The sequence below is a fragment of the Chiloscyllium punctatum genome, chromosome 20, assembly GCF_047496795.1.
Source record: "Chiloscyllium punctatum isolate Juve2018m chromosome 20, sChiPun1.3, whole genome shotgun sequence".
In the NCBI taxonomy this organism is placed as follows: Eukaryota; Metazoa; Chordata; class Chondrichthyes; order Orectolobiformes; family Hemiscylliidae; genus Chiloscyllium; species Chiloscyllium punctatum.
In genome coordinates this window covers 11,101,315-11,173,403 of record NC_092758.1, presented here as the reverse complement: position 1 = coordinate 11,173,403, position 72,089 = coordinate 11,101,315, and positions in this window count along the sequence as shown.

Here is a 72,089-nt window from a genome sequence, read left to right as displayed (position 1 = left end):
TCCTTGTAAATTTTTTCTGAACTCTTTCAAGTTTCACAACATCTTCCCGATAGGAAGGAGACCAGAATTGCACGCTATATTCCAGCAGTGGCCTAACCAATGTCCTGTAATACCGCAACATGACCTCCCAACTCCTGTACTCAATACTCTGACCAATAAAGGAAAGCATAGCAAACACCTTCTTCATTATCCTATCTACCTGTGACTCCACTTTCAAGGAGCTATGAACCTGCACTCCAAGGTCTCTTTGTTCAGCAACACTCCCTAGGACCGTACCATTAAGTGTATAAGTCCTGCTAAGATTTGCTTTCCCAAAATGCAGCACCTCGCATTTATCTGAATTAAACTCCATCTGCCACTTCTCAGCCCATTGGCCCATCTGGTCCAGATCCTGTTGTAATCTGAGGTAACCCTCTTCACTGTCCACTACACCTCAAATTTTGGTGTCATCTGCAAACTTACTAACTTTACCTCTTATGCTCGCATCCAAATCATTTATGTAAATGACAAAAAGTAGAGGACCCAGCACCGATCCTTGTGGCACTCCACTGGTCACAGGCCTCCAGTCTGAAAAACAACCTTCCACCACCACCCTCTGTCTTCTACCTTTGAGCCAAATGGCTAGTTCTCCCTGTATTCCATGAGATCTAACCTTGCTAATCAGTCTCCCATGGGGAACCTTGTTGAACGCCTTACTGAAGTCTATATAGATCACATCTACTGCTCTGCCCTCATCAATCGTTTTTGTTATTTCTTCAAAAAACTCAATCAAGTTTGTGAGACATGATTTCCCATGCACAAAGCCATGTTGACTATCCCGAATCAGTCCTTGCCTTTCCAAATACATGTACATCCTGTCCCTCAGGATTCCCTCCAACAACTTGCCCATCACCGAGGTCAGGCTCACCGGTCTATAGTTCCCTGGCTTGTCTTTACCGCCCTTCTTAAACAGTGGCACTACATTTGCCAACCTCCAGTCTTCTGGCACCTCACCTGTGACTATCGATGATACAAATATCTCAGCAAGAGGCCCAACAATCACTTCTCTAGCTTCCCACAGAGTTCTCGGGTACACCTGATCAGGTCCTGAGGATTTATCCATCCTTAACCACTTCAAGACATCCAGCACTTCCTCCTCTGTAATCTGGACATTTTCCCTACAGTCTATATCTTCCATATATTTTTCCACAGTAAATACTGATGCAAAATATTCATTTAGTATCTCCCCCATTTTCTATGGCTCCACACAAAGGCTGCCTTGCTGATCTTTGAGGGGCCCTATTCTCTCCCTAGTTACCCTTTTGTCCTTAATTGATTTGTAAACACCCTTTAGATTCTCCTTAATTCTATTTGCCAAAGCTATCTCATGTTCCCGTTTTGACTTCCTGGTTTCCCTCTTAAGTATACTCCTACTTCCTTTATACTCTTCTAAGCATTCACTCGATCTATCCTATCTATACCTGACATATGCTTCCTTCTTTTTCTGAACCAAACCCTCAATTTCTTTTGTCATCCAGCATTCCCTATACCTACCAGCCTTCCCTTTCACCCTGACAGGAATATACTTTCTCTGGATTCTTGTTATCTCATTTCTGAAGCCTTCCCATTTTCCAGATGTCCCTTTACCTGCAAACATCTGTCTCCAATCAGCTTTTGAATGTTCTTGCCTAATACCGTCAAAATTGGCCTTTCTCCAAGTTAGAACTTTAACTTTTAGATCTGGTCTAATTTTTTCCATCACTACTTTAAAATGAATAGAATTATGTTCGTTGGCCCCAAAGTGCTGCCCCACTGACACCTCAGTCACCTGCCCTGCCTTATTTCCCAAGAGTAGGTCAGGTTTTGCACCTTCTTTAGTAGGTACATCCACATACTGAATCAGAAAATTGTCTTGTACGCACTTAACAAATTCCTCCCCATCTAAACCTTTAACACTATGGCAGTCCCAGTCTATGTTTGGAAAGTGAAAATCCCCTACCATAACTGCCCTATTATTCCTACAGATAACTGAGATCTCCTTACAAAAGAGTTTTTACAAATACATTAAGGATAAAAGGGTAACTAGGGAGAGATTAGGGCCCTTCAAAGATCAGCAAGGCAGCCTTTGTGTGGAGCCACAGAAAATGGAGGAGATACTAAATGAATATTTTGCATCAGTATTTACTGTGGAAAAGGATATGGAAGATATAGACTGTAGGGAAATAGATGGTGACATCTTGCAAAATGTCCAGAGTACAGAGGAGGAAGTGCTGGATGCCTTGAAACGGTTAAAGGTGGATAAATCCCCAGGACCTGATCAGGTGTACCCGAGAACTCTGTGGGAAGCTAGAGAAGTGATTGTTGGGCCTCTTGCTGAGATATTTGTATCATCGATAGTCACAGGTGAGGTGCCAGAAGACTGGAGGTTGGCAAATATAGTGCCACTGTTTAAGAAGCGCGGTAAAGACAAGCCAGGGAACTATAGACCGGTGTGTCACAAACTTGATTGAGTTTTTTGAAGAAGTAACTAAGACGATTGATGAGGGCAAAGCAGTAGATGTGATCTATATGGACTTCAGTAAGGCGTTCGACAAGGTTCCCCATGGGAGACTGATTAGCAAGGTTAGATTTCATGGAATACAGGGAGAACTAGCCATTTGGATACAGAACTGGCTCAAAGGTAGAAGACAGAGGGTGGTAGTGGAGGGTTGTTTTTCAGACTGGAGGCCTGTGACCAGTGGAGTGCCACAAGGATCGGTGCTGGGTCCACTACTTTTTGTCATTTACATAAATGATTTGGGTGCGAGCATAAGAGATAAAGTTAGTAAGTTTGCAGATGACACCAAAATTTGAGGTGTAGTGGACAGTGAAGAGGGTTACCTCAGATTACAACAGGATCTGGACCAGATGGGCCAATGGGCTGAGAAGTGGCAGATGGAGTTTAATTCAGATAAATGCGAGGTGCTGCATTTTGGGAAAGCAAATCTTAGCAGGACTTATACACTTAATGGTAAGGTCCTAGGGAGTGTTGCTGAACAAAGAGACCTTGGAGTGCAGGTTCATAGCTCCTTGAAAGTGGAGTCGCAGGTAGATAGGATAATGAAGAAGGTGTTTGCTATGCTTTCCTTTATTGGTCAGAGTATTGAGTAGAGGAGTTGGGAGGTCATATTGTGGCTGTACAGGACATTGGTTAAGCCACTGCTGGAATATTGCGTGCAATTCTGGTCTCCTTCCTATCGGAAAGATGCTATGAAACTTGAAAGGGTTCAGAAAAGATTTACAAGGGTGTTGCCAGGGTTGGAAGATTTGAGCTATTGGTAGAGGCTGAACAGGTTGGGGCTGTTTTCCCTGGAGCGTCGGAGGCTGAGGGGTGACCTTATAGAGGTTTACAAAATTATGAGGGACATGGATAGGATAAATAGGCAAAGTCTTTTCCCTGGGTTCAGGGAATCCAGAACTAGAGGGCATAGGTTTAGGGTGAGAGGGGAAAGATATAAAAGAGACCTAAGGGGCAACGTTTTCTTGCTGGTACGTGTATGGAATGAGCTGCCAGAGGATGTGGTGGAGGCTGGTACAATTACAACATTTAAGAGGCATTTGGATGGATATATGATTAGAACGGATTTGGAGGGTTATGGGCCAGGTGCTGGAAGGAGGGACTAGATTGCATTGGGATATCTGGTCGGTATGGACAGGTTGGACCAAAGGGTCTGTTTCCATGCTGTACATCTCTATGACTCTAAGTTTATTTCTCAATTTCCCTCTGACTATTAGGGGGTCTATCATACAATCCCAATAAGGTGATCATCCCTTTCTTATTTCTCAGTTCCACCCAAATAACTTCCCTGGATATATTTCCAGGAATATCCTCTCTGAGCACAGCTGTAATGCTATCCCTTATCAAAAATTCCACTCCCCCTCCTCTCTTGTCTCCCTTTCTAACCTTCCTGTAACATTTGTATCCTGGAACATTCAGCTGCCAGTCCTGCCCATCCCTGACCCACATTTCCGTAATTGCTATGATATCCCAGTCCCATGTTCCTAACCATGCCCTGAGTTCATCTGCCTTCCTTGTTAGGCCCCTTGCATTGAAAGAAATGCAGTTTAATTTATTAGTCCTACCTTGTCCTTGCCTGCCCTGACTGTTTGACTCACTTCTGTTCTCAGCTGTACCAGTCTCAGATTGATCTCTTTCCTCACTATCTCCCTGGGTCCTACCACCCCAACTTACTCGTTTCAATCCTCCCGAGCAGCTCTAGCAAATTTCCCTGTCAGTATATTGGTCCCCTTCCAATTTAGGTGCAATCCATCCTTCTTGTACAGGTCACTTCTACCCTAAAAGAGATTCAATGATCCAAAAATGTGAATCCTTCTCCCATTCACCAGCTCCTCAGCCATGCATTCATCTGCTCTATCCTCCTATTCCTGCCCTCACTAGCTCATAGCACTGGGAGTAATCCAGATATTACTACCCTTGAGGACCTCCTTTTTAAATTCCTGCCTAACTGTCTGTAATCTCCCTTCAGAGTCTCAACCCTTTCCCTTCCAATGTGGACAATGACCTCTTGCTGGCCCCTCTCCCCCGTGAGAACATTCTGCACCCTCTCTGAGACATCCTTGATCCTGGCACCAGGGAAACAACATACCATTCTGCTTTTCCTCTGCTGGCCACAGAAACGTCTGTCTGTACATCGGACTACAGATCACCGAGAAAGGGCAGATTTCTGTGTTTTTAAAACAGAGACCCAGTATCACTTATAGTCATGTGACACCAGCAGAAATGAGCAAATAGATTGACTCAGTTCATTCAAGACTAACTATGTCTACTCCTGCTCCATCTGTCTTCAGACATTACTGACCTCACTAAAGGAAGGCTTCCATATTCTCAAAACAAAGTTGCACTTGGTGAGATTGTTTCTATCTTCAAAACACTTCCTCGAATCCCCGCAGTGTTTTTCTAAAATTCGTCCACGGTATGTGGACATCACTGGCTCAGCCAGCATTTATTGCTCATCCCTAATTGCCCAGAGGAGGACAATTAGAGTCAACCACACATGAATAGGAAGAGTTTGCAGGGATATGGGCTGGGTACTGGTTGGTGGGACTAGATTGGGTTGGGATATCTGGTCAGTATGGATAAGTTGGACTGAAGTGTCTGTTTCCTTGCTGTATATCTCTATGAGTCTATGACATTGCTGTCGGCCAGATCAGGTAAGGATAGCAGTTTCCTTCTCTAAGGGACATTCATGAATCAGATGGGTTTGTCCTGACAATCAACTCCCAATTATCATAAACTCTTAATTCCAAATATTTATTGAATTCAAACTCCACTGTGCTGAGATTTGAACACAGGTCCCAAAACATTACCTGGGTTGAGAATGTAGAGGCAATACACTTAGGCCATTGGCTCCCAGTATGGGAGTAGGCCATTCAGCCCTTCTAATGGGCAGCCCATCCATACCCACCCACCCTCTCCCCGCCAACCTAAACTTGTAACCCTGCATTTCCCATGGCCAATCCACCTAGCCTGCACATCTCTGGACTGTGGGAAGAGGCCAGAGGAAAGCTGCACAGACACGAGGGAGAATGTGCAAACTCCACACAGATAGTCTGCCTGAGGCTAGAGTCGAACCCAGCTTGCTTGTTCAATGAGGCCGCAGTGTTGGCCACTGAGCCACCTTGCTACCTGAAGCCTGCTTTTCTCATTCTGGGTCTTAATTCTCCAAGCGATCAAACTGTGGCATTCTGGGTGACAATGCAGAGAGTCAACTTTCTGCTCCCAGGCTCCTGATCTCTCTGTGGAAGTGCTTTGGGGGACAGGATTAAGTTCATCCGTGAGGCCTTTAGCAGCTGAATAGTCCACCATGAAAGACTGCGTTGGCGATTCAGAGTGGCAGGGTGGGGGAGGGGAGGGCATCAGATTGTGGGATATGTGCTTCAAAGGGAAAAATGAATTGGCAAGACCTTGGAGGGAATGGTTTGGATGAATTGGAGAGTTTGTGCAGCACAGTGGACTGAATGGCCTTTTTGTTGTGTCTGCTGGTGCAGGCGGAACTGACTCCGGCAACTAGCGGCACGTAGGCAAAAGGAACAACATTGAAAAGCACAAGTGAGGCAATCAGAGAAAAATGAACACATTGCAATTCCAAACAAGTCATTTTTCTGCAATGCAGGTGCAAGTTAGTGCAGTTGTCCTGCACCCCTGCAAATATTTTCAGCTGGATTATATTTGAAACACGTGCAGCACAGTCCCAAAACTGCCCTGCTGAAGTAGAAGGAGTTGCATGAACCTGAATGTTATAACCCGAGTAAGTCGGGTGTTGGTGTGGTGTTGACTCAGACGGAGCAGAGGGAAGGAATACACAGCAGCCCCCCCTTTGTGCGTCTATCTGTTCTCCTGAACTGGTGAACCATCTGCTGAGGAGAAACAGTTAGCGATTCAACGTGGCCTCCTTTCAGATCTCTGTGAGCAGGGACAAGTCTGTAAAGGTCTTTGGCAGGATCCCAGCCTCTCCGGAATGCTGAGGCAGTGGGATAGGATGTCTTGCTGCGGGTTTTGATGTCTCTCATCTCTTTCTTGCCATCACTTTGGCCCTAACTCCACAGGGGAGGATAGTCAGAGCACGTTACAGCTGAGAATGTGCAGCAGCCTGTGTGCATTTAACCCTCGCAGTTCCAAAAATAAAAACTGGACGAGAACTTTTGCTTCTTTAACACTTCTCACAGCCTCAACACATGCCTTGTACACAAGGAGGTGTAGATAGCAAAATGTTTGTTTTACTGTCGGGTCGCTGAAAAGGTACTTTCTTTTGTTAATCAAGTCAATCAAGGCACGAGAACGGGAAGATTATGATGGAGCAGGATGTTACTTAGGCCTACAGCCTCATTCCTGATGAAGGGCTTTTGCCCGAAATGTCGACTCTCCTGCTCCTCAGATGCTGCCTGACCTGCTGCGCTTTTCCAGCAACACACTCTTGACTCTGATCTCCAGCATCTGCAGTCCTCACTTTCTCCCAGCCTGCAACTGCAGTGCTGCGTGCAGTGCTGGTCACTACTAAAGGAAGGATGTGATTAAAGCAAAGGGAGTGCACAGGAACTTCACCAGGAGGCTGCCTGGGCTGGAGTGAATCAGCGATAGAGACTGGAGAGGCAGGGTTTGTCTTCCTTAGTGCAGTGAAGGCTGGAGGAAGTTCTGATTGAGGTGTATAAAATGAGTGGCACAGACAGGGTAAGTAGAGAGAAATGTTTCCCGTGATCAATGACAGATGGGGGGGGGGGGGCAGGGGGCAGGAGGTTTAGAGGGGATTTGAGGAATTTATTTTTCACTCAGAGGGCATTGGGAATCTGGAACTCATTGCCTGAAGGAGCAATAGAGTACACAGGCAGGTGGCTAGAAGAACACAAGAAGCCAGGCAGCATCAGAATTGACAGAAGGGTTACACCCAAAATGTTGACTTCTCCTCCTCCTGATGCTGCCTGTCTACTGAAGCAGAGGCAGGAACCCTATTTAAATGGGTTGCTGTAGCCACCATGTTTAGATTAGATTCCCTACAGTATGGAAACAGGCCCTTCAGCCCAACAGGTCCGCACCGACCCTCCGAAGAGTAACCGCCCCAGACCCATTCCCCGACCCTACATTTACCCCTGACTAAAGCACCTAACACTACGGGCAATTTAGCATGGCCAATTCACCTGACCTGCACATCTTTGGACTGTGGGAGGAAACTGGAGCACCCGGAGGAAACCCACGTAGACACGGGGAGAATGTGCAAACTCCACACAGACAGTCGCCCGAGGTGGAATCAAACCTGGGTCACTGTTGCTGTGAGGTAGCAGTACTAACCACTGAGCCACCACGCAACTGTTCTGACAAATAGGGTTAAATAGATGGATGTTTCTTGAACAGCACAGACACAATGGGCTGAAGGGTCTCTTTCCACACAGTAAAAGCTCTACAACTCCCTCTATGTGTCTACATGGGTGTCTAGTTGTTTCTCAGTGTTGAATTTTCACTCTCTGATCTGGAAGTTTGGGCTTTCACTCCAATCTAGATGGACAACCTGTTCAGCCTTACCAGACAGACAGTCCAGAGTCTGGGGCAAGGTGGGAGGGGGGGGGGGTGGGTATCAGCTCCCTAAACTGGGCTGTACTTACCGAGAGATATATAAGGAGACCATTCGGTCCATCATGGCTTGTGGCTAATCAAAGAAGAACTATCCAAATTAACTCGACTTTCTTGCTCTTGGTCCATACCTTATGTTTACACCAACCTGATGAAAGTTTCTGAATCTACCACCTTTTCAGGCCATGAATTCCACAACCATACCCATTTCTGTGTGAAAATATAATGCCTCCATTCATCTCTAACTCAGTACTTTAAATCTCCTCCTTTTGGTTATTGTCCTCTCTCCTAATAGAGGTGAGTCCTTTCTACTCACTGTGTAGGTCCTTTGCGATCAAACACACCTCAACCTCCACCTCGCCCACCCCACAAACTACCCCAGCCTATCCAATCTTCCCTCATCACTAAAACGTTCCATCCCTGGCTACTTCTCATTAACCTCCTGTGTTTCCTTTCCAGTCCAATCACTTGCTTCCTTCAGTGTGGAGACCAGACCTGTACACAGCTCTCTAACTGTGTCCTATCTGGTCTTAATGAGTTAGAGCATCAACAGCCCTGCTCTTACATCTGTGCCTCAGTTAACAGTGGGGAGTGTCCCGTTAACAACCTTCACCACCAGACAAGGATGTGGACTACATTCATGTAGTTGAATTTAAGACATTTTATTGAACATAGCTGCAGGAGAGTCCAATACAATGTGGATGTTGGGATCCAAGAGGTGAAAGAGCTTTACAGCTGGACCACATCACAATTGAACTGGGTGGCATGGTGGCTCAGTGGTTAGCATTGGTGCCTCACAGCACAAGGGACCCGGGTTCAACCCCACCTTCGGGTGACCTTGTGTGGAGTTTGCACACTCTCCCTGAGCGTTCTGGTTTCCGACCAAAATCCAGACAATGTGTAGTTTAGGTGGATTAACCAGGGTAAATTGCCTGTAACGCTCAGGGATGTGCAGGCTAGGTGGATCATTCATGGGAGATGCAGGGTGATAGGGTGGTATGTTCTTTAGAGGGTCGGTGTGGACTTATAGAATCCTTACAGTGTGGAAGTACGTCCCACATGTCCACACCGACCTTCTGAAGTTTATCCCACTTGGACCCATTCCCCATGAATGATGCACCTGACCTACACATCCCTAAACACTATGGGCAATTTAGCATGGCCAATTCACCTAACCTGCACATCGATGGTCTGTGGGGGGGAGACTGGAGTGCCTGGAGGCGAATGTGCAAACTCCACACAGACATTTGCCCAAGACTGGAATCGAACCCAGTGCTAACCAGTGAGCCACCATGCCACTTGATGGGCTGGATGGACTGTTCCACTCTATAGGGATTCTATGAACTGCTGAAGCTCAGGACCTCAAATTTAATTGCAGTCTCAAGTAATTGATCTTCCTGCCTCCAGTCAGTCTTCTCCATTGTGTTGAGAAGAGACCCCTTCCCAGGGTTGGAGCATCAATCATTCTCAGTTGCAACAAGTAGGCTCGTACCAGTGGAGGGGCCCTGTTCTGGATTGCTTGCCTCTTAGTGGAAGGTGAGCTGGGTCACTCAGAGCAAGGGCTGTCTGAGGCCACTTCTGATGTATACAAACGGTTTCAGTTACAGGTGTGAATCAATCATTGCGCCCCCTCAGTCCAAACTGGAGGAAACGTTCCAATCAGTGACAGCCGCAAATTAACTGATTTAATTAGAAAACTCCCTTTTTAAAGACAAAACGAAGATTTAGTCAAGGGAGCCAAGAGTCACTCCCCACATTGTAAGCACATGCATGGGCTATTCAGGTTATGATATGTTGTCTTCCATTGTACATCCCAATGTATGATAAAGGAGGAAATGCTGTGGAAATCAAATGGTCTCAGGCTCCAATTCCATGCTTGATATCACAGTCACATAGACTTATATAGTGCGGAAACAGACCCTTTGGTCCAACCACTCCATGCTGAATATAATCACAAACAAAACTAGTCCCAACTCCCTGCTCCTTGGATGCTGCCTGAACTGCGGTGCTCTTCCAGCACCACTAATCCAGAATTTGGTTTCCAGCATCTGCAGTTATTGTTTTTACCTCCCTGCTCTTGGCCCACATCCCTCCTATCATGTACTAACCTAAATAACTGTACCCACATCCACCACTTCCTCAGAAAGTTCATTCCACATATAAACTACGCTCTGTGTAAAAAAGGTGCCCCCCATGTCTTTTTTAAATCCCTCTCCTATCACCTTAAAAATATGCCCCCCTAGTGTTGAGATCACCCATCCTAGGGGAAAAAAACACCTATTATTAACTCTATGTATACCCCTCATGATTTTATAAACCTCTCAATCTCTTATGTTCCAGTGGAGAAGTCCCAGCCTATCCAGCCTTTCTTTATAACTCAAACCCTCCATACCCAGCAACATCCTGCTTCATTTTATTCTGCTCAATAGCTATTCGAGTCACAGAGTCATAGAGATGTACAGCACAGAAACAGACCCTTCGGTCCAACTCGTCCTTGCTGACCAGATATCCCAACCTAATCTAGTCCCAAATTCCAGCACTTGGCCCATATCCCTCTAAGGTAAAAACAAGGACTGCAGATGCTGGAAACCAGATTCTAGATTAGATTGGTGCTGGAAAAGCACAGCAGGTCAGGCAGCATCTGAGGAGCAGTAAAATCATATCCCTCTAAACCCTTCCTATTTATGTAATCATCCGGATGCCTTTTAAATGCTGTAATTGTACCAGCCTTCACCACATCCTCTGGCAGCTCATTCTATACATGTACCACCCTCTGCATGAAAAAGCTGTCCCTTGGGTCCCTCTTAAATTTTTCCCCTCTCACCGTAAACCTATGCCCTCTAGCTCTGTACTCCCCCACTCAAGGGAAAAGACCTTGTCTATTTGTCTTATCCTTCATTATTTTATAAACCTCTATACGGTCATCCCTCAGCCTCAGACATCCAGGGAAAACAGCCCCAGCCTATTCAGCCTCTCCCTATAATTCACACCCTCCAACCCTGGCAACATACTTGTAAATCTTTTCTGAACCCTTTCAAATTTCACAACATTCTTCCTAACCCTTTACACAACACTGCCACTTTCGGGGATCTGTAGACATTAACTCCAAGGTCCCTCAATCATTTGACCCTTTTCAGAATCCTCCTGTTTGTTGTGTGTTTCTTGCCTTGCTTGTCTCCCTCATGAATTGGCTCACACTTTTTTTAGATTGAATTTCATTTTTCCAAGGTCCATTAATATTTTCTTGTACAACAAACAGTGAACCGCAGATGCTGAAAAATCTGAAACAAAAACAGTGGGGAAACTGCTGGAAAAACTCAGCAGGCCTGGCAGCAACTGTGCAGAGAGAAAGCAGAGTTAATGTTTCAGGTCCAGTGACCCTTCTTCAACACTGATAGTAGCTAGTTAAAAGTGATATTTGTGCTGAAGACTAAGGGTTGGGTGTTAAGGGGAGGGGAAGGGAGTGAATGATATGTGGTAATGAAGCCCAGAAAGATATAACAGCAGTAGGGCAGTCAAAAGGATGGATAATGTTGATCCAGGGAGAAAGAAAAGCTGTTAATGGGGATCATTGTTGAGTAAAAATGGGATGGCTGCGATGAAAGTCACCCATTTGATAACAAGGAGAAAGTGAGGACTGCAGATGCTGGAGATCAGAGCTGAAAATGTGTTGCTGGAAAAGCGCAGCAGGTCAGGCAGCATCAAAGGAACAGGAGAATCGACGTTTCAGACATAAGCCCTTCCTCTGAAGAAGGGCTTATGCCTGAAACATCGATTCGCCTGCTCCTTGGATGCTGCCTGACCTGCTGCGCTTTTCCAGCAACACATTTTTCAGCATTTGATAACAAGGTCTGGTGTGTGGGAGGTGGGGGAAGAGTATGGGAGAAGGTGCCCTTGCCCTAAAATTATCAGACACTATTGAGTCCAGAAAACTGTAGGGTCCCCAAATGGAAAATGAGATGTTGTTCTTCCAGTTTGTGCTGAGCTTCACTGGAGCACTGCAGCCAGCCTGAGAAAGAGATGTTGACCAGGGAACAGGGTGGGGTGTTAAAGTGGCAGGAAACTGGAAGCTCAGGGTCTTTCTTGTGGGCAGAATGTAGGTGTGCTACGAAGCCATCACCCAGTCTAAGCTTCATTTCCCCGATGTTGAGGAGACCACATGGTGAGCAGCGAATGCAGTCGGCTAGGTTGTGAGAAGTGCAGGTAAAGGGCTGCTTCAACTGGAAGGTGTGATTGGGCCCTTGGATAGTGAGGAGGGAGGAGGGAAATGGGTAGGTGTTACACCTTCAGCGATTGCACGGGAAGGTGCCATGGGACTATGAGTGGGGGGGTTTTGAGATTGAAGGAGGAGTGGACAGGGTATCCCAGAGGGAATGGTCCCTGTGGAAGGCTGATAAAGGAATGTGCATCTGGTGGTGGCATCTCACTAGAGATGGCGGAAATGGTAGCCATGATCCTTTAGATGTAGATGCCGATGGGGTGTAAACCGAGGTCCTGTGGACAATCAACCTCATGGCCAATCTTTGGATTGTGTGCAAGCTTGTTAAGTCATGCCTCCCGTCATTTAAGCCTGAATCATTGTCATTGGCCAGGTGGGACTAGATTGGGTTGGGATATCTGGTCAGCATAGACGGGTCGGACCAAAGAGTCTGTTTCTGTGCTGTACATCTCTATGGCTTCATGACTCAATGATCAGAAAGAGGGGGAGAGCAACAGAGAAAGAATTGAGGTGTAGATAGAATGCAAGTCGCGGGGATTATCCTTGCAGCTTTCTGTCAGAAGGACAGAGTAAGAGGTGAGGGTGATATTTCCACTCATTTCATCCTTGCATCAGAATTCCAGGGATTAGAAAGATTATGAGGATAAGCTCAGATGATGGAGACCATTAAATCCCATCTATTTCATCTGTGAACAGAAGCCTAGAGCAACCCCCTTACTGACTGGTACCTGAATGCTTCAAAGATTTTTGCCTTTACTCCAGTAATGGGAGAGCATTCCTGGTATCAATCATTCTCTTTGTGCAAGTATGACCCCTGACCTCAGTCCGGTTTTAACGAGATGTAGAGTGGAATGTTAACCATTTCTGTTCCATTTTGCACCTTTGTTTTCTCTAGAAAGCTCTTCCCATTTTTATCCCCTCTTCATTTCTTCAAAGTTTAACAAATTTGAGCTCTTCAGCAGATCAACTGACAGACTGACCTGAGGTAGTGCAGTTAGATAATGACTCAAATCTTGCAAATGTGTTGTGGTTTAAGCATTTGCAGATGATACACTGACATCACTCAATGAACTTTTTTTTGATATTCAATATTTTGTTCCTGCCAATCCCACTGGTCCGGATTAAATCCGACATGTGGAAATCAGGCAGGAACTGCTTCCTGATGCTCCCCATGGTGACAGTTACTGGGAATTGTTTAGCTAGGGCAGGTTATCTCCCCAGTATTTTCATAGAACCAGACAGTGAAGGTGTCAAATGTACCCTTCTGGATTAAAATATCATGGAGTATATTTAAAACAGAGATAGATTCATTGCCAAGGGGATCAAAGTCGACAGGGAGAAAGCGGGAAAATGGGGTTGATAAACCCATCAGTCATGATTGAATGGCAGAGCAGATTCACTGGGCCAAATAGCCTAATTTCTGCTCCATTAAAACTGCTGAAAACAAAAAATAACTTTTTTGAAAGTCAATTTGGTCTCCTTTCCTGCTGTTGTTTTTTTGCTGGCTCCCAGAAGTCTACCAGAGTGACACTCCTGTGCTGAAAATGTGAATCGTCATCAAGTGTACAGAGGTACCTCGATTATCCAAATATCAATTATCCGAATATCGGATTATCCGAAGGAGATCTCGAGGCCCCGATAGAAACATTACATCAAAGGTGTGTTTCCGACCCTGATCACTTCTTTTGTTGACAGCTGCAATGATTAAAAATGAACCCGGCTCACTGAGATGCTGCCGAGAACAGTCCTGAACATCGATGGGAGCCCAGGCACTGTCTCCAAATGACTGACCTCCCACCCTCTCTCTCTCTCCTCACACTTTCCCTGGAGTTCTATATGGGGGTGAACCCTAAACCCCCCCCCCCCACTTCCCCAGATAATCTCTCCAACATTGTCCTGTTCAGGGCAGAGGTGGAACCTGTCAAAAGGTTGGTGTGTGTGTGTGTGTCTGTGTATCTGTGTGTATGTGTATGTGTGTCTGTGTATCTGTGTGTATGTGTATGTGTGTCTGTGTGTCTGTGTGTGTATGTGTGTGTGTATCTGTGTGTCTGTGTGTGTATGTGTGGGTGTGCGAGTGAGGTACATGCACTATTTGGAGACTCACCCCCCAAAAAGCAGCAGCAGCCTTGTTGTTGGTGACCAGTCTGGCTGCACCAGAGAGGGGCACAGGCGTGGTGGGGGCAGATGGGGGTCGGTATTGGACGGGTTTGGGGGGAGGGTGGGAGCAGGGGTGGGTGGGGTAGGCAGGGGGTGGGTTGGGGGCAGGAAGGCGGAGGTTCGCGTGCAGTGTGCAACTGCCTAGTCTCCTGAACAGGTAGCGGACTTAGCAGAAAACTTCGAGCCCCAGTGGAAAGGCATTGAATCAATTAACCAAATGATCAGTTATCTGAATAGTTTGGATAATTGAGGTTCCTCTGTATTTCCTACACACAGCTGGTGGACTAGACTGTAACTTGGGTCATGACTACAGTGTACGCTATATGTGCCAAGTCAAAGGTACAGTGCCTCTCATCATAATTCGTACCTGGTTGGTCTTCCATTGTAAAGAGCTGACCTCAAGTGTGTGTTGCAGACTTGCACATTCCAAGGTCCTGGACTACTTGCTGAGGGATGCACTAAAGCTTGCAGGTAGCTCCTGAAGGTACAGTGGGGTAAGGCCACCATCTAAGGTCTTTCTGTCAACGTACAATGGAGGTCCATTCAATTGTCAGACCCTCTCCTTGCCTCAAATTTGTATAAATATTGTCCTGCAGGAGTAAGGGATACCTTGGGCTTTTTTTCTTGCAACTGTAGGGAACGCCAAATTCCAAAGTTTATTCATTCTTTATGAGCAAAGGCTGTATGGAACTGCTTCAGTAACTGTGTATGTGCATAAAGACTTCTTATGAATAAGTTATATTTTTGGAATACGTAATTAGTGCTGAACTCTGTGTGAAGAATGCAATGATATAACACCCCTCTCTTTCTTTAAAAGCAACGACAGCACCAGCACGAGCTCCTGACTACAGCGACGAGAGTGTGATTATTAATTATGGAAATCCAAGCTGTAAGTTTATCTCCAGATAAAGCAGACATGTAGCTGTTATATGGTCCACAGGCTGAAGATTGGACACCTTTGGTTTACGTTCTGTCCTTTCAATTGTTCCTGCTTATCAAAGTGGTGACCTCTTTCTTCCTCTGCATTGTCTTATTTCCTCTTGGGGTCAGTTGGAGGGAGCATTTTGCTTGGCGCAGTTGTCTTTTTTCAACAACCAAGCAGACGATTACGCTTGAGAGCTGCACATCACAATGGCAATAAGGCAAGTTTTGAGGTTTGGCAATTCTCATCACTTTGTGGATGTGCCTTTCTATAAACCAAGTTCTTTTGGGCAACTTGGCGACAGTAACGTGGCGATGTGTTAATGTAACAGTAAGGGAATATCACCATCATCTCACTCTGTCATGGTGGTGAATTCAACTCAGGAGTCACTGTGCCTCAGGCAAGGGGAGAGATTGAGAGCGTGGGACCTTCATTATAACCTCAGCCAGGGCAGGAATTGAACCCAGACTATTAGCATCACAAACCAGCTGCCTAGTTTAACGAGGAAGCTGAACGTAGCACTCAGGATAGGAAAACATCAATCAGCAAAGTTTTTACAGAGCTCACCATTAAGAAAGCAACATTGGAATTAAAAATATGGTCCCCGTCTCCCCTTGAAGTTTTCTTTGATGGAAAGAATTTAGATAAACTTATTATTGATGAAATTTCTTGAAAAAAAAAGTTAGTATACAGATACAAGTTTTGATAAAGATCCTGAGAAAATTCTCTTGAGGAATTCTCTTCCCAAAGACCTCAAACGTTAAGTATTTTGTTGGTTGTCTCAGACCTTACTCAGTAAAAGAAAAGGCCACCTCACGCCCATTTTGTTGGTCAGTCTTTGATTCCTAACCATGAACAGGGGAAGATAAACATCAAGATCAAACTGTGAGACAAGTGCTTAAAGGAATATATGAGAATTCAGTAGCTTCATACTGATGCCAGCTTTTAACCAACATTTTTAAACTGAATTCAATTTCTTAAACTTACATCAATGCGTAGAATGGTTTCAGAAGAGAAAGGGATCATTCAGCCCAATATGTCTGTGCTAGTCCTCTGTATCTTCTCTAGGTTAGCGTTCCATTCAGTTGCATCAAAAGCAACAACTTATGCCTGTATGGTAAGCATTGTCCTAATGCACTTCACAGGAGCACTGAAAGAAGGAGCTACATGAGGATTTGGTCAAAAAATTGAAGAGTGGTCAATTTGGTCAAAAAAAGAGGAAGTTGGAAAGATTCAGCAGGCTTGGGGCCCAGGCAACTGATGGCCCTGCTATTCTTTACCACAGAGGACTGTTGAGGTTGGGTCATCGAGCGTGTTCAAGGCCGAAATGGACAGATTTGTAATCAGTAAGGGGGTCAAAGGTTATGGGGGAAGGATAGCAAAGTGGAGTTGAAAGATTTTCAAATCAGCCATGATCTCTTTAAAGGTGAAGCAGACTCAATGGGCTGAATGGCCTATTCTGCTTCTATGTCTTATGGTTAGGATTTCGAAAGCAGATGGGATCCAAGGCTTGATTGATACTGTGGAGACTACAATAGAGTTCCATAAACCTTATTAAAACATCAGCTCACCCATTAGAGACATGATGGCAGATATATGAATAGGCAGGGAATAGAAGGATATGGACCGCCATGGGCAAACGATGTTGAGCTTAGAAAGGCATAATGAGTCAGCACAGGCTTGGTGGGCTGAAGGGCCTGTTCCTGTGCTGTATTGTTCTTTGTACTTTAGTTTTATAATTAGTGTTATGCCCAATTCTGGATTTCACTCCTTCAGATGGACACAAACATATGAGTCAGGAGGCAGCAAATCAGCTTACTTTTCAATAACATTCTGGCCAATCAGATTACCCAGCATTCCTACAAGCCCACAATAACCTTTCACCCCTTGATTACCAAGAATCTACTAACTTCTGCCATAAAAATATTCACAGACTCTGTTCCTGTCACCTTTTGAGGAAGACAGTTCTAAAGACTCATGACATTCAGAGGAAAAAAAAATAGCCCATCTAATTCTTAAAAGAGTCATAATTTGGAGGAGCTGGTGTTGGACTGGGCTTGACAAAGCTAAAAATCAAACAACACCAGGTTATAGTCCAACAGGTTTATTTGGAAGCACTAGCTTTCAGAGCACTGCTCCTTCATCAGGTGGTTGATGAACTACCCGATGAAGGGGCAGCACTCCGAAAGCTAGTGCTTCCAAATAAACCTGTTGGACTATAACCTGGTGTTGTTTGATTTTTAACATCTTAAAAGAGTGAGACCTTACTTCAAAGCCGTGACCCCTAGTTATAGATTCTCCAAGAGGAGGAAACATCTTCTCCACATCTACACTGTCAAGACCCTTCAGGATCTTGTCTGTTTGAATCTTGTATGTTTTAATCCAGTCGCCACTCTCTCTTCTGAACTCCTATTGATACTGGCCCAGCCTGTCCCACCTCTCGTAATACGGTGATATTCCCATTCCAGATGTTAAATAGTAACCCTCAGAACTGCTTCCTTCACATTAACATTCTTCCTTAAATAAGGAGACTAACACTGTACAAAGTCTCCCAGATGTGGCCCCACCAATATTGTGTACAATCCAAACATGATTTTCCAACTTATTATTTTATTTTCCCCATGAGGAACGATACAATTCAATTGTCTGTCCTGATTAGTTTATACACCTGTATATTAACAGATTAGATTACTTACAGTGTGGAAACAGGCCCTTCGGCCCAACAAGTCCACACAGACCCTCCGAAGAACAACCGACGCAGACCCATTCCCCCACATTTACTCTGTCACCTAACACTACGGGCAATTTAGCATGGCCAATTCATCTAACCCACACATCTTTGGACTGTGGGAGGAAACCGGAGCACCCAGAGGAAACCCATGCAGACACGGGGACAATGTGCAAACTCCACACAGACAATTGCCTGAGGCGGGAATTGAACCCGGGTCTCCGGCGCTGTGAGGCAGCAGTGCTAATCTTTTGTGATTCTTGCACAAGGACAGCCAGAACCCTCCACATCTCAGAGCTCTGCACCACCATCCAGGACAAAGCAGCTCACTTGATTGGTGCCCCATCCACAAACATCCACTCTCTCCACCACTCACACTCAGTAGCAGCAGTGTGTACTGTCCACAAGGTGTACTGCAGAAATTCACCAAAAATCTTTGCACAAAATTTTCCAAACCCATTGCCACTTCCCTCTAGAAGGACAAAGGCAGCAGATACATGAGAATACTACCCGCTGCAAGTTCCCCTCCAAGCCACACACCATCCTGAATTGGAAATATATCACTGTTCATTCATTGTTGCTGGTTCAAACGCCTGGAATTCCCTCCCAAAGGGCATTGTAGGATGATCCACACCTACATTACATTATGGACCAGGTCAGACCCCCCCCTCAAACATTTCAAAAAAGTAACCCAGTCCAAAGATGTGCAAGCCAGGTGAATTGGCCATGCTAAATTGCCCATAGTGTTCGGTGCATTAGTCAGAGGGAAATGGGTCTGGGTGGGTTACTCTTCGGAGGGTCGGTGTGGACTGGTCGGGCCGAAGAGCCTGTTTCCACACTATAGGGAATCTAATCAAACTTTGCTTGTTGTTTTAAGCAGGTGTAACACAGATATTCCAGGAGTGATGCAGCTGGCTAAACCACTAAGTTTTAAACAAAACAGAATTTATTTATAAGATTACTGAACAAAACACAAACTAAAGAGAACAGAACATAGAATAACTTAACCTTTCCGATTATCCCAGTTTAACGATGCTATTCCCAATACTTGCAACAATCCCCATAAACACCCCTGGAACAAAAGGTTAAATCAAACAGGGGATCTTACAGGAGAGAAGTCAGAGAGTGAGAAGGGTCAGCATGGACCTGCTTCTTTGGTTCCAGCAGCTTTTCCAACTGTCTGACTGGTTTCAGTGAATAGCCAGACTGCCAAAACTAAATCAAATCAGAGAAAAGCTGACCTGGGAGAACTGGCCACTCTCCTTTTATTGTACAAGTGATTGTTTTTAAACCTTGAAAGCCTTTTTTTCCTGAGGCAGTATCTGTTAGCTATAATCAAACTGGCCCTAAAATCCTTCCAAGCCCAGACTTTTCGGAACCTATGCTTTTACAACCTCTCTGAAAAAATACCAAGGATACTATAATCTTGTTAAAGCATCATCACAAGCGGTTCGAAAAGGGCACTCACCATCCCCAGGGGCAACTGAGGATGGACAATAAGCAATGGCCCAGCCAGCGATGACCACATCCCCATGAATGAATATAAAAACAACCAGACACTCTCACACAAATACAAAGACAAACCCACAAAGCCACAGCATTATAAGTATGACACAGAGAAATCTTACATTGAAAATCCTCTTTTATGACAATACCTTGTGATGGAGGATATCTCCATTCTGGTTCAATGCATTCCATGCAGGTATTCACACATGGGGCAGACCCTATCATAGAGTCATACATCACAGAAACAGACCCTTCCATCCAACCAGTCCATGCTGATTATGTTCCCAAAGTATAGTATTCCCACCTGCCTGCACTTAGCCCATATCCCTCCAAGCCTTTCCTCTTCATGTATTTATCCAAATGTCCTTTAAACATTGTAATTGTACCCACAACATCCTCTGGCAGTTCATTCCACACACTATCCATTTGCTGTATAAAAAAGTTGCCCTTCCTGTCTTTTCTAAATGTTTCTCCTCTCACCTTAAAAATAGCTTTGAACTCAGCCAACTTCAGGAAAAGACCTTTGCTATTCACCTTATCTATGATTTTACAAATCTCTGTAGTTCACTCCTCAACCTCCTGTGCTCCAGTGAGCAAAGTCCCATCCTATTCAACCTATTTTTATAACTCAAACCTTCCATTCTTGGCAACATCCTGATAAATCTCTTCTGAACCTTCTCCATTTCAATAATGTCCTTTCTATAACAGGTGACCAGAACTACACACAGTACTCCAGAAGAGGCCTCACCAACATCTCTATAAAACCTCAACATGACGTCCCAATGCCGATATGCCTTCTTAACCACCTGTCTACCTGTGATGCAGATTTCAAAGAATTATGCCTGAACCCCTAGGTCTCTATGTTCTTTTGTGTTGGACGGAAGAATTGTTTGAGGGCTTGTGGTTTGCTCTGACACCTCCACTGTGCTTCTACATATTCCTGATGGAGCTCTCAATGGGTTCTCTGAGTTTCCAAATGGATTATCTCCATTTTGGCAGATCAACCTTCAGGAGGCCCTCCATGATTCAGTGACAGTGTTTGACCTCTTCAGGGATGCTTTCCAGATGGACAGGTGGTCACGGTCAGAGGACTACAGTTATCTCGGTTTGGAAGAAATTGTAGAGGTAGTAAAGGGTGAGGCCATGGAAGGGTTTGAAAGAAAAAACAATGAGAACTTTAAACCTGAGGCATCAGCAGTTTGGAAACAGGGAACCGAGGTGAATGGGATTTGAGGTAAGACAGGATATTAGGACAGCAGAGGTTTAGATGACCTCAAACCTGAGCAAGGGAGGTCAAAATTACCCTAACAGCAGAGAAGATGTTGTCATTCAGTTTACACTAAACTTCATTGATCAGTGTAGAAGATCAAAATATGAGGGATTAAGCTGGGACTGAGATAGGAAATTAACAATTAATAAGGAAGCAAGTAGAACGTTTGGACATAGTAGAGATATTGAACAAAGCAATTGTTTCATTTGCATTTGGAACCCTAATATGGAGTTGACTGTGCCTTGTACCATGAATACAGACTGTCCTACCACTAAAGTAAAAGAGAGGGAGAGAGTCAGTGTTTCTATCTAATCATAGAGTTGACCTTTACTGCAAGGAGACTGGAATGTAAAAGTAGAGAAATCTTTCTTTTATGACCAGACCGCAGGTGACTTTCCAGAAAGGATATCCAAAAATATCAAGCTCCCGGCTGAGGTGGGATGAACTCCCCCCTTTTTTATTCGCCTGTACTCCCTGCGCCATCTTCGCTCCCCATCTTGATCACCCACCACCAGGTTAATTAAAATAGGATCCTCTCCTTTGTGGATTCCTAAACAAACTGAACTAATACTTTGAAAAGAACCAATTTAACCAAAAGCTCTCTTGAGTTCACAAAAGAGTCAGTTTATTAGTTACCAACTGCAAAAGAAATAATAATGCAACACAAATTAGGAATAGGGAGTGAGTGCAAAAAAAAAGTTAAAAGGATAACCTTTCTTAATTTGGTTACTGCATGTGAGAATCATGGCTAGGCCAGTATTTATTGTCCATTTCTAATTCTAATTCAAAGTCATCTCTATGAGTCTAAAGTCACATTTAGGTCAGGCCAATTAAGGATGGTTGATTTCCTTTCCCTAAAGGGCATTAGTGAAGCAGATGGGTACTGACAATTAAGCTAGATTTTTATTCAAATTTTGATTGAATTCAAATTTCACCATCTACCATGATGGGACTCAAGCCAATGCCAACAGAATGTTAGTCCTAGGCTTTAGATTTCTACTGTAGTAACTTTGCCACTATGCCCTTGCTTCCCCTCTATGGATTAATCTCTATGAGGTATTCGTGAAACACGGATTATGAAATGTTAATAGGTGAGCAATAAATTTGGGATTCTTGCCATAGCATTAAAATAGAATTCCTTTGTCATGGATCCTTTTGATCGGCCTGCTGGCTGGTTTGGACTACCCAGGATGAAAGAGGATTTTTACCTGCGGCACAGGGGTGATGAGAGTTCTTCTCCTTTGACTTTTACAGCAGACTACACAAGACTACTCAGCCCATTGGCATATACCTCAGCTCACTACCGCTCCTTCTTCCATTAATACACACAGAGCAGTTTTCAACCCCTGTTCTTGTCTATTTTTGTCAGGGGAAGATGCAACATCTGTCTCTCATGAAGACTGCTGGCTTTTCTCCCATCACATTCACAGTCCAAGATAACTCCCAGGAGATTACATTTCAGTTTGCAATTACCCTTTAATGTCGGTCTATTTAAAGCTTCATTGACACCCCAGCAGGTATGACATTCCAGGCTCTCTCCCTCCAGCCAGCTTCTGAATTTGCATCCACAGTCATTTTGGCAGAATGAGTTCCCTTTTAAAAAAACATGTTGTCTTTTATCGTTTGGTAAGTTCGTAAGTGATCCAATGCCATGATACATGGTCATGGCACTTATTGCAACTGTAGAAGACAATAGTAAGGTCTTACCTGGAATACTGTGTACAGTTTGGTTTCTTTATTCAGGGAATGACAGACGTGCAATAGAGGTTGTTCAGACTATGATTACTTGGCTGATTTCTGGATAGGAGAAAGTGAGGACTGCAGATGCTGGAGATCAGAGCTGAAAATGTGTTGCTGGAAAAGCACAGCAGGTCAGGCAGCATCCAAGGAGCAGGAGAATTGACATTTCAGGCATGAGCCCTTCTTCGGAAAAGGATTTCTGGATGAAGGGTTTGTCTTATGAGGAATTATTGAATGATTTCTCCGAATGGGTCATTAATCTTTGGAATTCTCTTCCCAAGAAAGCAGTAGCAGCAGGAATAGATCCCTCAGCCCTTTGAGTCTGCTCTGTTATTTGACATGATCATAGCGGGTTTTAAGAAGATTTGTAGCTCAAGTTGAGGTTTTGGATGTAGGTTTGCTCGCTAAGCTGGAAGGCTCATTTCCAGACATTTCGTTATCTTCGTAGGTAACAACTTCAGTGGACTTCATGCGAAGCAATGCTGAAAATTCTGGCTTTCTATTTATATGTTTGGGTTTCTTTGGGTTGGTGATGTCATTTCCTGTGGTGATGTTATTCTGTGGTGAAGTCACTTCCTGTTCCTTTTCTCAGGAGGTGGTAGATGGGGTCTAACTCGATGTGTTTGTTGATAGAGTTCCCGTTGGAATGCCATGCTTCTAGGAATTCTCATGCGTGTCTTTGTTTGGTTTGTCCTAGGATGGATGTGTTGTCCCAGTCAAAGTGGTGTCCTTCCTCATCTGTATGTAAGGATACTAGTGAGAGTGGGTCATGTCTTTTTGTGGCTAGTTGGTGTTCTTGTATCCTGGTGACTAGTTTTCTGCCTGTTTGTCCAATGTAGTATTTGTTACAGGGAGAAAGTGCAGATGCTGGAGATCAGAGCTGAAAATGTGTTGCTGGAAAAGCGCAACAGGTCAGGCAGCATCCAAGGAGCTGGAGAATCGACGTTTCGGGTGTGAGCCCTTCTTCAGGAATCCTGCTCCTTGGATGCTGCCTGACCTGCTGCACTTTTCCAGCAACACATTTTTCAGCAGTGTTTGTTACAGTCCTTGCTCGGTATTTTGTAAATAACATTAGTTTTGCTCATTGTTCTCTTTAGTGTCTTTCAAGTTCATCAGCTGCTGTTTTAGTGTGTTGCTGGGTTTGTGGGCTATCATGATGCCAAGGGGTCTGAGTAGTCTGGCAGTCATTTCCGAGATATCTTTGATGTAGGGGAGAGTGGCTAGGGTTTCTGAACGTGTTTTGTCTGCTTGTTTGAGTTTGTTGCTGAGAAATCGGCGGACTGTGTTCATTGTTTTTGGAGACAGTGTACAGTCATGGCAGCGCAGGCGGTGGAATGTTCCTCCTGCAGGATGTTTGAGGTAGGGGTGACCACCGATACTCCTGCCGACTTCGTGTGCAGGAAATGCAGTCAGATCCTGATCCTCACCGAACGAGTTAGGGAATTGGAACTGGAGCTGGATGAGCTGAGGATTATTCGAGAGGCTGAGAGGGTGATCGATAGAAGCTACAGGGACATAGTTACGCCAGAGAACAGAGGTAGCTGGGTAACAGTTAGAGGTGGGAAGGGGAGGAAACAGGCAGTGCAGGGTTCCCCTGTGGTCGTTCCCCTAAAAAATAAGTATGCAGCTTTGGAAACTGTTGGGGGGGACAGCCTTGCAGGTGTAAGCTGCAGTGAAGGGGTCTGTGGCTCTGAGATTCAGAAGGGAAAGGGGGAGAAGAGGAGAGCGCTAGTTATAGGGGACTCTCTAGTTAGAGGGACAGACAGGCGGTTCTGTGGACATGAGCGAGACTCTCGGCTGGTTTGTTGCCTCCCAGATGCTAGGGTCCGAGACGTCTCGGACCGTGTCTTCAGAATCCTTAAGGGGGAGGGTGTGCAGCCAGAAGTCGTGGTACACATTGGCACCAACAACATAGGTAGGAAGAGGGGTGGGGAGGTCATTCAAGAGCTCAAGGAGTTAGGCTGGAAGCTAAAAGCTAGGACAGACAGAGTCGTCATCTCTGGGTTGTTGCCAGTGCCATGTGACAGAGAGGCAAAGAATAGGGAGAGAGTGCAGTTGAACATGTGGCTGCAAGGATGGTGTAGGAGGGAGGGCTTCAGATATTTGGACAATTGGACTGCATTCTGGGGAAGGTGGGACCTGTATAAACAGGACGGGTTGCACCTGAACCAGAAGGGCACCAATATCCTGGGGGGTAGGTTTGCTAGCACTCTTCGGGGGGGTTTAAACTAATTTGGCAGGGGGATGGTATCCGGACTTGTAGTCCAGCAAGTAAGCTAGCTGTGTGTCAGGATGTCCAAGACTGTAGGGAGGCTGTGGAGAAGGTAGCACTGACAGGGACTACTTGCGGACACAGAGATGGGCTCAAGTGCGTATACTTCAATGCAAGGAGTATCAGAAATAAGGTGGGTGAACTTAAGGCGTGGATCGGTACCTGGGACTACGATGTTGTGGCCATCACGGAAACATGGATAGATGAGGGACAGGAATGGCTGTTGGAGGTTCCTGGTTACAGATGTTTCAGTAAGATAAGGGAGGGTGGTAAAAAAGGATGGGGGGTGGCATTGCTAATTAGAAATGGTATAACGGCTGCAGAAAGGCAGTTTGAGGGGGATCTGCCTTTGGAGGTAGTATGGGCTGAAGTCAGAAATAGGAAAGGTGCAGTCACCTTGTTGGGTGTTTATTATAGGCCCCCCAATAGCAGCAGAGATGTGGAGAAACAGATTGGGAAACAGATTTTGGAAAGGTGCAGAAGCCACAGGGTCGTAGTCATGGGCGACTTCAACTTCCCAAATATTGATTGGAAGCTCTTTAGATCAAGTAGATTGGATGGGGCGGTGTTTGTGCAGTGTGTCCAGGAAGCTTTTCTAACGCAGTATGTAGATTGTCCAACCAGAGGGGAGGCCATATTGGATTTGGTACTCGGTAACGAACCGGGACAAGTGGTGGGCTTGTTAGTGGGTGAACATTTTGGTGATGGTGACCACAATTCTGTGACTTTCACCTTGGTTATGGAGAGAGATAGGTGCGCACAACAAGGAAGTTTTTACAATTGGGGGAAGGGAAATTACGATGCTGTAAGACAGGATTTGAGGAGCATACGTTGGGAGCATAGGCTGTCAGGGAAGGATGTGGTGGAAATGTGGAACTTTTTCAAAGAGCAGATACGACGTGTCCTTGATATGTATGTACCGATCAGGCAGGAAAGAAATGGTCGTGTGAGGGAGCCTTGGTTGACGAGGGAGGTTGAATGTCTAGTAAAGAGGAAGAAGGAGGCTTACATAAGGTTGAGGAAACAAGGTTCAGACAGAGCAGTGGAGGGATACAGGATAGCCAGAAGGGACCTGAAGAAAGGGATTAGGAGAGCTAAGAGAGGGCATGAAAAATCCCTGGCGGATAGGATCAAGGATAACCCCAAGGCATTCTATGCGTATGTGAGAAACCTGAGAATGACGAGAACGAGGGTAGGTCCGATCAAGGACAGTGGTGGGAGACTGTGTATTGAGTCGGAAGAGATAGGAGAGGTCTTGAACAAGTACTTCTCTTCAGTATTTACGAACGAGAGGGACCGTATTGTTGAAGAGGAGAGTGTGAAACGGACTGATAAGCTAGAAGAGATACCTGTTAGGAAGGAAGATGTGTTGGACATTTTGAACAACTTGAGGATAGACAAGTCCCCCGGGCCTGACGGGATATATCCTACGATTATGTGGGAAGCAAGAGAGGAAATTGCAGTACCGTTGGCAATGATCTTCTCGTCTTCACTGGCAACTGGGGTGGTGCCAGGGGACTGGAGAGTAGCGAATGTTGTGCCCCTGTTCAAAAAAGGGAATAGGGATAACTCCGGGAATTACAGGCTAGTTAGTCTTACTTCTGTGGTAGGCAAAGTAATGGAAAGGGTACTGAGGGATAGGATTTACGAGTATCTGGAAAGACACTGCTTGATTAGGGACAGCCAGCACGGATTTGTGAAGGGTAGGTCTTGCCTTACAAGTCTTATTGAATTCTTCGAGGAGGTGACCAAGCATGTGGATGAGGGTAGAGCAGTGGATGTAGTGTACATGGATTTTAGTAAGGCATTTGATAAGGTTCCCCATGGTAGGCTTATGCGGAAAGTCAGGAGGCATGGGATAGAGGGAAATTTGGCCAATTGGATAGAAAACTGGCTAACCGGTCGAAGTCAGAGAGTGGTGGTAGATGGTAAATATTCAGCATGGAGTCCAGTTACAAGTGGAGTTCCGCAGGGATCAGTTCTGGGTCCTCTGCTGTTTGTAATTTTTATTAATGACTTAGATGAGGGAGTCGAAGGGTGGGTCAGTAAATTTGCAGATGATACAAAGATAGGTGGAGTTGTGGACAGTGAGGCTGTTGTCGGCTGCAGAGGGACTTAGATAGGATGCAGAGCTGGGCTGAGGAGTGGCAGATGGAGTTCAACCCTGCCAAGTGTGAGGTTGTCCATTTTGGAAGAACAAATAAGAATGCGGAATACAGGGTTAATGGTAGGGTTCTTGGTCAGGTGGAGGAACAGAGGGATCTTGGGGTCTATGTACATAGATCTTTGAAGGTTGCCACTCAGGTGGATAGAGTTTGTAAGAAGGCCTATGGAGTATTATCGTTCATTAGCAGAGGGATTGAATTCAAGAGTCGTGAGGTGATGTTGCAGCTGTACAGGACTTTGGTTAGGCCACATTTGGAGTACTGTGTGCAGTTCTGGTCGCCTCACTTTAGGAAAGATGTGGAAGCTTTGGAGAGGGTGCAGAGAAGATTTACCAGGATGTTGCCTGGAATGGAGAGTAGGTCGTACGAGGATAGGTTGAGAGTTCTCGGCCTTTTCTCGTTGGAACGGCAAAGGATGAGGGGTGACTTGATAGAGGTTTATAAGATGATCAGAGGAATAGATAGAGTAGACAGTCAGAAACTTTTTCCCCGGGTACAACAGAGTGTTACAAGGGGACATAAATTTAAGGTGAAGGGTGGAAGGTATAGGGGAGATGTCAGGGGTGGGTTCTTTACCCAGAGAGTGGTGGGGGCATGGAATGCGCTGCCCGAGGGAGTGGTAGAGTCAGATTCATTGGCGACCTTTAAGCGGCATTTGGATAGGTACATGGATGGGTGCTTAATCTAGGATAGAAGTTCGGCACAACATCGTGGGCCGAAGGGCCTGTTCTGTGCTGTATTGTTCTATGTTCTATGTTCTATTGGGTACCTATTCTTTTTGAGTACACGGTATAGGTGATTCTCCTCTGCTCTGTGTAGTTCCTCTGTGCTGCAGTGTGTGTTGGCTCGTTGAAATAACATTTTGATGCAGCTTCGTTTGTGGGTGTTGGGATGATTGCTTCTGCAGTTCAAAATTTGATCTGTATGTGTTGTTTTTCTGTAGATGCTGGTTTGAAGTTCCCTGAAGACTGACCATCCAACTCGATTTCCTGTTCCCTCTTTCTCTCTGTATCCTTTGACCCCTTTAGCCCCAAGTGCTACATTCAACTCCTTTTTGAAACCAAGATGATTGAATGGCCTATTTCTCCTTCCTTTTCTTACGGCGATATGTTTCCAATGGCCCACTGTCTCCACATGCAAAGATCAGCAAATTCCCTTGGAATCACAAGCACCTTCTTGTTATATAATACAACTTGAATAGTTCATCAGCACACATGTGAGATTGGACTGTGACCAGGAGTCTATTCTGATGGACCAGAGAATGAAGGCAAGAGGCACCATCGCCCAGTCATGGTCATGTCCTTGTTTGGTATTTTCTGAACAAATATGTGGCGACATGAAGCCAGAAAATATGTGCAGGGAACGTTTCAAACTGTTAAAGAATGGTTGGAATTGTTCTGTTTTTAGTAGTTTGCAGCTGTGTTACAGATAACAGTGTGCAGCACTGACCACTGACTGACTTCACACAACACAGGATCCATCAGTGAAACCTCATTGGATTAACACTGACGTACACTGCTAATGGGACAGATGTTAGTACTCTGAATAATATGCACACAGTATGCGGATGGATGGGAGCCTAACCATTAGGAATGTAATATCCTGTTACTGTTGACTAGTATAGCATTCCTTTCTTCAACCTGGAATAACCCTATTCAATAATAGAATGAGGGCAGTTTCAATAATACACAAGCTCAATGCCTCCCAGGATAAGACAGTCTGCTTGGTCAGTAACTCTCCTTAAATGTTCATCTCTCCATCACTGATCCAAAGTGGAAGCAGTATGGACCATCTACAGGATGGACTGCAGCAATCTGTCAAGGCTCCTGTGATAGCCCCTTCCAAACTCACAGCCTACACCACCTTGTAGGGCAACAGCTCTATGGAAACACTGACACCTGTACACTTGGCTCAATTCGCACGCCACCATAGCTTGGAATTATTTTGTTGTTCCTTCACCATCACAAAGTCAAGATCCCTTAATGGTCCCCTCCAACTTGCAGACATTTACATCCAAAGGCTACAATGGTTCAAGAAGGAAGTCATGGAATCCCTGCAGTGCAGATGGAGTTCCATTCAGCCCATCGAGTCTGCTCTGACCCTCCGACCCTATTCCTGTAACCCCACATTTCCCATAGATAATCCACCTGACCTGCACATCCCTGGACACTATGGATCAACCCTGGCATGGCCAATCCACCCTAACCTGCACATCTTTGGACTGTGGGATGAAACCGGAGGACCTGGAGGAAGCCCACGCAGACACAGGGAGAACGTGCAAACTCCACACAGACAGTCAGCCGAGGCTGGAATCTATTTTCTTGATTTTCATTTCATGTGAATTTTTCTGCATCATCCAAACCTAGATTCATGCATTCATCAAAGCCAATTATACAGCCTTTTGTTCTTTTTTTCTTTATGTTGTACCTCACTACAGTAACAATTTTGTTGAATAACAAGTTACAACTGTTAGACAGGCTGAAATCAAATCCAGGTCCCCACTACTGTGAGGCAGTAGTGCTAGCCACTAAACCCCACCAGCAAGAGACTCACTATAAGCTTCTCAAGGGACAACTAGGATGGGGTAATAAACACTGCCCTTGCCAGCAACATAACATCCCAAAAATGAATTGAAAAATCAAATAATCCAGTGATTAGACACTAGATTTTGGAAATGGAGGTCACTAGTTTAAATTTTACCTTTATAAGATACATGTATATGGATAATCTGTCTAGGAACATGGAAACAAAGAGAAGGCTATTCAGACCTTCGAGCTACAATGCTATTTCATTCAATGGCTGATCTGCAGCCCAACTCCATCCACCCACCCTTGCTTCACATTTCTCAATGACCACCAGTGCCAGATTGTAAGTGGACAAGCAATTTAGCAACAATGTGGTAGAGTCTTAACTGCCCTCTGGGCAATTAGGGATGGGCAATATATACTGGCCTAGCCAGCAAGAGCCACATTCCATGGGTCAATTTTTAAAAACTGCTGTTTTTCAAAGAGATGTCCAAATTTGCACCATTCTTCTTGGTTCAGAAAGTTTCCGGTTTGAATGTTTGGCTTTTCCCTCTCCGAGGAGAAAGTGAGGACTGCAGATGCTGGAGATCAGAGCTGATAATATGTTGCTGGAAAAGCGCAGCAGGTCAGGCAGCATCCAACGAGCAGGAGAATCGACGTTTCGGGCATGAGCCCTTCTTCAGGACTTCAGCCCTTCTTCCCTCTCCTCCTGGATTTCCTTAGCACCTGAAATAGCTTCTCTCTATTGATTGGATCTGATCCCATCTTTATCTTAGTCCTAATCAAATAATCCTTTGACGTTCTAAATGCCAAGCAATCCAAGTTTATGTCATTGCCCCTCACACCTTTAACCCTTGTTGGTCATGCTTACTTCTTGTGATCCCAGGAGGTAGTAAGGACTGCAGCTGCTGGAGCGTCAGTGTCAAAGAGGGTGGTGCTGGAAAAGCACAGCAGGTCAGGCAGCATCTAAGGAGCAGGATTGTAAACAATCAAAGAATAAGAAATCCTTCCTCAGGTGTGAGAAATAGAAATGTGCACAGTAACTCCAGGTGTAATCTGCCCAAAGATTTACATCACTGAAATGTAACATCTAATCCTTGTATTGTACACCTCAATATAATGCAAGCATTCCATTAGCTTTTTTAAACAGGTTCTCCTTAATTGAATTTAGGATTATCCAACTACTATTTGGCGTCACTGGGAGCTCATTCTCTGTGAAAAGACAATCCACTGAGGTTGAGTAGTCCAGGCCATAGTTTATTTTCAGTGTGCAAGATACTTGACACCATCCAGGACAAAGCAGCCCACTTGATTGGTACCACATCCACAAGCATCCAATCCCTCCACCACCAACGCTCAGTAACAACAGTGTGAACTATCTACGAGATTCACTGCAGAAATTCACCAAAGATCCTCAGACAGCACCTTCCTAACCCACAAACCACTTCCATCAGAAAGGACAAGGGCAGCAGATACATGAGAGTGCCACCACTTAAGTTCTCACCCAAGCCGTTCACCATTCTGACTTGGAAATACGTCGCCATTCCTTCACTGTCGCTACATCAAAATCCTGGAATTCCCTCCCTAAGAGCATTGTGGGTCCAGCTACAGCACATGGGCTGCAGTGGTTCAAGAAGGCAGCTCAATGCCACGTTCTCAAGGGATGGGCAATAAATGTTGATCCAGCCAGCAATGTCCATGTACCACAGAGTGAATAAAAAAAAAGCAAGATCATAGCCAACAAGGTGGGAAGGATCTGGTCATGGATTCGTCGTCTGTATGGAATAGACCAACCCAAAATGGCATCAATCAAAGCTGGGAAAAGCAATGGTCTAACATCATGAAAGCCAGTAATTCCCAGTGAAATGAAAACATGAGGAAAAGTGGTATGAAGTCAGACAATCCTGAAAATTCCATTTTCAACTTGATTTGTTGCATTAATGGATCCCAGTTGGGGGTGTAGTAGGACATGACAACTACCTTACAGTCCCTGCAGTGGGAAATACAGTGAGGGTTAACTGCTGCTATCAGCACAGATTGAATAGTAGCTGCTTACAGATATTGGGGCTAGGACTGTACGTGATGCCCAGCCAAGTCAACTTGCTGTCTTGCACTTACGCTGATTCTCACACAAGAGAATTGATTCCTTGGTTTAGTGTCTGGATGAACAGCTGCCAACGCCACTGGGGGCCATGCCAACAGGCACCTAACAGCCAAAGAGACCGACACTATTGCATTTATATAGCGTGTGCAATGTGACTGAACGTCTCAAGGTACTTTGTGACGAGGGCGCCTGACGTCAGCCCAGCTTCTCCACATTACGGGAATCCTCTACCCCAGGATTTATCAAGAATATCCCCGCAGCTCCCGTCTCTAAAGCCATGGCATCATTCCCAAAGTCTAATGTCTCTGTACAACTCCAACATTCGACGAGCTCCAAAGAATTGCTAATCTTGCATTCCTGAGGACTTGTGTCATCTTTGTCTGAGGATCTACAAGTGAGGCCACGCCCACACCACTCTTGCTCACATTTGGGGATGGACATTATCAGTAAATTAAACAAAACACACCAAAACCAAAATACTGCAGACGCTGGGAATCAGAAACAGAAACAGAAATTGCTGGAGAAACTCAGCAAGCCTGGCAGCATCTGTGGAGAGAAAGCAGAGTTAATGTTTTGAATCCAGTGACCTAAATCATTCGCATTTCAGGTCCAGAACTGATTGTAGTGAGAGAAGCGTTGGTATGAAAGGTTCCACCAGCAGGCAATGTGGTGCCAAAGGAATAGGACGTTCCAGACAGCATTGCCTTCTCACCCAACAGTGAGCACTTCAACCATACCCACTACTGACCCTCCCCCCCCAGCTCACCCGACACTGCGGAAAGGGAGGATTTTCATTTCTCCAGCACCTACAAACCGACAAAGTACTTTTGAAGCCTGGTCATATTAGATTACTTTACAGTGTGGAAACAGGCCCTTCGGCCCAACAAGTCCACACCGCCCCGCCGAAGCGTAACCCACCCATACCCCTACATCTACATCTACCCCTTACCTAACACTACGGACAATTTAGCATGGCCAATTCACCTGACAATATTTGCCATTAAGGAAACACAGTCGTGAATTTGCGCACAGAAAGATCCCACATGCCATGCCATTTGTTTCTGATGCTGATTGGCATTGAACAAATATGGGCTTTGACTAGTGGCTGTGGGATTCTTTGCAGTTAACTGCATTCTTAGTTGCTACTGACTTAACCGAGAACAGCAATTGATTTCAGGGACCTATTACAGAGGCATTAAACATGCTGCTATCTCACCATCAATAATCTCAATATAAATTCTGTTTGATTTAAGACAAACAGGATATAGCATTTGTTTATTGCTCACTTAGTTTATTTAGCTAGGAACTGTGACTGCAACGCTCAAATATTTTCATCTATAATTTATTTTTCCTAACAAACAGAGGCTTTGTGTACTTACATATGACACACTGTTCTGTTTGGCCTGCTTAATCCTTATCTTATTTTTTGAATTGATCCATCACATCAGCACTGACTGCTTTCTCTCCAAGATAAGCCCCTTTCACTGAAAGTACTGAGTCAACGCTCATTCATCAGATCCAAGCACGAGAAGATAAAAGGTGACTTTGGAGAGGGGTGACAACGTTTGAACAGCAACGTCCAGAATCCACAAGGCTTAAAACTCTCAGAGAATGCTTTGTGTGAGCTGATCAGTGTCAAAGTAAATATCGAATGACGTGAGGGATATCCTCTGTTGAATTCTCGCCAGCACACCCATTGGGGTCGGTTGATGAGCGCACATCCCTGTCACAAGTATTTCCATGCACTCCCTAATGCCATGGGTTACATGCCACCATTAACCACAGCCATTGGGTCACGTACTGTTAACCCCAGTACCCAACAACTAGGCCCATTCCACATTGAGATATCCCTATTATGAGGCCAGCACAGTGGGATGGTTAGCTCACTTGGCTGGAGAGCTGGTTTGTGATAGCAACAGTGCAGGTTCAATTCCTGTACCAGCATGAAGTCTTGCCTCTTCCATTCTTGTTCCTTGATGAAATGTGATGACCCCCAGGTTAAACTGCTGCCAGTTGTCCTGCTTCAAGGAGAGAGTGGGACTATGCTAACGTCAACCAGATACCGTATGCAATGTTCCTTCCAATTTGCATGTGAAGTGAGAGAGCCAGCACGGACATGATAGGCCAAATGGCCTAATTCTCTGCTATGCTTCAATGCTTCTATAATAAGCTAGCCAGTACATCTGTGTTTAGGAAAGGAATGCCCCTTAAAACAAAAGGAATTCTGCCTTTTATTTCAGGGGGAATGGGATATCAAAGGAGAGATGTTGAACAGTTTTACATGGCATTTTCAAGACCACATTTGGACTTTTGTGTATATTTTAGGGCTCCTCATTTAATGAAGGATATAAATGCATTAGAAGCACTTCAGAGGAGATTCGACTGATAGCTGGGAGAGGGCTGCAGTTTTATGAAGAGAGTCAGACAGGCCAGACCTGTACCCATTGGAGTTTAGAAGAATGGGAGGTGAACCTATTGAAACAGGGAAGCTCTTGAAGCTGGATGCTAAAGGGATGCTTCCTCGAGTGGGATAGACAGGAACCGAGGGGCTGCAGTTTAAAAATAGAGGAGCTCCCTTCTTTCTGAGATGGATGTGAGGAGAAATGTTTTCTTTCAAAGAATTGTGAGGCTTTGGAACTCCTCTCCCCAGGGACTGGGGGAGTTAGCAACATTGAATATTTTTACGGCAGAGTTACAAAGATTCTTGAGGTCAGGCAACATCTGAGGAGCAAGAGAGTTGACGTTTCAGGCGTAACTCTTCTGATGAAGGGTTATGCGCAGAAATGTCGACTTTCTTGCTCCTCAGATGCTGCCTGACCTGCTGTGCTCTTCCAGTGCCACGCTTTATCAACTCTGACTCTCCAGCATCTGCAGTCCCCACCACCTCCTGAGATAGATTCTTCACTAGCAAAGGGAACTAGTGGGTGTATGGTGTTGGGGCCATAGTCACCCAAGATTCTATTGCAACTTGAGGGGCCAAATGGCCTTATCCTGCTGCTAATTCCAATGTGACTCAGCCTCAATTATCATCCAGTGACTGTCCTGAGTGGTTGGGATTGGAATTGGAATCAAACTGGGGACAACGTCCCTTCTTCAAGTATGGCGAACAGACTGTGTTCATGTCTGATCTAAAAGAGCGCCTCTAATGGTATAGTTTTCCCTCAGTTTAATTCATTTGGCAGTGTCAGCCTTCTGTACTTCAGAGATTGAGTCTTACACTGAAACTGACCCTTGCTGCACTGGTTCAGTGATCAGGCAGCACAGTTAGAGGTGCCAACTTTCACAATATCTGATAAGCTGATGCTCTTAGGAGGGGAAAGATTCCATTACTCTGTTTTGAAAAAGGAGGAGGGCAGTTCTGCTGTTTATCATTGCCCAGTAGTTATCCCCTTCATCAGCACTTCTAAAAAGAGACAGATTATCAGCTCGTCACCGCTTTGACATTTGTGGGATCTTGCTGTGCATGAATAGGCAACCCTGCTTCCTATCTCCCAGCAGTGACTGTACTTTGTACCATCATGTCTTCAGGAAAGGTGTGACACTAAAAACTCATGGCTTTGTTTCAAATAGTTGGAATGGGATTTGAATCTTCCAATGTTTTGCCCTGTGGGGGGTGGGGGAGTTGAACTTAACACTGACTGATATATAGCTGGCACACCGCAGAGTGACTGCATGAGTGCCAACATGGCTAAACGCTGCGTGTTCGCTTCACACGGGTATTAATCAGTCTTAAATAAACCAGGTTAAAAAAAAGCACTGCACAGCTTGGGCTTGTTAAACAAGTGTCAGATCAGTTTGCTGATCAGGAGTTTAGCTCTTAATTGCTGAGGTTCCATCAGCCAGTTGAGTGGGACAGACCAGCAGAGGCAGCCTGTGACCGCCCTGTAACCCAGCATAAGGAGAGTGAGAGAAGCAGCAAAAGATTCAAGGGAGGAGAATAATTTAACTCCAATTCAAACTGCTCTCCACAGCAATTCACAAATGCTGTCAATGCCAGCTCCCTCCCCTTTTTTTTAACATGTGGAAAACGGTATCTCCAGCCAGAAAGACCCTCCCTAGTTAAATGGGAGCAGTTTAGACTTGATCTGTTATTAAAGGCAGAATTCCCAATAACTCATTCCATGCACTAGAACAAATGTACCGTTCCTGCAGGCAGAGGCGAATGAAAAAAACTGGGGAAAGAGTGAAGGGGGTCAAAAATATATAGTTTCTCGGCAATGCGCACTGCAATTCCAGCTTCAGGACAGGATAAAGCGCACAGATTCAACACATGGCGAGGTGTTTAACTGCTCTTTGGCAGCAGCATATCAACATTGCACAGCGAGACAGAGAGACCAGTGAAGGCAAAGCATGAGGGCCCATGTTTTGATACTTGGTGCTGTCAAATTTCTGTTTGACTTCAGCCTACTTTCTGGGGGAGATCGTGGAAGACATTGTTTTCTAAAGTATTATTGGAAGAGCAGAACAGCTCGAAAGGAAGGCATTTCACGGGGGGAGCTTGGATTTTTGAAATGGACGGTGGGGAATGTCTGAGAAGCAACAAAGTCACATTGGAAAATTGTCAAGCTGCGGAGAATGAACAATGTTTTGAAACAAAACCTGAAAGAGCTGCGGATGCTATAAATCAGAAACAAAAACAGAAATTGCTGTAAAGGCTCAGCAGGTCTGGCAGCATCTGTGAAGAGAAATTAAGGTGATCCTTCCTCAGAACTGACGATCGGTTTATATGCAGAAGGTCGGGTGGGTAATGAGTAAACAATAGGTGGGGATAGAGACCAAAGAGAGAGAAGAGCAGTTGGATAGACAAAGAGGCGAATAATGATCTGGCTGGGAGGGCGAATAGCTGTTAATGGAGACTGTTAGTGGTTGACAATAGTGTGTAATGGCAGACAATGTGATAACAAGACCTGGTGTGTTGGGTAGAGGGCGAGGACATGGGGGAGTTCAGGCCCTAAAATTACTGAACTCGATATTGAGTCCAGAAGGCTGCAGGGTCCCAAGTGGAAAATGAGATGTTGCTCTTCCAGCTTGCACTGAACTTCACTGGAGCACTGCAGCAAACCTGAGACAGAAATGTTGGCTGGGGAACAGGGTGGGGTGTTAAAGTGGCAGGCAACTGGAAACTCAAGGTCTTTTTTGGAGACAGAACATAGATGTTCTGCAAAGCAGTCACCCAGTCTATGGTTCATTTCCCCAATGTAGAGGAGACCACATTGTGGTTAATCAGGGTTCCCGAATCTTGCCATCCTTATTTTCATTCTCACAGGAACATGATAGTCCTGAACGCTGATCAACTGGCCTTTAACAGACTGCCAAATGTGTGATATGGATTGATCCTAAAACAGCTGCCCCCAAACTAATTTCTCCAGGTCCTGCCTAATTCTGCTGTTATTAGCCTTACCCCAATCTAGCACTTTTACCCAAGGACCAGTTTTATTCTTTGCCATAGCTGTTTTAAAACTTACAGAATAATGATCACTATTCCCAAGATCCTTCCTATCTGAAAATTAATCGCCATGCTAGGCTCATTCCCCAACAGAAGATCTAGTATGACCTTTCCCTCACTGAACTATCCACATATTGCTTCCCGAAACCATCTTAGATGAACCTAACAAATTTTACACAATCTAAGCCCTTGCACTAAGGGAGTCCTAGTCAATCTTGGGTCAGTTAAAATCAACTATTAAACCTTGTTGTTTTTGCATCTGTCCATGATATGTTTCCATATCTATTCGTCTATCTCTCACTGGCTATTAGGAGGACTATAGTATCTCCCCATCATAGCAGTTGCACCTTTGATAGAAAGTAGTGAACCGGTAATATCTGTAATCCAGATGCCCAGGCTAAGGGTGGCATGCTCACTCAATGGTTAGCACTGCTGCCTCACAGTGCCAGGGACCCGCGTTTGATTCCAGCCTTGGGCGACTATCTGTGTGGCATTTTAACATTCTCCCCGTGTCTGCGTGGGTTTCTTCTGGGTGCTTCAGTTTCCTCCCACACTCCAAAGATGTGCAGGTCAGGTGAATTGGCCAATGGGAAATTGCCCCAGAATGTTCAGGGATGTGAAGGTTAAGTGCATTAGTTGGGGAAATGCAAACTGAGAGGGTTGGGGAATGGATCTGAATGGGATACTCTTTGGAGGGTCAGTGTGGACTTGTTGGGCCAAATGTCCTTTTTCAGACTCTATGATTCTAATGTTCAGGATAATAAAACCAGAAAGTGCTGGAGAAACGCAGCAGGGCTGGCAATTTCTGTGGAGAGGAACAGAGTTAACCTTTTGAGTGACCCTTCTTCGGAACTGGAAAAGTGTTGGGATTTATGCTATTGAGAAAGGGGAAAGGAGCAGGTGGGATGGAAGGAAATTCCAGGAGAATGTTTCTGGCTGAAGGCCTTGGTGCAAAAGGCAAAGAAAGTGGTAATGGTTGTGGAGAGAAAGCAAACAATAAATCCACAATAGGTGTTAATAGCAGAAGAATCTCTTTTCCTGTAATGACTTGGAGGTGCCGGTGTTGGACTGGGGTGGCCAAAGTTAAAAAGCACACAACACCAGATTATACTCCAACAGGTTTAATTGGAAGCACTAGCTTTCGGAGCACCGCTCCTTCACCAGGTGGTTGTTGAGAATAAGGCATTCTCCTATAAGACATTCTATAAACATACCCCGTTAACCAGGTATTTGATCACCTTATCTAATGTAATCCTAAAATCAAAAAGAAAAATAATTGAGAATCATTTTGTTATTGTCATCAGTGATTATTATGTAGTCATGTTCAGAAATAGCTAGAAGAGGCCAGGGTGCCAGTAAACGTCACCTTTTTTCAAAAGTGTTATCTTCTAACGATTTTAAGGACAAAGCTTTACACAAGATTTCAACAGAAAACCATCTTGAAGTGGTTTTGCTTTTCCTGCAATCTTACAGCTGCAATGCTAGGGCAATGCCCATATTCAGTGTCTGAAAATTGTCAAATCTACCAAGAAATCCCAGAAAAGTCTAAGTTAAAAGTCACACAACACCAGGTTATAGGTCCAACACCTGGACTATAACCTGGTGTTGTGTGTGATTTTTAACTTTGCGCACCCCCGTCCAATATCGGCTTCTCTAAATCAAGAAAAGTCTCCACCTCAACCCCATCAGAAATCTGTTAACAGACCCAAACCTGCTCTCAGTAAAGCGAGAGTGAACCAAGCTATCAAACTTTGGTGAAACTTAGGCCGAGCATTAAAAGAGTTTTAACCGATCAAAGTTAATCAAGCATTGTAAGAGTCTTCAAAAAGACTGATGGCTGAAAATTCCAGTTATCAGCAGTGACACAATGAAATCAAGCCTTGGAAACTGAAGAAGAAAAACTTACAGCAGATTCCTAGAAATCTTCGACAAAGCCAGCCAATGTTCCCTCGTAGCTGGCACAATAAAGGGATACATCAATGGGAGAAAGAGATGGCCTTCACAGATCTATTCAGAGCTTCAAAAGCTGAGGAAAACTTCCTGATGCAAGTAATGGACCAGGATCTTACGTTTTGAAAAATATAGTCTTAACAAAATTCTTCGTCTACGTTTGCAGGAGATTACCATGCAAAAGCAAACCCTTGTTAATGATGGCCATCACCTACAGGATGAGGATGATCCCTTTTGCAGAAAGCTTTGAAACAGATGGGGCAATAAATTAAATCGCAGGCTGCAGTGCTACACAGAATTGTTTCATACATTCTGGCCCCGAAGTCTATTTCTTCATTGACAGCGATGTATTTCTAATTTCTGATGGAACTCCAGAACTGTTATTGCCTGCAGAGAAAATGTTATCCCACTCCACCCCTATGTGCGCTTGCTGCACACCTTTCAAGAGAACTGAGAACGCTTATAAAGATTAATGAAACTTGTGGGTGGGAGGGGAGTTGGGAATAAAGAGTTAAATGTTCATTGCTAAATGTTAATATTTGAAAGAGATGTCGCAAAAGAAATTGGAGGGAAATGTAGAGCAAAAGGTTAATTAGACCTTTGCTCTGAGATCCGCAATTGAGCTTATGCAGAAGGAGCTGTGCTATAGTGATGTCAGAGTCTTCAAGGGTCCTGCACCATTTGTGCTAGGGAATTGAGTAGGTGCCAATTGTCATCTCAAACTCCCTCTCCAGGGATACCTGGGTACAAATCGAACCAGAGGAGAGAAATTGTATCAGAGAGTGTATTCTCCTTTTCGCTGAAAGAGAAAGCAAATTCAGCCCCTCTCTGAACTATATTTTGTTTGTGTGAGCGCAAGAATTAACAGCCTCCCATTATATGTGCTCAAGATACCTAATCAAAACCCTCCATCAGTTTATCCTTAACCTTAACAACATAACTGGAAAAGTCAGAAGTCACAAGGCACCATATTATAGCCCGATAGGTTTACTTGTAATCACAAGCTTTCCAAGCACTGGTCCTTCATCGGGTGAATTCACTGTAACCTGGTGTCATGTGACTTCTGACTTTGCCCACCCCAGTCCAACACCAGCAGCTCTACATCAATATAACTGACATAACATCAGTAACCATTTTGAAAATGTGCAAGGTTTGGTGCTAGAGCAGATATCAGATGGAATGTTGCAATTATGGGCAATAAAGGATGGATTAGTTTAGGAAGGTCATTGAAGTGAGTGGTTTAACTGGGTTTCCACAGTCATGGGGCCAAGCACACGATTAACTTTGATCTTTTCCCTCCACCTATACTCAAGTCATTGCTGCAGATTTTAATCAGCAGTGAGAAACTGAACATAACATCTGATTCAAAGCATGGCACCAGCTGCAACACACTGTTCCCATTCTCATGAACTTGAAATGCAACCCAACGCCAAACAAACCAAACTGAACTGGGCCAACTGATCTAAGACGGGTTTAGTCCGTTGAAAAAAAGAGCAGATTGCTGAGCCTAATGAAACATCCCTATTGCTGACAATTGTCTGTGTCTCCCAGCTTGTTGGAACAAGTTCCTGAAACCCGTATGAAACTTGCTTTCGTGATTCAGCAAGATGCGAAGATAGCATTTCCTCTAGACTAATGGTGCTCCCATAAAGTGGAGCCAAATCTCCAAAGGATTAAACAGAGGAGAAATCAGATTGCTGCATGCACTGCGTGTTTTCCACTTGAAGCCAATTGTTTATTTAGCTATTTGACAATTCCTGGAAAAATAAATGACAAATCGGATAAGGTTATTGAATCACTTCCGCGTTCACCCAGTCTTTTCAGAGCAAGATGCAGTAGGCTTCTGATGTCATCTGTGTTCCAGACAGTTGCCATGTGTTGCTTAGCTTGGATTACTTTCCACACCAATAAATAATGCGCTGCACAAGGAGAAAAGCTTCACCTATCACCAAAGTTCATTGTCAAAACAAATGAACTCACAACTAGTATTTTTAGATCAACCTAGTGAGTAAAGAGATTATTTATCATCTGAGCACAATGACAGCATTCTAAAGAATAGTCCATTTGAGATTGTTTCCGAATAATCAAACCCTGTCTGCATAGAATAGCATTTCCAGACTTAACTTCAGCACCACTTTCCCAGGGGACAGGTTTAAAAGTTGGATTGAAATGTTGGAATGCTTCTCATATTTTCAGCGCTCAGTTTCACAAACCCCACTCCAATCGCATCCTTTCTCCAGTTGAATTACTTGCTGTTTTTTCTAATATTGTACCGACTGATGCTCCATTTTAACACTGATTGTCCTGCTGGTGAGACAGCAGGACTTGGGGAGGTCGGGCTGTGGTGATAAAGTCACTGGGCTGTTAGTCGAGGGCTCCAGGGCATTGTAGAGAGGGGCGTAAATTCAAAGCCGAAAAGCGTGGTGCTGGAAAAGCACAGCTGGCCAGGCAGTATCCTAGGAGCAGGAGAGCTGAAGTTTCAAGCATGAGCCCTTCATCAGGAATGAGGCTTTTGGCCCTAGGGGGTTGAAGGGTAAATGGGATAGGGGTGGGGCTGTGGGGAAGGTTGTTGAGAGTGTCATAAGTAGATGGAGGTGGTCATAATGGTGGCGGGTCAGAGAGAAGGGTGGGATGGATAAGTGGGAAGGAAGATGAATATGTAGGACAGGTCAAGAGTGTGGTGCCAAGTTAGAAAGGATCTGGGGTAAGGTGGGGTAGGGGAAATGAGGAAATGAGCATCTGCAGTCCTCACTTTATCCCAGTGGCATAAGTTTGAGTCTCATTCAGGGTCAACGGTGGGAAATTCAATAACCTCTAGATTTAAAAAGGAGAGCTAGCCCAAAGGTGTTGCATCTGTCAATTGGTTAATGGGTGTCCGCTAGGTTTGCCCAGCTGCATCCCTCCTCGTGTTACACCTGCTTAAAGCAACGAGCAAAGTTAGGGCCCGGGCTACTTTCTTGAATTGTTTTTAGGGGGTCTGGCCTGGTCTGTAACACAATGCAGAGTAATGCCAACAGCACGGGCTCAATTCCGACACCAGCTGAGGTTACCATGAAGTTCTCTCCTCCTCAACATCTCAGGCTAAACAGCCAACCAATCATCTCTCTCTGTGTCTTGAATGAGAAAGCAGCTTTATGGCTTGGTATAACTATGGCTACAATACCTTTGTTGTCATAAAATTACAGATGAGTCATAAACCTTGTCTTAGCCAGTGATTCCTGCTCCTTGAAAGTGGAGTCACAGGTAGATAGGATAGTGAAGGCGGCGTTTGGTATGCTTTCCTTTATTGGTCAGAGCATTGAGTATAGGAGTTGGGAGGTCATGTTGCCGCTGTACAGGACATTGGTTAGGCCACTTTTACAATATTATGTGCAGTTGTGGTCCCCCTCCTATTGGATGTTGTGAAACTTGAAAGTGTTCGGAAAAGATTTATAAGGATATTGCAGGGTTTGGAAGATTTGAGCTCTAGGGAGAGGCTGAATAGGCTGGGGCTATTTTTTCTGGAGTTTCGGAAGCTGAAGGGTGACCTTATAGAGGTTTATAAAATCAAGAGGAGCATGGATAGGGTAAGTAGACAAGGTCCTTTCCATAGGGTGGGGAGTCCAGAACTAGAGGGCATAGGTTTAGGATGAGAGGGGAAAGATTTAAAAGGAACCTAAGGGGCAAGTTTTGCATGCAAAGGGTGGTGCGTATATGGAATGAGCTGCCAGAGGAAGTGGTGGAGTCTGGTACAATTATAACATTTGAAAGGCATCTGAAACGGTATATGAATAGGAAGAGTTTGGAGGGATATTGGCCAAGTGCTGGCAAATGGGACTAGATTAGGTTGGGATATCTGGTCGGCATGGACGAGTAGGACTAAAGGGTATGTTTCTGTGCTAAATATCTTTATGACTCTGTGACTTTTTAAAAAATCTTTCATTGTCAGGTGCCTGTTGGCAAATTATTTAGTGTTAGGTGCAAAGCAATCAAGAGAGAGCCAAATATTTCTGAGGCACATCCCGAAGGAGGAATTTCTTCATTCAGAGGCAGGGGAATCATTGACATTCTTGACTGAAGTCTGTGGAAGCTCCGTCATTGAGCAGGTCCAAGACTGAAATTGTCACCTGGGCAGCACGGTGGCACAGTGGTTAGCACTGCTGCCTCACAGCGCCAGCCACCCAGGTTCGATTCCGGCCTCAGGGAACTGTCTGTGTGGAGTTTGCACATTCTCCCCGTGTCTGTGTGGGTTTCCTCTGGGTGCTCTGATTTCCTCCACAGCCCAAAGGGTTAGGGTGGATCGGCCATGCTAAATTGCCCATAGTGTTCAGGGATATGGGAGTTAGGTGCATTAGTCAGGGCTAAATGTAGAGTAATGGGAGAGTCGGTGTGGACTTGTTGGGCTGGATAGCCTGTTTCCACACTGTAGGGGTTCTATGGTTCTAGTTATTAATGACATTAAGTGATATGGGGATTGCACAGGAAAATGACATTGCACTAGATCATCAGCCAAGATCTAAAATGGCACAGTGGACTCTACAGTCTGCATGGCTCATTTCTGCTCCTATGTCTACACCACATGCAGAAATCCTCGGGTAACTTCCAGGCTTGAGCTGAGAAGTAACATTTTGTTTCCTCTTTTTTTTATTTTATTCTTTTGTCTTTTTTTCCAACACCCATGTTTGTGTGTGTATGTGTGTGAGTAGGTGCAAGACACAGTGAAAACACCAGGTATAAATAATTTTATTAATAATCCACCACCAGGGCCAGGGAACCCAGTGACAAGCAAAGCCCAATTGGACAATGCTGACGGGACAGAACAAGTGAAGGGGAGGGTAGGGACTAAATCAAAATAGAGTTAGAGGGGGAAGTAACTTTTATTTATTTATTCATTTGTGGAACGGCACTATCGTTGGCTGGACCAGCATTTATTGTCCGTCCATAGTTGCCCCTTGCAAAGGTGGGGGTGAGCTGCCTTCTTGAACCACTGAAGTCCCTGTGTTGTGGGTTGACCCACAATGCCCTTAGGGAGGGAATTCCAGGATTCTGACCCAGTGACAGCGAAGGAACGGTGAGATATTTCCATGTGAGGATGGTGAGTGGCTTGGAGGGGAACTTGCAGATATTCCAATGTATCTGCTGCCCTTGTCCTTCTAAATGAAAGTGGTTGTGGGTTTGGAAGGTGCTCTTTGGGGGATCTTTGATGAATTTCATGTCACACAAGTGGCAGGCAACGATTATTCCAATGGCAACAATCTAACTAGTGCCCCTACATATTCAAAGGCATTACCGTTAATGAATCCTCCACTATCAACATCATAGCTGGAAATACAACCAGATCAACTACATAGATTCAGTGGCCACAAGGATGGATCGAAGGTTGGGAATCTTGCAGCCTTCCTGTCTTCCCAAAGCCTGCCCACCATCTACAAGGTACAAGTCAGGAGTGTGATCGAATTCAGTCTATCTGCCTGAATGGGTGCAGCTCCAATAACACTCAAGAAGCCTGACACCATCAAGGACAGAGGAGCCAACCTGACGAGCATGCCACCCACCATCTTCAGCATTCACTCCCTCCATCACTGGTGCTCAATTGTGGCGCTATATACCATCCACAAGAGGGACTGCAGCATCTCACCAAGGCTCTTCCATTAGAACCATTCAAACCTATGACCCACTTCCATCAAAAAGGACAAGGGCAATACATTCATGGGAACACCTATAACTTCCCATCCAAGCCACTCACTATCCTGACTTTGAAATATAGCACTCTTTCTTCACTGTCACTACATCAAAATCCTGGAGTTGCCTCCCTAAGGGCACTGTGGGTCTACCTACAGCATATAGACTGCAGTGGTTCAAGAAGGCAGCTCATCACCACCTTCTCAAGGGGACAACTAGGGGTGGGCAATAAATACTGGCCGAGCCAGTGAAGCCCACATCTCATGAATAATGAAACAAAAAGGGTTCTGCTTCAGTAATCTATATGGTCCCATGGAAGAAGTACCATTGCCACAAGATCATTATTGCAAGGGGCTGGAGTTTTGCTCGCCTTTATCAATGAGGGATATAATTGAATCAATGGGGGATGTAACTCAATCAGTGAGGGATATAATTGAGTCAGGGGTTCATTGGGAGGTTCCAGGGATGAAAGAGTTGTTTTATGAGAAAAAGTTGGCCCAATTGTCATTGGAGTTTTAGAAGAATGAGTGATGATCTTATTGAAACACTTAAGATTCTGACGAGATTTAGTTTTGGTGTGTGTTTGGGGTCTAACTCTATTTACCCTCCCAAAGTATTGCTAGTTGAGTTCATGGAACAATCTGTAAAGCTTTTTGTTGATGATTCCTCAATCTATCTAGACGTTTCCATCACACTCAGTTTGAGCTTCTTCTCCCTTCCACCTCTTGCTGCTTAATCATGTGAATCTCATATTGTCATGACGCATCCTCAATGCACTGAAAGGTCAGCCTTTATTGTTACCCCCATGTGTCTGGAGTAACTACAGCCTTCTTGTCAAACAGCAAGAACACTGGAATGTGCAAACCAGTAAAGCCCCTCCATTGCCAATCTGAATAGGGCCACGTGCACTGGAGACCAGTTTTTTGGAAACATTTGTTCAGTCAGGGTTAATTCTTTCTCTGAGTTGCATGAGTGCACAGCCCTGCAGTAATGTGGAACACACGCAATGCTCTCCATCCAAGAAATGCAGCAATCTTAAGGGGACTTTGCCGTACACACAACAGACTATGCACAATCAAAGCAAAGGGAACATTAGAGGAAGGGTAAATAAGACTTATTGAGAAAATACTGAGGCGAGTCTCCTGTAGTATTGTTATTCTGACTGAGCTTGTGCAAGTATTCGCTGCCTAGACATTACATTATTATAATTATTTTCACTACGTCCTCACCTCCTCTCCCCGCCACTCCAACCTTTCCCCAACCAGTATACACTCTCTTTCCTCCATCTCTAGTCTCCTTGACTCTTTGATTTGTTTGCTTTAATAATTCTGGATATCTGAGCCATGGAAGCATGGATCGATGCTAAACTTGGGCTGGAACCATCTGCGGAGAATTCCACTGAAGTCTAGTTGTTTCTGGAAATTCCCTACATCCTCACATGCTCACCATCATCAGGGACCACCATGAGGATGGGTAACTCCTGGTCAATGAACCCAAGCTGAGGATGTGTCCAATATTGCCTTCACTCCTCTAACAGGAAGCAAATCACAGACTATAAAAGCCAGTGGGAGATAGAGCGTTGAAGGCACTAGATTTATTCCCTTCATGAAGCTGTGGGGGTGGATACTCCTCCAGAAAGCTCTGATTGTTGGCAAGTTATTTAGGTCAGTCTTCCAATTTTTGGAGTCTGCCAATGATCATTAAGTTTATTTTTCCCTTAGATCAATGTTATTGAAGGCTCCTTCCCCTGTTTACACTCAGGAAAGAAATTCTTTTGTATTTCGAAATAATTTTTCCCATCCGGTGACATCTGATGATCTATTATTGCAAAAACGGCTTAGTGTTTGTTGTTGAAAATGTGCCGAATTAAATATGAGTGTTGCAAATATAACTTCTGGCAGCGAGCAGAAAAGTTATAATTCTCAGACTGCTTCCCGACCTCAAAGGTCATGCTTATGCTCTTTCCGTCTCTCTATTCACTCCCAAATTTCTACAATTATCAAACAGGCGGTGGATCTGTGGTAATGTTACGACAGCAGCAATCCAAAACCCCAGACAATTGTTCCAGGGGCATGAGTTTGATTCCCTCTACTATTGATGTCAAAACCTGAAATCATGAAATATCTGGAATCGGGGGTGGACATGTAACCACTGTGATAAAACAAAACCATCTGGTTCACTCATGTCCTTCAGGGAAGTAAACTGTTGCCCTAACCTGGTCAAGCATACACGTGACTCCAGACCCACAGCCGTGCAGTTGACTCTTAACCGTGCTCTGGGCAGTTCGGAACAGGCAATAAATGCTGGCCTAGTCAGAGAAGCCCACTTCCTGTTCTAACGATACTGTGGCTTTAAGGGGTGTATTTTGTCCCTTTTTTTAAATGACAGAGGTGCAGAGCAATCTCTTTGGATTCAATAAAATAAACAATAGAAGCAGCCTGAATGGGTGGGGTCAAGCTCCCATAGACCAGGATGTTTAGATTTAGTTTCTCAGTAGCAGTAGCTGGGGTCTTGAAGCTGGATGTGGAAGCTGTTTTTCCTCTCTCTGTTACAGCTGAAAGCTGGGGGTTCTCTTCCTGATGCTGGAATTGCATATGAGACAATCCATTTTACTGAATTTGTCTTTGCCAAAAGTGTGTTTATGAGAACCTACTATATTGTTACTGTTTAGCAGTTTAATAATCTGTTATTCTGTTAGGTTTTCCAATAGAATTGTTATTCCACTTCGTTCTTTCTTTTGTTGTATTTTAACCAGTGTATGAATAAAGTGTGCTTTGATTCAAGACCAGTAATTTGACCAATCAATTTACATCCAGAATGTAATACCTTGCAGTTGCCTTTAAAATAACAAAAAGTTTAGGGTCTTGGCTATCTTCTTAATATATTTTGAGGGGTTGGTCTGGTCCATAACACTGTAAACAGTTTTTTTTAAAAATGCTGCATTCTCTCACATGTACATACATGTTTTAAAAAAGTACATGTGAGAGAACGTATGTACATATGTACATAGACTGGAGAAGGAGATTAAATCCACCCAGTCTCATTCAACCACATTTGATTTAAAATGGGGGTAAAAATACAGAAATCAGTGTAAAGGACTAGGCTACAATGATAGCCCCAAACAGCATGATAGTCTTCAAATGAATACCAAAAGTGTAATATTTAAACATTGCATTTCATGCTTTACATGGATGTCCAGTGAGTTTGACAATGAATGCAATTGTGTGATCATCAGTGTAACTTAGAGGACGCAACAACCAATATACCCACAGCCAGCTCCCACAAGTTCCTCTCCCAATCGGGATATGAATTGCGTTGGGAAAATTGCAGATTATTTTATACGCAGACCAATATTTTTGCCCATCCCTAGTTGCCCATGAGAACATACCATGACTAGATTTTAGCGTTGTTGAAACAAAAATAGAAATTGCTGGAGAAACCCATCAGGTCTGGCAGCATCTGTGGAGAGAAAACAGATGGGTTTCTCCAGCAATTTGGGTCCAGTTTGGGTCCAGAACGTGAATGCTGAAGAAGAGTAAATGGACTCAAAATGTTAACTCTGCTTTCTCTTACAGATACTGCCAGCCCCATTGAGTTTGTCCAGCAATTTCTGGCTTTGTTTCAGATCTTCAGAATCAACAGTTCTTTGTTTTATTTCAGTGATGTTGGCTTAGGATTTAAATATTTTGTGGAGTCTATCTGCTTGATCATGATGACCTTGATATTCATCACAGTTATTATTGGAAACGTGTAAGTGTTCTTCAGCAAATTCCTCAAACCCATCTGCAGATGTATGCACTTCAAAAGAAAATCTGTCTTCCTTTCAAAAAGATCATAAGACATGGAAGCAGAGGTAGGCCATTCAGCCCATCGAATCTGCCCCATCATTCACTGAGATCATGGCTAATCTGACAATCCTCAACACCACTCTCGTACCTATTAAGCAAAGCTCAGAGCTCCCTTAAAGCTTAAAAATCTGTCTATCTCAGCCTTTCTCAAACTCCACACAGTTTCCAGAAATTATTTTAAGATGATCTCTGTGTGTTTTGGGGGAGCGTGCATTGTAACAGTCATGTAAACGTTCAGGAAAATAAGTTGGAATGAGGCTGGATTCCAAGAGCTACTTTTGGAAGCAATTCTTTTGCAAACTGAAAGCTGTCCATTACTGAAATGAATACAATAGCTTTTCTCTTCGAGTAAAAGGATGTGGGTTTCACAATTGCCAGTTATTTAACCAAATAAAACATCAACTTGTAATTCAAGCTCTAGTTCAGCCTGAACAAATCTGCATGCGGACAGTTGAATTTCCAAACTCCTGTTCCTTATTTGGTCACTGTTTCTAATATTCTGCTCTAGTTTCAAATAATCTGTTGCTCACACCCTTCCCAGTCGAACAAAATCAGGACTTATCAGCACATATTGTCTTTCCCAGAATTTCAAAAACCTTCATTAAGCATTCCATTCTCTTACTGTCAACCTTTTTCAAAATCCATGTTTGCAAACAATCACAGCAATGTTGCAGCACTGACGAATACTATTCAGCCCATCATCACTGATCCAGCTCTTCAAATAAGTGTCTCTCTTAATGCCACCCCCCCTGCTTTCTCCCTGCAACTTTATACGTTCTTCTTTTGAAAATTATTCCCTTTTGAAGGCTTCAGTTGAACCTATCATCACCACTCGATCTGACGATCCATTCCAGGTCTTAAACACTCAGTGCAGGAAGACGGTCTTCCTCGTATCAATTTTGCTGATTTTACTGATTAATTTAGCATCACCTCATCACTGGCAGAGGTCTTCTCAGATATCTTCAACCTATCCCTGTAGCAGGCCACTGTCCCTGCCATGATGTGGAGATGCCAGTGTTGGACTGGGGTGTACAAAGTCCAAAATCACGCAATACCAGGTTATAGTCCAAAAGGTTTAATTGGAAGTACTAGCTTTCGGAGCGCCGCTCCTTCATCAGGTGGTTCAACAACCACCCGATGAAGGAACTGCACTCCGAACGCTAGTGCTTCCAATTAAACCTTTTGGACTATAACCTGGTGTTGTGTGATTTTTCTCACTGTCCCTGCCTGTTCCAAGAGGGCTAACATCATCCCTGTGCCTAAGAAGGCTCATGCAGCGTGTCTCAATGACTCCCGCCCAGTGGCCCTAACTTTGGTGGCATGAAGTGCTTTGAAAGGCTAGTCATGGCATTAATCAACTCCAGCTTCCCCACTAATCTTGACCCACTCCAATTTACCTATTGGACCAACACATGCATGTCAGATGTCATATCACTGGCCCTTCACTCCTCCCTGAAACATCTTGACAACAACAACAGCTACGTAAGAATCCTACTCATTGACTACAGTTCAGCCTTCAACACTATTATCCCCTCAAGACTGATTACTAAATTTAGTGACCTCAGACTAGGCCCCCACTCTCTGCAACTGGATCCTCAAGTTTCCTGACCCACAGGCCATAATCAGTGAAGTTTGGGGACAATATTTCATTCTCACTAACACTCAACACTGGAGCCCCCCAGGGTTGCGTACTTAGCCCCCTACTGTACTCACTGTAGACTGCATCACCAAATACCAGACTAATCCCATTTACAAGTTCACTGATGACACCACCATAGTTGGTTGAATCTCAGATGGCAATGAAACAGACTACAGACGGGAGGTGGAAGACCTGGAAAAATGGTGCACTGAGAACAAGCCAGTTCTCAATGCCAGAAAAATCAAGGAACTCATTATTGACTTTTGGTGGGATGTTACTCATGCCCCCCTACACAATAACAGCACAGAGGTGGATCGAGTGGAGTGTGTCAAACTCCTGGGAGTGGTCATCCACAACAAGCATTTTTGGACTCTTCATGTGGATATACTGGTTACAAAGGCCCAACAATGTTTCTTGTCCCTCGGGCAGCTGAGCAAATTTGGCATGACGGCGAATATCCTCGCCAACTTTTATACGTGCACCATCAAGAACATTCTGTCTGAATGTATCACTACCTGGTATGGCAACTATACCATTCAAGATCAGAGATGGTTACAGAGCGTGGTGAACTCAACCCGGACAATCACAAAGGCCAACCTCCCATCTATGGAATCCATCTACCAGGCCCACGGTCAAGGAAAGGCGCCAGCATTCTCAAAGATCAATCCCACCCGTTTTTCTACAACCTCTACCATCGGGGAGAAGGTACAGAAGTCTGAACACACACAACAGCCGGTTTCGTAACAGTTTCCACCCTACTGTTGTTAGAACACTGAATGGATTCACAAGCTCTTAACATTCACCTGTACCTGTGTTTTGTTTTTTGCTGCTGTTTACCTATTATCTACTGTACATGCTACTTAAACTTGTGATCTGCCTATATTGCTCTCAAAACAAAGCTTTTCACTGTGCCTCGGTACACGTGACAATCAATCCAATTCAATTCAATTCAATTCAATTCACTGCACCCTGAATATATATGGGCAGAGAGTTGCCTCCCAATGAAATAAAGTAAAGTCTCCATAGTCCTACCAGACCACAGGGAGAGACAACTGGTGGTAGTTAAACCTGAGGGTCACAATGCCTCAGGTGAGGGGAGAGGTTGAGAAAGAGGGTCTTTTATGGTAACATCAGCTAGTGCAGAATCTGAACCCAAGCTGTTGACATCACCCAGAATCGCAAAGCAGCCAACCAAACTAACTAAGCCCCTCTCCCAAGGAGGATATAAATTGTGTTTGGAAAATTGTGATTATTTTATACATAGCCCAACCTTTATTGCCCATCCCTAGTTGTCTGTGGGAAGTTGTCTGTGTCCTACCTTCTCAAACCACTGAAGTCTGTGTGCTGTTGGTAGCCTCATAATGTCTTTAGGGAGTCAGTTCCAGAACACAGTGACACTGAAGCAGTGATGATATATTTCCTTTTGGAGTGCAAATATCCTTTTTGGCTCCATAAACATCTTTCCTCTATTTCTGAATCGCTATTTTTCTCATCTGGGTCACTAAGACTTTGCTTACAAAACACAGATCATCTCTCCTGAGGCTGGTGCTTTTGTGAAAATCATAGGCAATTTGACTTTCCTTCCCCATGATGGTGTCGTGTTCGGTGTGCATCGTACAGCGGCAGTTTCTCTTTTCTTTGACGATGGGGTCTGGAAGCCCAAAAAAGAACACAACGCCTTTGAAAACACATAGCAATTGGGGAAGACTGTTGACCGATCAGGAACATTCTGACAGGATGTTGTCAAAAGTCTTAACATCTTCAAATATTACTATAAGATATTGTATCATAATGTAGATATGACTTCTTTCGTGCTGTGATTGATTATTGAGCTCTTTTTCCTGCAGAGTTAAGTTTACCACGACCAGCATTATTTTCACATTGCCATGCATTAAAGTACTTTTCCAAATAGTGAAAATTTCCTAATACAGTCAAAACCATAGAAAAACTTGTTGACAAACTTTTCCCCATGTTTTATGCTGAGAATGAAGTGTCCAAGTATCCTTTACTTTAAAAAGAGCCCCAGTGTTGAATTTTTCAGTAAAACATCTAACCATCTGCTGTTCTCCATTGATTGCTTGGCAAGTGGCTTTGAAATGAGGAAGATACCATCTATTCTTTCAGTTGCAGTGGCCTAGGGCTGAAAGTTAATGCTTTGAAAGCGGCAGTGGCTATGAATGCTTGGCTGAGTTCCAAAATGCAATGGAACACTCAGCTCTCTTGATGAAGCTGCACATTGGATTGATTGACATATTTAAGAGGTTGCAATAATCTCTTTGATGAGTCTCCTGAACGAGTAGTTATTTATTTACTTTTTTTATGCATAGCTGAGAGATTGAGTGTTTTGTCTAGGGATTCAAGTCTTTTGTTTTTACAATATCGCCAAAAAGGATATTTATACTCCAAGCGGTTTGAATGAGAATATTATTAGATTATTCCAGGTTCAATATTTTTTTCACATGTTCGCATTGCTGTTGCATTGCTAATGGGAACTGGACATAGTAGATACTGGGTGAATGGTGACAGAGGATACATTGGGTATGGATGGGCATGGGATGTATGATTGAAATGTTGAGGATACTCATTTATTAAGTATATTTAAAACAGAGATGGATAGACAGTAAAGTGATCTGGTAATACAGTGGGAAAGTGGAATTTCTTTGATTTATACATGACGTATGGGAATTATTGGCTAGGCCAGCACTTATTGCCTGTTGCTAATTGTCATAGAGACAGTGAAAGTGAGCTATCTCTCTGACCCACTGCAGTTCTTGTGGTAGAGAGAGAGAGAGAGGCAATCAAAATGCTGTATCATTGCACAAGTTCAGAATGGATTGAATTAAATTTATTGTCACGTGTACCAAGGCACAGTGAAAAGCTTTGTCTTGTGAGAAATACAGGCAGATCACAGAGTTAAGTAGAATAGATAGTAAATAATAGATAATCAGTGGCAAAAACAAAAACACAGGTACAGGTGAATGTTAAGAGTTTGTGAGTCCATTCAGTACTCTAACAACAGTTGGGTAGAAACTGTTGTGAAACCGACTAGTGCATGTGTTCAGGCTTCTGTACCTTCTCCCCGATGGTAGACATTGTCGAAAAATAATGGAGCAGGCTCAATGGACCTCACAACCTGCTGCAATTCCTGTTTCCATTAACGGTAAAGCAACAAGAAGCAGAGCACTCTTGTACCCTCGTCCAGAAGCACTGGATCCAAAAGATATCTCAAAGATCGCAGTTTTGACTGGAATTAATAGAGTTATTGAATCATACAGCACAGAAACAGACCCTTTGGTCCATGCTGACCAGATATTTTAAACTGAACTAGTCCCATTTGCCAGCATTTGGCCCATTTCCCTCGAAAGCCTTCCTATCCATGTCCCTATCCAGATGCCTTTAAAAAGCAGCTCTACAACCTCCTCTGGCAGTTCGTTGACTGCCCTCATTCTAACACTGTACTAACAAATTCCACCCTCGAGCAACTGTCTGTATGGAGTTTGCACGTTCTCCCCGTGTCTGCCTGGGTTTCCTCCGAGTGCTCCGGTTTCTTCCCACAGTCCAAAGATGCTACATTGCCCATAGTGTTCAGGGATGTGGAGGTTAGGTAGATTAGCCGTGGGAAGCGCAGGGTAACTGAGATAGGGTAGGGGGTTGGGATTGGATGGGATGCTCTTCAGAGGCTCAGTGTAGCGTCATTGGGCCGAATGGCCTGTTTCCACACTACGGATTCCGTGATTCTATGAACAAATACAAAATAGAAATCTTTAAACTCACACTCAAGGTATTAATCACCCTTCTATAAGGAAGGCTGCAAAAGGCCAAAGTAGGAACCTGGCATATCTTATCAAAGCTGGTTCACAGCACTGTTAGAAGACTGGGGAACAGTTGCCCTGACTAATGTACTGACCATAGGACTGTGTATGACTTGACTGAGGGGTCTAAAAAGAAAAAGGTAATATTAAAATGGGGGGACGGAGAAAGGGTATGAAACACAAGGTATCAATTCAGCATCCTTATTTTTATAAAGTCTCCCAGTCACTGGGGCACAGGTGGCACATACAGTTCCTTCTAGGGACTGGTGAGAACGTGCCAGTTGGAGTAGGATTGCATAACAAAAATGTTATTCCTCTGGTTCTCTCTCAAACAGGAAGACTGGCTGCCAGAAACTGTTTATTACATACATGCACAAGAATTGATGTCAGCAATAAATGTCCCCCTGCAATTGTATCTTGATGAATGCGAAATAGTTTTCAGCCGAGTTTATGCTTGGACTATGGCTCGTTATAAGCTGTAGGTAAAAATAGTTGGTTTGCAAGGTTTTATTACAGCTACTTGAAGGGTTTTTAATCATACAAACAATGACAGCTTGGATTTATGTCATACAATTCATATGATCCATGACACAATGCCTTTTGCTGAGTAGCAACAGATGTAGGAGTGAGGTTTGGAGCAGTCACTGCAAGTTAGGCCAAGGCAACGGCTTTGAGGAAAATTTGTTGAAGGATGGAAAAGCACCCTATTTTAAAGGGGACAGTCCCCATTAGCAGGACTACATTGACTGATGTGCCTGTGTTGATTTGAAGGTTAGAGAGAGGACACTTGCACAAAGATTCATATTTTAATTCCTAAAGCCCTGAGGTGGAGTGCTACGGCTGGAGAAAATTATAAAGGAGGGATTCCGTGCAGGGATTTGAAGATAAGAATCTCCAGTGTTTTCAAGCAATGGAAACTCCACTGACGAACGAACCTCTGAGAGAAATAAAATCTCCTCACTTCTGCTGTAAAAGGGGCACCTCTGATTTTTAAACAGTATTGCCCAGTTTTAATAGCCCCCCAAAACCCCCAAAGTAGAGGAAACAATCTCCTAGAATCCACTCTTCAAGTCCCTCAGAACATTATTTGAAGAGAAAAGATTTGCGGGCCTACAAGTAAAGGAGGGGCAGAAGCAAGGATATGATGGGCTGAATGGCCTCCTTCTGTCCTGCAACTGACCTGTGATTCTATGAAAGTTTCCAACAGCTTCAAAACCGAAAGCGTGTGACCACATATTTAAAGCAACTAGCGATAAAGAGAATGAGGAAGGTTGGTGGGAATCCAGTGAAGCTTCTTGGAGAAAGAATGAAGATGCGTGGGAGGTGGATGGGCTGCGAGGTGGAGTGGGGCGGGCTGAGCAATTGTCCACGAGGTGAAATATCAGCTTCCAGATACCAGAAGGTAAATTAGCAACTAAATTGGAGGTGTGTAATAAGACTATGGCTCCTGACAGCAGGTAGTGGGAGCCTAGTTTTAATGAACAGGCAACCTCCACTATCTGAAAGTAGAGCGTTCCCAGGGAACCGTTCATAAGCCAAAAATGGCGTAAAGCAAAAGTGCATGATTTATATGGGGTAAAAGTATTGCCATTCTTCATAAAAGTGAAAATCCTCCTCAAATTTGCAAAAACAGGTACTAATGTAGGTTTTTTGTAAAAGCGAAATTGCGTGAAGCTAACGTTTGAAAAGTGGGGGGATGCCTGTATGCCATTATTCAAACATACAGTCTGAAGATTCATCTATATCTTTACATTAAGTTGGCAGCAATCAAGAACAAGATCCATTCCTGATTCCTCCCTGGCTAAAGGTGGTCTTCCCGCTGGATTTGGAATGAGCAGGAGCTGCCGTTCCCAAAATGTTGACCTTTGTCAGACAAGAGGAGGGGAGATTGAATCATTGCATTGAGTTCCAGTGGTCTGGGGTGCTCGAAGTTGTCTGAGGGAAGGAGATCAAGTCATGGGGGCCAAGGGATTGAGCACAAAGGTCAAATCTGAGTTTGAAGGAGTTCCTTATACCACCCGCCCCCCCCCTCCCACCCCAGAGGGTCTGAAATTCTGTACCTCAGACAGTTGTTGATGTACTTAATGGTCGGTGTGGACTGATTGGACTGGAGGGTCTGTTTCCATGCTGTATGAGTCTACTGTTGTTGCAACCGGGTGAAGAAATTATTTTGGAAAGGGAGTTTGACTGGTCATTTGAAGACGAGGAATGTTAACAGGTGCAGGGAGAAAGCATGGACAAGGGAGCAGCATGTTGGCTGATTGGTGTTGTTCTGAGTTGGAGCTGCCCATGATTCAAATCAACCTTCAATGGGAAGAATGGCTGGCATTTAATTTCCATTAATATCTCACTTGATGGACATGAATGTCACAAGCTGATTTGGAGAGCTCTGGCTCGCTCAGCTGATCGCATTGTCTCCTCCTGATTTAGAAAACAATGTGTTTAATCCTCATTGCAACATTCAGCTTGTAATTGGAGTTCACAAGGAGGTCAGGTAACCCTTCCTGATTGTCAGTCTCTGAAAGAGCTGTCCAGTTAGTCCAGCTCTTTGCCACCTATCCTGGAGAATCTTCCCTTTACACGTACAGTTCTAATTCCCTTTGGTAACTATTATTAAATCTGCTTATCAGGTAATACATTTCGGAATCCAACAACTTGCTGCATGGAAGGAAATTCTCCCCCTCTCCGCTCTGGTTCTTGTCTCAGTTATCATAAATCTGTGTTCTCTGATTACAAACACTACTCCAGTGGGAACATCGATCCTATCAAAACTTTCATCACTTTGAATGCCTCTGTTAACTTCCGATTAAACTTTCCTGCTAGAAGCTCAACAACCCATTTTCTCCATGTCGCAGGAATCCCTCAGCACTGTTTTCATAAAACTCCTCTGTCCCTTCTCCACCTTGAAGTGCAGATACCCTGGAAGTGGACACAGCACACCGACCGATGCTGAACATAGACAAGGTCTTTTCCCTGGGATGGGGGGAGTCCAGAACTAAAGGGCAAAGGTTTAGGGTGAGAGGGGAAAGATTTAAAAGGGATATAAGGGGTAATGTTTTCACCCAAAAAGGTGGTGTGTTGTATGGAATGAGCTGCCAGAGGAAGTGGTGGAGGCTGGTACAATTACAACATTTAAAAGGCATCTGGGTGGGTATATGAATAGGAAGGGTTTAGAGGGAGACGGGCCAAGTGCTGGCAAATGGGACTAGATTAATTTAGGATATCTGGTCGGCATGGACGAGTTGGACCGAAAGGTGTGAATCTGAGCTGTACATCACTATGATTCTATACGATTTATCGCAGATTTCAGATTGGCGTGGGTATTGTGTCTGTGCTTTATTGTCAGAGTGTTGTTCTGGTGGATGGGAAGGTTGTCATGGCAATATTCCTCAGCTCTCCAGGTGATTTTCCTTCCTCACAATCAAACCAGTGAACCTCAGCAAACCGGTCATTCCTTAATTGGGGGCAACAGCCGGCTGCTCTGAACTGGGACTTGCACTGGCCAAATTGACCACTGCATTTCATTGTGTTCACAACTCCTTATACCTCAGTTGTTCCTTATACCTGAATATCCTAAGAAATGTCCTAAGACCGTAAGAAACAGGAACAGGAGAAGGCCATTCAGCCCCTCAAGCCTGCTCCACCATTCAATAGGATCATGGTTGATCCAACACTTGTCACGTCCATTTTCCTGCCCTGTCCCAATAATCCTTGATTCCCTGACTGATGGAAAATCTATCTCAGCCTTAAATATACACAAGGAGTTCGCCCCCAGAGCTCTCTGTGGCAAAAAGTTTCAAAGACTCTCAACTCTCTCAGAGAAGAGATTCCTCCTCATCTCTGTCTGAAATTGACACCCCTGTACTCTGAGATGCTGCCCTCTGGTCCTAGACTCCCATGATGGGGAATGTCCTCTCAGCAATTACCCTGTCAAACAACTTCAGAATCTCTTATTGTCTCAATGAAATCACCTAACAGTCTCTCAATCCCTGGGGAGGAGCTGGATTTAATTACTGTGTCAATTGGTCTCAAAACATCCAGTGATAGGAAATACTATCATTAGATTCAGAGACGGAGGGAGAAAAGATGAGAGGAGGAGAGGAAGGGAATGAAGGAAAGAGGGAAAGAAGGAGAGTAGGAGGGAGAGGGTGAGGGAGGGATGCTGTGGCCCAATGTGTGAGAGAATGTGGAATGAGGTAAGGTTCAGGCTGATAATTCCATGGCCACCCTTCCCCCCAACTCCTCCCCCCGCCTCAACCCCCCCCCACCATGGACCATTTTCCACAAGCACCATCTCACCCAACCCTCCCCTACTTCCCCAGCATCCCCTCCCCTCCCAACCCCCATTGCCACCACTCCCCACTCTACCCCAACCTCGGTCACTCCCTCCCGTTCAAACTGACATATTCAAGCACCCACTCCCTCCCTCCCACTCTTTACTCCCCCCACCCCACAAGCGAACGTTGTCAAAATCGCTTAGGCAAGGAATGAGATGACTTCAGAACCGAAAGGCTCGGGCTGGGAATGGGGAGAGATGGAAGTCGAGCTGTTGGCCATTGCTAACCATTTCCTAGCTGACACAGTGTGTGTTGCTTTTTATTTCCCCTCTGTTTTATTATCTGAACCTAATGATTCGTGCAGGATCTGATCCAAAGAGGCTGCTCAACCCTAGTCCAGTGATAACTGCTCCCTGCAGCACTTTAAACCTTGCTCCAGCTATCTCGCACTGGTTTTAAGAGCTCAAGGCACTTGGCAATATTGACACTTTTTGCTTATAAAAGACTGGGAGGTTAAAATCTTTAACATCTGATCACATTATTACACCCCTGCACACTGCTACTTGAGCACATAACCAAGTACTTACTACTCGTTAAGAGTAAAAGCATCAAGTTATAAATGAGCTGCACACAAGGGAGACTGGGCTCCATTAACCATCAACGTCATAGAGTCCTACAGCATTGAAACAGACCCTTTTGGCCAACCAGTCCATGCTGACCATGTTCCCTAACTATACCAGTCCCGCCTGCCTGCTCCTAGCCCATATCCCTTCAAACCTTTCCTATTCATGAACTTATCCAAATGTCTTTTAAACATTGTAATTGCAATCACATCCATCGCTTCTTCAGGAAGTTCATTCCACACACAAACCACTATCTGTTGTGTAAAACATTTGCCTGAAATTTTGTTTTTTTCAAATCTCTCTCCTCTCATTTTAAAGATGTGCCCCCTAGTCTTGAAATCCCTCACCATAGGGAAAAGACAACTGCCACTAACTCTATCCATACCTCTCATTATTTTATAAACAAATCTCAAGTCGCCTCTCAACCTCCTATGTTCCAATGAGAAAAGTACCAGTCTTTCTCTATAACTTAAACCTTCCATATGTGGCAACATCCTGGTAAATCTCTTCTGACCTCTCTCCGGTTTAATAATATCCATCCTACAAATGGGCGACCAGAACTGGACCCAATCTCCAGGAGGGAATGTCCTCCACAATCACAACGTAATTTTCCAACTCCTATCGAGTCATAGAAACAGACCATTCAGTCCAACTCGTTCATGCCGACCAGATATCCTAACCTAATCGAATCCCATTTGCCAGCACTTGGCCCATCTCCCTCTAAACCCTTCCTATTCATATACCCATCCAGATGCTATTAAATGTTGTAATTGTACCAACCTCCACCACTTCCTCTGGCAGCTCATTCCACACACATGCCAGCTTGGCCCCAAGTTTACCCCAAATAAGGATAGATGAAATAAGAGCAAATGAAGACCATTCAATCCATCAAACGTGATCTTCCATTCAATATATCATGGCTAATCTTCCAGATGCCTTGCCATTTAATCATAGAATCCCGACAGTGCAGAACGAAGTCTGCACCAACCTCTGCAGAGGTTCCCACCTAGACCCAATCTCCCATAACTCTGCATTTACCATGGTTAATCCACCTAGCCAGCACTGTGGGCAGAAACCAGGACACCCAGAGGAAACCCATGCAGGCATGGAGAGAATGTGCACAAACTCCATACAAGAATGATCCTGTGAATGAAAGGCTCGTCACATGTGGAGTGGTTGGGGACTCAGGGTCTGTACCTGAAGGATGAGGGAGGATGTCACTGGAACATACAGAATACTGAGAGACCTGGATAGAGTGGACATGAAAAAGATGTTTCCACCAACAGGAGAAACCAGGACCCTGGGGAGTGAAGATTGGTGAAGGAAAAAACTGTAATTCATAACGAGTGAGGTAAAGGACATAATCAATGAAGGAGGCAAAATTACAGAATTAATTACAGAAATGTGAGGTTTGAGAAAGATAATTTCATGGCATTGATCAGTTTATTGCATGTTTGTTGTAAGCAGCCAGACATTCTTACTAATACACAGTAAGACGGTAATGCACTGTGACACTGCTCTGCACTTGTGAGAAAGAGTGGCTCAGGGACAGTGAGGACATTGATTAAATTGCCGTGTAAACAGGCTGTGACAGTGGGAATGTGTCTGACCTGCAACATCACTAAGGACTGCTCACTAGGTCTGTCTCAGCACCTTTCTGGATGGCAACTCCCAGCTGATGAAAACCACCACAGGAACCATTCCAGCTGATTATAGGGGAAGATACTCCATTAGAGCAATCCCATAAAAACATGGAAATGAGGAATTGGAGTAGACCAGTCGGCCCTTCGAGCTTCCTCCCCCATTCAATATGATCAAGGCTGATCATCCAACTCAATTCCCTGTTCCCACTTTCTCCCATTCCCTTTGATTCCTTGAGCTATCCTCAGATCCAGTCTTGCAAACCCCTGTTACACTCCCTCCATTGCCAGAACATCCTTCCTCAGATACAGAGACCAAAGCTGCACAAAGTACTCCAGGTACGGTCTCACCTGTACAACTGCAGCAAGACATCCCTGCTCCAGTAGTTGAATCCTTTCATTCTGAAGGCCGTGTTCTTTGTTTTCTTCACCAGCTACGTAGAGTCTTCAACACTCTTTCCATCTAACCAGGAGTCTCTTCCCCTTTTTATCACCTGCCACAGGTGTGAGGTGATAAGATTTACAAGTTAACACGCAACGTCTGGTTGCATTATGGACACACTTCAATGGGCCATCCAATCCTGGAGTGGGACTTGAATCCAGAGCTTACGTCTCAGGGCAGGGACACTACTACAGGTAGTCATTCCTGAAGAAGGGCTTATGCCCGAAACGTCGATTCTCCTGCTCCTCAGATGCTGCCTGGCCTGCTGTGTTTCTCCAGCACCACATTTTTCAACTCTGGTACTCCAGCATCTGCAGTCCTCACTTTCTCCACACTACTCCAACCTCCAACAAAGGAAATGTTCACAGACAAAGCAACTGTGTACAATAGGCCAGATGGACCAACAGTGGAAAAGCAAGAATTTGGGGCAGCAGCAAGCCATTCGGCCCATCGGGTCTGCCCCGCCATTCAGTACAATTGTGTCTGAACTTGGGCTTCACATGTGTTTTCCCAATGGCTCCTGGTATCCTCCAATGAATCTATCTAAATTCAAACTTCGGGCAAAGTATGGGAGAAAAGAAATCTAAGAGGAGGTAATCTTTACAGGAGAGTTATTTCAATTGTGCACAATACAAGTGGCATGGTGGCACAGTGGTTAGCACTGCTGCCTCACAGCACCAGAGACCTGGGTTCAATTCCTCCCATGGGCAACTGACTGTGTGGAGTTTGCACATTCTCCCCGTGTCTGCGTGGGTTTCCTCCGGGTGCTCCGGTTTCCTCCCACAGTCCAAAAGATGTGCAGGTCAGGTGGATTGGCCATGCTAAATTGCCAATGCTAGGTGCATTAGTGAGGGGGGTGGGTTGCTCTTCGGAGGGTTGGTGTGGACTTGTTGGGGCAAAGGGCCTGTTTCCACACTGTAGGTAATCTAATCTGGGTAATTAATATATATTTCATGCTTTGTACAATGAGTATGTGCAAAGTTCCTCAACATTAATGCAATAATCTACAAATGAGCAAATGTATTCAGGAATTATTACTGCCTCAGTTAATTTACTTGAGTGATATTCGGGAGGTGTAGCGTAGGAATATTGGAGAAGATAATGATAGAATTCCCAATTTTCTAGTCTGATAATCTTTCATGACCCAGTTTAATACCTTATTTGAAAGATGATCTTGGAATCAAATTGGGTGACATTCACCATGTCCCAAGAACTCGATGCAGAGAAGAATCCTGCTACCTGGACAGGTATTCTTGACGTCAGCAGTGGCTTCTCAGTTGGGTCCTGACGGGAAGATGGGGAGGGGGAGGCTAGTCAGAGACTTGAAAGTGTAATCTTGATGAGATTTAGAACGTGTGTCCCTGGTAGAATCTTGAGAAACTGTTAAGAGTCAAAGCTGTTGGGAAGATTAACTTTCTACTTAATGTTCAGCTAAATATAATCCCCAATAAGTTTAGCGTGAGGCTGTTTTGTAGCTGCTCCAGTACAGCTAAGCAATTTGCTTTGTTGTCATCTGTGCTGCCTACTGACTCTCTCAGGATCCATCCCTTTCCCACACCCAAACTAACAGCTGTGTCACCCACTTTCACAGAGCCATAGTACTGATAAATGCCCTTCAGCCCATCGAGTTTGCGCCAGTACGAAAAGCAATCACCTCATTATTCCAGCACTTGGCCTACAGTTATTTATACCTTGGCATTGCAAGTGCACATCTAAATACTCCATGAGTGTTATGAGGGTTTTTGCCTCTACCTGCCTTACAGGCAGTGAGTTCCAGATACCCACCACCCTCTGGGTGAACAACATTTTCCTCACATCCCTTCTCGATCTGCTGCCCCTCATTTAAATCCATGCCCCTGGTCTTTGGTCCCCCCACCTCGGGGAAAGGTTTCTTCCTGTTTACCCTGTCTATGTGAGAAGTCACACAACACCAGGTTTTAGTCCAACAGGGTTTATCTAAGATCACAGGGTTTACCAAAAGCTTGTGATTTCAAATAAAGCTGTTGGACTGTAATCTGATGTTGTGTGACATCTAACGTTGTCCATCACAGGCACCTCCACATACCCTGTCTACATCCCTCATATTTTTCCACATCTCAATCATGTCCTTCCACAGTCTGCTCTGCTCCCTTAATATCTGCCTTGCTCTCATTCCAGGAGGAAAACGGGGCTACAATAGGGTGGCCATGATGTGGAGAAGCTGGTGTTGGACTGAGGTGTGCAAAGTTAGAAATCACACATCACCAGGTTGTAGTCCAACAGGTTTATTTGGAAGTACAAGCTTTCAGAGCGCTGTTCCTTCATCAGGAAACTACGTGATGAATGGGCAGCACTCTGAAAGCTAGTGCTTCCAAATAAACCTGTTGGACTATAACCTGGTGTTGCGTGATTTTTAACTTACAATAGAGTAGAAAGAGTCAAACTAAGTGGGTGTGCAGCCCATCATTCGACTCCTCACTCCACCATTATGAGGAGAGGGGGTGATTCTGACTGCCCCGAGTGGCTGACTGACCAAGCCCCTGACAGGTACAGGAGGCTGCCTTTACCCACTGTCCCAGGATCCCTTGAGCGAAGGCTACTGGCCTTGATTTGACTGAAGACTGTTGACGACCAGAACAGCTGTGCTGGTGCTGAACAGCTCAGCACAGCAACAGTGATATGATCCTTGTAGGTCTGCCTGAAGGGTCAGGCACAGAAGGATAAGGCAAGGCTTGACCAAGGTAGAGGGAGGAGCCCGGAGATGCAGCCTTGTGCAGTCCATGAGCTGAGGGTGTTCCTGAGCACACATTGTCCTTGCTACAGCACTGCAGTGAGAGTTAGCGGAGTAGCTTGAGGTACAGAATTGAAGGGCAGAAGGGTCTGCAAAGACTTGGACATGTATGAGACTGTGGACTTGAAAAAATATTGTTCGTAGCTCAGTTTTATAAAAAATTAATTTATCATACGTTGGCAGCGCTAGTTGCACTGTGGACAGTTATTGCTCATTCCTAATTGCACTTGTTAGGTCCATTTTAAGGGGCAGTTAATAATGAACTGTGTGTGCGGAGTCAGATGGGAGCCCACATAAAGGGCACAGGCTGTGTGGCCAGCCTCAAAGCCAGCAAAGACCAGGAATGTCCACACAGCTGCTTCTAGCTCATCATAACAACAAATGACTTTACCCCTGTTTCCATATTCTGTCAGCATTTACAAAGGAAGGAAACAGTCTGCCCACACTGAACAATGTTCAGGCTCACTGCCTTTAAGACTCCTCTACATTGGGGAGACTGGGCGCCTCCTAGCAGAGCGCTTTAGGGAACATCTCCGGGACACCCGCACCAATCAACCACACCGCCCTGTGGTCCAACATTTCAACTCCCCCTCCCACTCTGCCGAGGACATGGAGGTCCTGGGCCTCCTTCACCGCTGCTCCCTCACCACCAGACGCCTGGAGGAAGAACGCCTCATCTTCCGCCTCGGAACACTTCAACCCCAGGGCATCAATATGGACTTCAACAGTTTCCTCATTTCCCCTTCCCCCACCTCACCCTAGTTCTAAACTTCCAGCTCAGTAACTGTCCCTATGACTTGTCCGGACTTGTCCTACCTGCCTATCTTCTTTTCCACCTATCCACTCCACCCTCTCCTCCCTGACCTATCACCTTCATCCCCTCCCCCACTCACCCATTGTACTCTATGCTACTCTCTCCCCACCCCCACCCTCCTCTAGCTTATCTCTCCACCCTTCAGGCTCACTGCCTTTATTCCTGATGAAGGGCTTTTGCCCGAAACGTTGATTTTGCTGCTCGTTGGATGCTGCCTGAACTGCTGTGCTCTTCCAGCACCACTAATCTAGAATCTGGTTTCCAGCATGTGCAGTCATTGTTTTTACCTCGTTGATTTTAACCCTACTGCGAATCCTCTTGCAAGGATGCCTGCCTTGAAGAAGTTTTCCTCCTCTCTCTACAAGAATCTCAGGGATCCCTCTCCCACTGCAACTCCCAGGTCATTTCCTCTGCCCTGAAGCTCTTCAACCATGTTGTGAAACAAACTCGCTACCACAGCCACATTTGCTTCCTCAGTGCCAGCATCCGTAACCAACTCATCCCACACGGACTCCGGACCACCTTTAAACCAGCAGAGTTCGGACCCGAACAGGACAAACAGTACAGACTACAGATTCAAAAACACCAGCAACAGTTCTCCTTCAAGATCCTCCGCTCCACGCTCACAGCAATGCGCCGGCACCTAACCTCTCTCCAGTCAGCCCTGCCTCAGCTGAGGGCCACACTCTCTCAGAATTGCAAAGGACCCACTCTGTACTACATCCTCAGGAGAATTCATACTCTCAACAAACAGTATTTCAACTCCATCTCAAACATCAAAAACTGTAAGTACAACAAACTTTTATCTACCCACCTCCATAACCAGCGCTCCTCAAACATTCCAGAAGATTCCCCTGGCCTCGGAATTTACTCAGTCACCATTAGCCATGCGGCTGATGCAGCTGCCACCCCCACGCTGATTGATGATGTCACTTCCAGTCCCATCATGGCCACTCCCACAACCACTTCCACCCCTCACAATTCCTCATGCATCACATGTGACATCACTTCCATCCTTCCCATCATCGCTGATGTCACACGCTCAGTGACTTCCGCCACCCCTACTGCCGTGGTCACCACCACTTCCGCCCCCACCAGCGCCACTCACCTGCATTCTGCTGACATGCCCCCCACAGACCCCACTGTCACTATCCCCGCCCCCCAGAACCCCGAGGGGAACACTACCCCTGTTCATGACTCTACACCCATTCCCTCCACCATCACACCCACTCCAGTTACAGGTTCCGCCCCCACTCCCAGCTCCACACCCACACCAGATCCCAGCTCCCAGCCCTGCCGAGTTTTCACCATCCCCCCAGACCTCCCCCTCACTGAGGACGAACGATCAGTCCTCAGCAAAGGACTCACCTTCATCCCCCTCCGTCCACGCATCAATGAATTTAATACACGCCGTGACATCGAACACTTCTTCCGTCGCCTCCGCCTCCGAGCTTACTTTCACAATCAGGACTCCCGCCCACCTTCCGAGGACCCCTTCGCCCACATCCAACACACTGCATCCACCTGGACACCCCGCACTGGCCTATTACCTGCCCTCGACCTCTTCATTTCCAACTGCCACCGGGACATTAACCGCCTCAACCTGTCTACCTCCCTCCCCCACTCCAACCTCTCACCCTCACAATGCGCAGCCCTCCAATCCCTCTGCTCCAATCCCAACCTCACCATCAAGCCAGCGGATAAAGAGGGCACAGTGGTAGTCTGGCGCACTGACCTCTACACTGCTGAAGCCAAACGCCAACTCAAGGACACCTCTTCCTACTGCCCCCTCGACCATGACCCCACCCCCCATCACCAAACCATCATCTCCCAGACCATACAGAACCTCATCACCTCAGGAGATCTCCCACCCACAGCTTCTAACCTCATAGTCCGAGAACCCCGCACTTCCCAGTTCTACCTCCTTCCCAAGATCCACAAGCCTGACCACCCTGGCCAACCAATTGTCTCAGCATGCTCCTGCCCCCACTGAACTCATCTCTACCTACCTCGACACTGTCCTATACCCCTTAGTCCAGGAACTCCCCACATACGTTCGAGACACCAGCCACGCCCTCCACCTCCTCCAAGACTTCCGTTTCCACGGCCCCCAACGCCTCATCTTCACCATGGATATCCAATCCCTCTACACCTCCATCCACCATGACCAGGGCCTCCAAGCCCTCCGTTTTTTCCTCTCCAGACGTCCCCAAGAATACCTTTCCACCGACACTCTCATTCGTTTGGCCGAACTGGTCCTCACACTTAACAATTTCTCCTTTGAATCCTCCCACTTCCTCCAGACCAAAGGGGTAGCCATGGGCACACGTATGGGCCCCAGCTATGCCTGTCTCTTTGTTGGCTACATAGAGCAGTTGATCTTCCGTAATTACACCGGTACCACTCCCCACCTCTTCCTCCGCTACATTGATGACTGCATTGGTGCCACCTCGCGCTCCCGCGAGGAGGTTGAGCAATTCATCAACTTCACCAACACATTCCACCCTGACCTTAAATTTACCTGGACCATCTCTGACACCTCCCTTTCTGGACCTCTCCATCTCCATTAATGACGACCGACTTGACACTGACATTTTTTACAAACCCACCGACTCCCACAGCTACCTGGATTACACCTCTTCCCACCCTACCTCTTGCAAAAATGCCATCCCGTATTCCCAATTCCTCCGCCTCCGCCGGATCTGCTCCCAGGAGGACCACTTCCACCACAGAACACACCAGATGGCCTCCTTCTTTGGAGACCGCAATTTCCCTTCCCACGTGGTTAAAGATGCCGTCCAACGCATCTCGTCCACATCCCGCACCTCCGCCCTCAGACCCCACACCGCCAACTGTAACAAGGACAGAACGCCCCTGGTGCTCACCTTCCACCCTACCAACCCTCGCATAAACCAAATCATTCGCCGACATTTCCGCCACCTCCAAACAGACCCCACCACCAGGAATATATTTCCCTCCCCACCCCTTTCCGCCTTCCGCAAAGACCGTTCCCTCCGCGACTACCTGGTCAGGTCCACGCCCCCAAACAACCCACCCTCCAATCCTGGCACTTTCCCCTGCCACCGCAGGAACTATAAAACCTGCGCCCACACCTCCTCCCTCACCTCTATCCATGGCCCTAAAGGAGCCTTCCACATCCATCAAAGTTTTACTTGCACATCCACTAATATCATTTATTGTATCCGTTGCTCCCGATGCAGTCTCCTCTCCATTGGGGAGACCGGGCGCCTCCTAGCAGAGCGCTTTAGGGCACATCTCCAGGACACCCGCACCAATCAACCAAACCGCCCCGTGGCCCAACATTTCAACTCCCCCTCCCACTCTGCCGAGGACATGGAGGTCCTGGGCCTCCTTCACCGCCGCTCCCTCACCACCAGACGCCTGGAGGAAGAACGCCTCATCTTCCGCCTCGGAACACTTCAACCCCAGGGCATCAATGTGGACTTCAACAGTTTCCTCATTTCCCCTTCCCCCACCTCACCCTAGTTCCAAACTTCCAGCTCAGCACTGTCCCCATGACTTGTCCGGAATTGTCCTACCTGCCTATCTCCTTTTCCACCTATCCACTCCACCCTCTCCTCCCTGACCTATCACCTTCATCCCCTCCCCCACTCACCCATTGTACTCTATGCTACTTTCTCCCCACCCCCACCCTCCTCTAGCTTATCTCTGCACGCTTCAGGCTCACTGCCTTTATTCCTGACGAAGGGCTTTTGCCTGAAACGTCGATTTCAAAGCTCCTCGGATGCTGCCTGAACTGCTGTGCTCTTCCAGCACCACTAATCCAGTTCAAGAAGGCAGCTCACTACCACTTTCTCAAGGGCAACTGGGGATGGACAATAAATATTGGCCCAGCCATCATCGAGCAAATATTTTTTAAAAACCATTTCCATGAACATGTGGAGTTCTGGGACATTACGAGGCTTGTGGGAAATCTTTGACAGCTTTAGTCATTGCTGCAGATCGGTTATGATGCCTGCTGCATTAACGATGCCTCCCAAGAACTTAACGGTAGGTTGAGAAAACTCACGTTTTTTTTATTCAGAGCAGACCCTGTTTCTCAACACTGCTCTCACTCTTTGATCGTGTTCGTATGTGGCAAAACCAGGAATTAGAATCTCGTCCATATGCCAGATAATCCCCTCTAATCCTTCTCGGATGTTAGTCATCGTTCTTTGAAAAATTTCTGGTACTGATCCCGTGCCAAAGGGTAGACAATTAAAGCACCAGCCTACAAACACTGCGATGATTGCTGTCAGTCGTTTAATTTCTTAGTCCAGAGGTGGTTTCCAAAATCCACCATGAGCATCAAGTTTGATGAAAGTTGTGGTTTGCTTCTCCAGAATTCCATCCAAGGATGCATGATAAAGTGGATCTCCCTCCCCACTGCTTTGTTTAATTGTAAGGTCAACACAAATCTGCAGCGATTCAAGCACACAACGCTGGATAAACTCTCTCCCTGGAGAGAGAAACAGAGTTAACGTTTGGAGTGCAGTATGACTTCTTCAGAACTGAGAGAATGTTCTCCCAACAAATGCTGCCCGACCCACTGAGTTTCTCCAGCATTCTCTGTCTTTGTTTCACATTTCCAGCACCTGCAGCATTTTGCTTTTATTTCCAGTGTTGAGAAGTGTGGTGCTGGAAGAGCACAGCAGGTCAGGCAGCATCCGAGCAGCAGGAGAATCGGCGTTTCCGGCATAAGCCCTTCTTCAGGAATGAGGCTGGTGTGCCAAGCGGGCTGAGATAAAAGGTTGGGGGGGGGGGTGGAATTTGGGGGAGGGGCGCTGGGAATACGATAGGTGGAAGGAGGTGAGGGTGAGGGTGATAGGCCGGAGAAGGGGTGGGGGCGGAGAGGTCAGGAAGAAGTTGGCAGGTCAAGAGGGCGGTGCTGAATCCAGGGGTTGGGACTGAGATAAAGTGGGGGAGGGGAAATGAGGAAGTGACCCACTTGGGTTTGGTGCCAGAAATCCAGACTATTGCCTTTTTCATGTGTGATGCAACGTTGCATCAGTTTTACATTTTGTCCTCTTTAAAAAATCACATGCGGAAATTCCTTGGCATGAGACTAAGTGCACCGATTGGATATCTGATCTTAACGTGATTACGATAAGACTTTTAGCTTTCAAAGGCCACGAATCACTTTGGGAAAATTCTGTTCTGAACCATTTTTGTTTATTCTGGCTTTCCAATTCATTGAGATTATAAATGAGAGAGTGATCTGTGCAAGGTTTGTGGCGTGACAATAAATAGGTTTGATTTTGAATCACAAGCAGGGTCTCTGTGACTTCCCTTCCTTTCTAGTGAGGTATTACAGTCAACTGTCCTTTTGATATGGAGTTGATTCCTTCCTCATCCCTTTGAGTCAAATGGTGGAAGAGGCTGGAAGTACAGATACACCTGCTCCAGTGTTTAACTTGAAATATGCTTTGCATCCATTTACAATTATTTCAGACATCCAGTAAATTCACGAGGATTATGTTACTTCTCTCAAGAACGTTGCAGAGTTATAGAGATGTACAACACAGAAACAGACCCTTTGGTCCAACTTGTCCATGCTGACCAGATATCCTGGATAAATCTAATCTCATTTGCCAGCACTTGGCCCATATCCCTCTAAACCCTTCCTATTCATCCAGATGCCTTTTAAATGCTGTAATTGTACCAGTCTCCACCACTTCCTCTGGCAGCTCATTCCATACAAGCACTACCCTCTGTGTGAAAAAGTTGTTTCAATTTCTGGAATGTTACTGGCCTTGATGGTTTTTTTAAAATATCTGTTTTTGAGTTTAACTCTTTTATTTTACATGATGACAAACTTTACAATGTTTTGCTTTCTTACAGGGATGGCACCCTGCCTTTTTTGCAAAACAATCTTTGTGATGAAGCAGCCTTTTCCCATCACAGCCAGAACAGTGCATTATGGTACCCACCACCTCAGCAAATAATCTCCTAGATTTAGTGTAAGCATAATTCCCCACAGATGGCACTTCCTCAATTAGTTTTCTCTTTTGCCTCAAATAAAAATTCAATTTTGTTTTCTCTCCTCAGCCTGCATCCCTTTTACAAATTTCAAAAGTTCATTGATGGTGAAAAATCTGATAAAATCACTCCCAACCCTCTCTCCACAATCCAATTCTGAATTACATCATCTTTCAGAATTTCTTATTCATAATCATTTGTTAATCAATACTCTTTGTCCATTTTTGAGCTTTCTATAAATCTTTTTCTTCAAAGGCTGACCAACTAGAGTTAACTTACCTAGGTTAAAATTTAAACAATGATTGGCAGTTAACTGTCAGTCGTAACCAGCTGGTGCATTCTCTAAGGCATGGCCTTTGTCAATTAGAATCCACATGCCAACCAATTAACATTCTGTTCTCATACAGGATAAATGCTTTTTCCCCCTTTATTTTGGTATTCTTGCAAATTGTCCTGATGAGTGCACGATGAAAAACTTCAACCAATTATATCCTCATTTAACATTTCTCACTTTTTATATGGCAAGAATTACCAGCTGAAATAAATAACTAAAGCTGCTGTACCATCTTCATTTGTGATGATTTATTTGTTTATACTCTATTTATTGTGCTCACTACTCTATAAGCAATATCCCAGACACCACCATCACCATCCCTGGATGTGCCCTGTCTCACCAGCAGAACAGAATCAGCAGAGATAGCGACACAGTGGCATACAGTCAACAGGGAGTGGGAGTTAGGGTGGCACGGTGGCTCAGTGCTCAGCACTGCTGCATCACAAGGTCAGGAACCCGAGATTGGCTCCAGCCTCAGGCAATTGCCTGTGTGGAGTTTGCACAATTCTCCCCATGTCTGCGTGGGTTTCTTCAATGGGTGTGGTGAGAGAAACAGAATTAACATTTTGAATCTGGCATGACTCTTCTTCAGCACTACAAACTGAGCAGGCTGTCTCTGCGAGACTTTCTCGAGTCTCTCCAGCAATTTTTACTTTCACTTCAGATTTCCAGTTTCCACAGTACTTTGCTTCTGTTTATCTGAAAAGCAATTGGTTCACATCTGGAGTTTATAGTCCAACAGCGATGAAATAGTCTTACGGAGTTGGTAAGTACCAGGGTAGAAAATAGGGCAAATTGGGGTTAGAAACATGAAACTTAACAGACTAGCACTAGGCACAGGCTATGATCAGCATGAGTCAAAAATATTCAGGTTGAGAAATCACCATCTTGCTTTCCTAAGACAGACTAAATTGAAACATAAATTCTATGTAATTAACCTAAATGAGTTTCTCAGTCTCCTACTGTTCTAATCGAAACCTGCCTGCAGCTTACATTCAGAAAGCAGAGTCGAGCTGTATTTCCACTGGGTGTTCTGTCACAGCACTCATCTTGAAGCTAGTTCAAAATTGCTTTAATGGAAATTGCAGTGAAAAGCAGGATACGATTATAAGTAATTTAACATT